The sequence below is a fragment of the Dioscorea cayenensis genome, chromosome 20 (genome assembly GCF_009730915.1).
Source record: "Dioscorea cayenensis subsp. rotundata cultivar TDr96_F1 chromosome 20, TDr96_F1_v2_PseudoChromosome.rev07_lg8_w22 25.fasta, whole genome shotgun sequence".
In the NCBI taxonomy this organism is placed as follows: Eukaryota; Viridiplantae; Streptophyta; class Magnoliopsida; order Dioscoreales; family Dioscoreaceae; genus Dioscorea; species Dioscorea cayenensis.
In genome coordinates this window covers 14,899,704-14,971,792 of record NC_052490.1, presented here as the reverse complement: position 1 = coordinate 14,971,792, position 72,089 = coordinate 14,899,704, and the positions used below count along the sequence as shown (strand labels likewise).

General features: G+C 39.9%; 4 non-coding genes across 4 annotated transcripts; all 4 read right to left on the bottom strand.

The window, feature by feature from the left end:
• Positions 1–11,046: 11,046 nt before the first annotated feature.
• LOC120252383 lies at positions 11,047–11,155 on the bottom strand. The gene has a single exon (XR_005533917.1). It is a non-coding gene; the product is annotated as a small nucleolar RNA R71 (small nucleolar RNA).
• A 28,296-nt stretch (positions 11,156–39,451) lies between these two features.
• Positions 39,452–39,558, bottom strand: LOC120252223. The gene has a single exon (XR_005533765.1). It is a non-coding gene; the product is annotated as a small nucleolar RNA R71 (small nucleolar RNA).
• Positions 39,559–46,026: 6,468 nt separating this feature from the next.
• On the bottom strand, positions 46,027–46,133 carry LOC120252406. Its single transcript, XR_005533938.1, has one exon. It is a non-coding gene; the product is annotated as a small nucleolar RNA R71 (small nucleolar RNA).
• Positions 46,134–61,976: 15,843 nt separating this feature from the next.
• On the bottom strand, positions 61,977–62,083 carry LOC120252413. Its single transcript, XR_005533944.1, has one exon. It is a non-coding gene; the product is annotated as a small nucleolar RNA R71 (small nucleolar RNA).
• Positions 62,084–72,089: the final 10,006 nt, after the last annotated feature.

Genomic DNA, 72,089 nt, shown 5'->3' with positions numbered 1-72,089 from the left:
GCAAGCCACTCTACTTGGGACACATCATGGCTGAGTACCTAAATCATCAAGGACAGTATGCCAGGGTTGGAGTCCTGTTTTCAGGCCCATACATTACTCGACTCATCATGGGGATAGGTCTCCTTGATGCGATTAGAGGGGCTTAGAAGATCATAGTACCATCTCCCCTCTGCTTGGAGACAATGCGACTTAAGGGTAGAGATGGAATATATGTTATGATCATGCCTTTGCCAGAGTCAGCCGAGGATGAGGGTGATGCAACTGAGGGTCACAGCCTATTCTTGAGCCGCAACAGTAGCTGATGGAGACCAACGCACCTCCCGCAGCATAGGAGCTACCTCCAGTGCACATCTTCTTTCTTTCTCAATCCCATGATCATTTTGAAAGGCTCGAGAGTGCTATAAGGTGTTGTAAGTAGATTTAGCTGAGGTGCGTGGGCTACAGGCTATAAACCATACCGAGTGATGGCACGTCTAGACACTTTATAACAGCTACTCGAGAGAGACGTGACCTCACCCTTTATGGTCAGACCTCGACTTTAGTGACTCCTCCAGTATCCCCATCACCACCATCACCACCTTCAACAACACTAGTATTATCTCCAGCAGTAGTAGCAGAGACAGCACAGCATGATACTGACGCTTGAGGTGCCTTTACTTTTATTTGTCTTTATGTTTTTGTATTTTATTTCTACATTTTATTTTGGACTTGTATCACGTAGAAATGATTTTCCTTCTGAGTTTATCTTTTATTTTGATGGTCTTGTGAGTCTTGGGATTGAGGCATAGTCATGGACACAACCATGTTGCTTTTCACATGGCAGTGTGTGCTCCACAACCCATGGAACTCAACTCTCAATGAAATTAGCTCCATCAAACATACCATTAGGAGTTCAGAGGAGTATTATTTCAATTTCCCATCTCCATATACATGTCTTGATTGTTATATTTCTTTGTTGTGTGATAAGTGTCTAAATGTATGTATTATAGTATATGTATTTGGTACTTCTAACATGTATTTTTATATGAATGGATGCCTGTTTTGTGCTTAATCGACTATTATTTGTTTTGTAGGGCATGAAAACACCATGGAAGACACGAAGATACGATTTGGGTAGAAAAAGAGAAGAAAACCAGGTCACAGTACTGTAGCATGTTTACTGTAGTAGTGACACTGTAGTAAGATTACTGAAGCAACCACTGTAGCACATGAATGAATTTGGAATCAGTATTTGATCCAAGCCATACGGCCTCAATGCTGCCTGGGATTGACCCTGGGATGAACACTGTAGCAAGAGAAGAATGGGTTTTGCTTGGTTTATATGGCCTCAATGAGGCCACCATTGACCCTATCATAGGCCCCATCATTGACCCCCTCAATGACCCGGTATGGCATGTTTTTGTGGAGTTTTTGGTCTCTTTTGGAGGGACATACGGTAGATATGTGAGAGCTTTTAGGGAAGGGCAGCTAACACTTAAGGAAGAAGCAAGAGAACAAAGACATCTTTAGAGAGCTTTGGCTTGAGGCTTGGATGTGATCAAGGGCTTAAAATTCAAGTGGATAGCTTCACCATCAAGGGAGGAGGAGCATTCGGAAATCATTTATCTAGAGGAAGCGTCATTCGGCCGACATTGCTCTTCTTCATCATCATTTGGACTAGGGAGTGCCACTTATGCATTTGTTTCTTGTTTTTTCTTGATCTTTCTATACTAGTTTGTATGATGGCACACTAGAGACCCAAGGGCACCGGATGTAGGTGAACTTTGGGGGGTTCATCATATATTTTGGATGCTATACTCTTATTTGAAATGCATTGGGTTGATTTATATTTGGCTCATTGATCATCATGTCTAGAACTACAAAATGAAGAGATCCTTGGTTCTCTGTTGAGTTGTACATGTAGATGTGACCTATTCGCATGTACTAGATCCTTGATGAGTTAGAAGGGGTATTCTTGGATCAACATGTCGAGAAATTGGATGTCAGTAGCCATCCAATTCTTAAGGATAGACTTAGAATAAGTATGTCCTTATTGTGTGATTTCCATACAGTTAATGCGATCATAGGAATATGATTAGGGAGAAACCCTTATTGACATTTGTATGGGATTAGGGTTCAATCGCTGTGAAATTAGGATTGGACTAATCTTGAGATCTTTCGGTATAAATCACCACTGCCTTCCTATTACTGTGCATCCGTATATCATGATGACCCCTTAAGGGATCCTCATCCCTAGGCCTCTGTATCTCATTGTTGCTCTTGTGATCTCCTGTCCTGCTTCTAGTTTTTATTCTTGCAAGTTGTTTGTATTATCTTACTTGTTAGAGTAGTAAATTATGCTTAAGTTGTAAGGTTAGTTAATATGTTATGAATGAGTAATAGGAGCTCCTTAACCCCTTGGAATACAACCCCTATGTCACTCATAGGATATTAGTTGGCGATCCCGTACACTTGCTAGTAAGCAGTCAAGTTTTTTGCGCTGTTGCGGGGGACTTAAAAAATTCTAGGAAACTTCTAGCTTATTGCTCTAACCATTTTTCTTTTTTTTTATTTCTTACTTTTATTTATCTTATTTCTTTTTTAGCTTAACTTTTTATATCTTTCTTGACTTTGCAAGGTACAGTGCCTAACACGAGCAAATCTATCAAACCTAGTCAAACTTGACAGTAAAATTAAAAGAACCATACATCGGGGATTAAAGGAGGTTGGAGAGGATTCATCATGGTAGGTTGGGACTCTGCACAAGCGGGTGAACAAATTATGGCTAATATCTGGAATGATTGGTTACCAACCAGACAACACTTATTCCATAAATAAGACAATTCTGCTTCCATATTTAAACCATGGGAAGGCTCAGTTACAGCAGATGAAAATAATATCTAGAAGGCAATGCTCACAGACTTTATGAATTATGGTAAAGTTCCATCAAAATAAGAGGTTGGTATCCTGACTGATTTAACTACACTGGACATAGCCAAACTATAAGCATCTTAGTCGATTCCAGTAGGTGAACCTAGCAAAGATTAGGGGAAAGAAACTGAGGTTATTGTGTAATCTATGTATGACATCGATGATAGTTCTGATGAAAGCTCAGTATCTACAGAAGAAGAGGAACCAGAACAAAGCTCAATATCGCCGAATGCCTTTCGGCCTGTGTAATGCTCCTGCCACTTTTCAAAGATGCATGATGGTAATTTATGAAGATATGGTGGAAGACTTTATGGAAGTGTTCATGGATGATTTTTCTATGTTTGGTGATTCATTTGAGCTATGCCTTAAGAATCTAGAACATGTTCTTACTCGATGCGAGGAAACAAACCTCGTACTAAGTTGGAAGAAATAGCATTTCATGGTTCAAGAAGGGATAGTTCTGGGCCACAAAATTTCCAAAGATGGAATCGAGGTAGTCAAAGCAAAAATTTCGGTTATAGAGAAAGTACCTCCCCCAACTTCAGTGAAAGCCATCAGGAGTTTTCTTGGGCATGCAGGTTTTTATAGAAGATTCAATAGGGACTTCACCAAAATTATTTGACCTTTAACGAAACTGTTGGAAAAAGATGTCCCATTCAATTTTGACGATGATTGTATGAAAGCTTTTATTACGCTAAAGGAAAAGCTTACTCATGCAGCTATAATGGTAGCTCCAAATTGGGATTCTCCATTTGAACTGATGTGTGATGCAAGCGATTTTGCAGTGAGTGCAGCCCTTGGGCAGCGAAGAGAAAATCTTCCATCCCATATACTATGCAAGCAAAAAATTAACGAAAGCTCAGGAGAACTATACCACAACAAAAAGAGTTGCTTGCCGTCATATTTGCATTCGATAAATTTCGATCGTATCTGGTGCTTTCCAAGGTGGCGGTATACACTGATCATTCCACTTTGCGGTATCTACTTAGCAAGTCTGATGCCAAGCCATGGTTGATTAGATGGGTCCTATTGCTACACGAATTTTATATGGAGATTAAAGATAAGAGAGGAGCCAATAACCTTGCAGCAGATCATTTATCCTAGTTAGAGAATCTCAATCTTGATACTTTGAGGGAGAAAGATATCAATTATTTATTTCCTAAGGAACACTTATACAGTATTTAGGCAGTGGAAGTATGTGAACCACCGTGGTTTGCTGATTTTGCGAACTATTTAGTTTGGGGTGTCATCCCAAAATTGTTCACACATCAACAACAAAAGAAATTTTTTGCAGACCTGAAGCACTATTTGTGGGAGGACCCTTATCTATTCAGAGTTTGTTTAGATTACGTTGTTCGAAGATGGGTGTCACGGACAGAGGGTTTGAATATTTTGAAACACTGCCATTCAGGACCAACAAGAGGCCACAGCAATGCAAATTGAATCGCAAAGAAAATTCTTTATTCAGGATTATATTTGCTATCATTATTTTAGGACACCCACAAGTTCATACAAACATGTGATAGATGTCAGAGGGTAGGTAATATTTCTCATAGGGATGAAATGCCCCATAATTGGAACCAAGCTTGTGAAGTTTTTGACGTGTGGGTAATTGATTTTATGGGGCCTTTTCCAAGTTCACATGGTTGCAAGTTCGTCCTTGTGTCTATTGATTAGCTGACTAAGTGGGTGGAAGCCCAAGCCCTACGACCAAGTGATGCAAGGGTGGTAATAAAATTATTAAAGAAATTATTCTCTAGATTTGGAACACCCCATGCAATAATTAGCAACTGAGGCACTTCTTTTTGTAATGCCCAATTCGCAAAAATTCTGAAATGTTATAACATCCGCCACAAATTGGCAACACCTTATCATCCACAAACTAGTGGGTAGGTGGAAGTCTCTAACAAGGATTTAAAAAGAATTCTGGAGAAGACTATTGACAACACCCCTTGCGTATGTCCCTTAAGTGCACGGTTTGTCGAGTAATAAAATCCCAGGTGAGTGGGTATCGTATCCACAGTGAGTAGAGAGTAAAAATACTTAAATTGTTTCTTAACAAAGCGGAGACAAATAGTAATTGGGATGATAAGATGTAATGCAAACAAAAGTAAATGAGACAAGAAAGAGAGCACAAGTAAAGAGGAGGTATGGCAATCGAAATAAATGGGGTACCCAGATATTGTTCAGCCTAGGACAATTGCTTCAAGTACAAAACCCTCTATTATGCTTCTAACTAATGCATTGTTGAGTCATGGAGATCTTTCAATACATGGTCCCAAATCTAAGGTCAACCATGCCTAACTCTATACATGTCCCAGAGGAGAAAAATGAACAATCACTCAACCTCGCACTCGTATAGAATTGCAATGAGTTCTAGGGATTCCAAGTGATAAATCCACTTTCTATATGTAAACCTAACCCTTTGGTCCAGGTGAAAGGTCCCTAGTCACAATTAAGCCATAGCTGCTAAAATCACTTCAATGCTTCACTTCGTTATCTCTGCAACTAAGCCCCAGCGGAAGGTCATCCCTTAGCTCATTTACTCTACTATGACCATAAAGTAATCTAGGAAATGGAGGTAGGATAAATCACACTGTAAGGGAAAGGAGACGCTCCGTTACTTCTAGACTCAGCCTCTCAACCCTCTGCAATCTAGCTTGGGCTAACTCTCATGGTGTGTCACTCACTCACAAGGGTTACCAACAAGAACTCTCAACCCTAGTGTCACTCTTAGGGAGTATTCATATAATCAAGAATTCAAGGTTCGAACTCAGTAAAAATATCAACTAATGAAAGCAAAATAAAAAGGTTAATGAAACTAATACATCCTAGGGTTCATAAATCCATGTACCCAGTAGGGGGTTTAGCTCTCCATGGAGCTAATTACAATCAATAATGAAATCAAATGTAAAAGAAAAAAATCCATAGAAAATCCTCTCAATAGTCAGGGCAACGGTCTTGTGGAGAAGTCTCTACTCGTCCAAGGGTCCCTTTGTTTGGCCTAGGATACACCTCGTCGGATCGATGCCAACGAAAGCTCTCCCACTAACTTTCTTCCAAATAGAGCATGAAGTCAGAGCCATATAACCTCTCCAAATACCTAGCCAATACCACTCAAAACCCTAGCTGCAGCCCTCTCTTACGTTAGGGAAAAGATAGAGAAAAGAATGCTAAAATCGGGGCTGAAATCGGCCTTAAATAGGGCTGGAATCCGGAATCAACACGCCCCTATGGATTCGCCACACGAGCTTGTGGAATTAACGCACGGGCGTGTGGAACTTCTATACACCCATGTGGATTTTCTGGAAACCTCTTTCTTCCGGCAGCTGTGAACAGTACCTACCACAGTGTTTCGCCACTGTGTTGCTACAGTGCCCCCTGCTACCCATGTAAACTCACTCAAAATATATCTGACAGGTGCTCCGCAAGTGCACGGAGTTGTCGAAGTAATAAATCCCCAGGTGAGTGGGGGTATCGTATCCACAGGAAGTAAGGAGTAAAAATACTTATATTGTCTCTTAGCTAAGTGAAAGATGAGGTAGTGATGTGTGCGTCAAAAGATGTAAGATAACAAAAGTAAAAATCAACAGAAGAGAGAAAGTACGAGTAAGGAGAAGGTAAGGCAATCGATAAAGATGGGGTACCCGGGTATTATTCCCCCTAGGACAATAGTTTCAAGTGCAAGAACTCTCGATTATGCTTCCTAACTAATGCAATAGTGAGTCGTGGACATCCTTAAATACATGGTCCCAAACCTAAGGTCAACCATGCCTAATTCTACACATGTCCCGGAGGAGAAATCGAACAATCTCAACACCTCGCACTCGCATAGAATTGCAATGAGCTCTAGGGATTCCAAGTGATAAATCTCTTCCTAATTATAGACCTAACCCTTTGGTCCAGAAGAAAGGTCCCTAGCCACAATTAAGCACTAGATGCTAAAATCACCTCAACGCTTCACTCCGTTGCACTCTCAACTAAGCCCCAGCGAAGGGTCATCCCTTAGCCCATTCACTCTATTGTGGCCGCAAAGAACTCAAGGAACGGAGGTAGAATCTATCACACCGGAGGGGAAAGGGGACACTCCTGTACTTCTCGACTCACCCTCTCAACCCTCTCCAATCAAGCTTCGTCTAACTCTCGTGGTGTGTCACTCACTCATAAGCGTAACCGGATGAACTCTCAACCCTAGTGTCACTCTAAGGGAGTATTCAAACAACAAGCATTCAAGATTGGAACTCACAAACACATCAATTAATTGAAAGCATAATAAAGAGATTCAAATAAACTAATACATCCTAGGGTTCGCAAATACCCAAATACCCACTAGGGGTTTAGCTCTCCATGGAGTTTAATACAAACGATAATGAAATCAAGTGCAAATATAAACAATCTACAGAAAAACCCCTCGTTAATCATGTCGATGGTCTTGTGGAGAGTCCTCTACTCATCGCAACGATCTCATCGTCCGTTATAAGATACGTCTCGTCGAATCACTCCGACGGAGGCTTCCTTACCAACCTTCTTCCTAATGAGATGCGATGTCGGAGCCATAAAACCTCCTCCAAGACCTTACCAATACCTCTCAAAACCCTAGCCGCAGCCCTCTCTCAAGATGGAGAAAAGATGAACAAAAGATAAAACAGAAGATGCTGAAATCGGGGCTGATTCGGCTTTAAATAAGGCTAGAATCGGGATCTCACACGCCCATGTGGATGCTCCACACGGCCCTGTGGAAATAACGCACGGGCGTGTGGAATTTCCACACGCCCATGTTGCTTCTCTGTTTCACTGCTTCTTTGGCTGGCTGTCAACAAGTCCTGCAACAATCCCCAGCACGAAGTACTCACGAAAGTCCATGCTTTCATCGAGGTAACATAAACGGGCACACGTCCATGTTGTGGATCGCTTTGCTTGTTCAACAATGGACAAGTCAGTAGGAATCTTGTTCTATGTCCACAAATCGGAATGCTTAAGTGTGACTGCCCTTGTGCCCCTCCAAATGGTTGTGCTAATTGAAGTATGAGGAAGTTGGCAGACACTCTAGCGTCTCGCATCTGACCTATGTCTTCACGTTTGAACCTTAGCAAGATTTCCTCCAACATTGGTGCATTCACGGTCCACATTGGCTTTTTTCTCTAACATTCATCTTCACAACCCAATCTGCATAAAAGAATATAGATGCACACATTTTAATGCTAAAACCCCACAAAAGTAATGCAAAGCATAGGGAAAGAATGCTTCGCATTCTTATCGTACAAGCACTTATCAAACTCCCCCACACTTAAGCTTTTGCTTGTCCTCAAGCAAAAATTAAATCATTGTATGCAAAGATGAAGGAAATATTGGAAGTGCTTGGCCTTAGGTTCACCAAATCATGCAATGAAAGCATTCTAATAGCAAGGAAAATTTCAACACTAAATACGAAAAATCAATGCTCTAGCTAAAAAAACTTGAATCAAAAAAAGGACAATAAAAGCCAAAATAGTGTAAGTATGTGGACTCACTCAAGTCAACCCATGGTATACTGCTCAAAGTTCTAGGTCTAAGGGACTTATTTATCTACAAGAAGTACCAACAAATTCATAACGGTAGTAGCTTCACACATCCTCGAAGGTAGCTTGATAAGTGCTTGTGAGATAAGAATGTGAAGCATTCTTTCCTTATGATTTGCATTACTTTTGTCAGGTTTTAGCATTAATATGTGTGCATCTATGTTCTTTTTCACAGATTGGGTTGTGAAGACGAAAGTGAAAGAAAGAAGCCAATGTGGACCGTGATTGCACCAATGTTGGGAGAAATCTTGATAAAGTTCAAACGCGAAGACATAGGTCGGGTGCGAGACGCTGGAGTGTGTGCCAACCTCTTTATAATTCAGTAGCAAGACCATTTGGAGAGGCACAAGGGTAGTCACACTTTAGCGTTCTGACTTGTACACGTAGAACAAGATCTCTACCAACTTGTCCGATAATGAAGAAGCAAAGTGGTCCACGACGTGGACGTGTGCCCATCTACGTTACCTCGATGAAGTCATGGAATCAGGATACTTCATGCCGGTTTGTAGCAGGATTTATTGACAGCCAGCCGAAGAAGCAAGAAATAGAGAAGTCACACAGGCGTGTGGAATTTACACACGCCCATGCGTTATTTCCACAGGGCCGTGTGAAGTCTCACACAGGCGTGTGAAATCCCGATTCCAGCCCCTATTTAAAGCCGATTCTGCCTCGATTTCAGCATTCAATTCTTCATCCTTTATTCATCTCTCCCCCATCATGAGAGAAGGTGGCGGTTAGGGTTTGGAGAGGTATTGGCTAGGTCTTGGAGGAGGTTCTACGGCTTCGACATCGCGTCTCTATAGGAAGAAGGTTGGTAAGGGAGCCTCTAACAAAGGCGTATCTTATACCGGACGAGGAGATCGCGTGACGAGTAGAGGACTCTCCACAAGACTATTGACACGACCATCGAGGTGCTTTTTCTTATGGATTGTTTATCTTTGCATTTGATTTCATTATCTTTTGTATTAAACTCCATGGAGAGCTAAACCCCTAGTGGGTATTTGGGTATTTGTGAACCCTAGGATGTATTAGTTTCTTTGAATCTCTTTATTATGCTTTCAATTAATTGATGTGTTTGTGAGTTCCAATCTTGAATGCTTGTTGTTGAATACTTCCTTAGAGTGACACTAGGGTTGAGAGTTCACTCGGTTATCCTTGTGAGTGAGTGACACACCACAAGGGTTAGACGAAGCTTGATTGGAAAGGGTTGAGAGGGTGAGTCGAGAGATACAGGAGCGTCCCCTTTCCACTCTGGTGTGATAGATTCTACCTCCGTTCCTCGAGTTCTTTGCGGCCACAATAGAGTGAATAGGCTAAGGGATGACCCTCCGCTGTGGCCTACTTGCGAGTGTAATGGAGTGAAGTATTGAGGTGATTTTAGCTCTAGGGCTTAGTTGTGGCTAGGGACCTTCCACTTGGACCAAAGGGTTAGGTATATACATAGGAAGAGATTTATCACTTGGAATCCCTAGAGTTCATTGCAATTCTATACAAGTGCGAGGTGTTGAGATTGTTAGATTTCTCCTCCGGGACATGTATAGAATTAGGCATGGTTGACCTTAAGTTTGGGATCATGTATTTAAGGATGTCCACGACTCTCAATTGCATTAGTTAGGAAGCATAATAGAGGATTCTTGCACTTGAAACTAGTGTCCTTGGGGGAACAATACCCGAGTACCCCATTTATATCGATTGCCTTACTTTCTCCTCTCCTGTACTTTCTCTCTTGTTTATTTCATCTTCTGTTATTTCACATCTTTTGACACACAAATCACTATTTCATTTTTCGCTTAGCTAAGAAGCAATCTAAGTATTTTTATTCCCTACTCCCTATGGATACGATACCCCCACTCACCTGGGGATTATTACTTCGACAACTCCGTGCACTTGCGGAGCACACTGTCAAGTTTTTGGCGCCGTTGCCGGGGAGTAGGCGTTTAGAGATACTTTTCACTTTTGTTTTCTTAGCTATTCATTCATTTATTCTATTTCACATCTTCTTTTCTATCATCGCTCTGATTTGTTTTCTTTCTTTTGTGCAGCTTCAGGTTGATGACCCGAGGGAACCCCTCAATATTGATTGAAGGAGATCCCGAGCTTGAAAGAACACTTAGAAGAAAAGGGAAAGGACCTATGGAAGAACCGTCTAATCTAGCTGATTTGGAAGTTAAAGGTTCAGGCAATATGGCAGAACAGAATGAGCAGCAGAGGACACTCTTTGACTATGGTAGACCTTCAGTTTTGGGGACACAATCGAGCATTGTGCGTCTCCCTATTATAGCTCAGAACTTTGAGCTAAAGCCGGCATTCATCCACATGTTACAGACAATCCACACGAGTTCAATGGTTTGGCCGATGAGGATCCAAAGCAGATCACATAGAGAACTTTCTTGAGGTATGTGATATGCTCAAGATCAGCGGAGTGACGGATGATGCCATCAAGTTGAGAGCCTTCCCATTTTCCATAAAGGGGAGAGCGAAGCAGTGGCTACACTCATTACCTAAAGCCTCTATCACAACATGGGAGGAGATGGTAGAAGCTTTTCCTGGCCGTTATTTTCCTCCCGGAAAATCTGCAAAGCTAAGGAGTGAGATCTCGTAATTTTATGCAGTCGGAATTGGAGTCTCTATTTGAGACGTGGGAAAAGGTTCAAGGAGCTCCTGCACAAATGCCCACAACACGGATTCCCGGAGTGGATGATTATCCAAACCTTTTACAACGGTTTGAATCCAAGTACAAAGGCAACTTTTGGATCTGCGTGAGGAGGTACCTTAGGTAGCAAGTCCCCGAGGCATGCCGATAACTTATTGAAGAAATGGGTCTAAATAGCTACCAATGGAATGCGAGGGAGAAGAAGAAAGTGGCGGACTCCATGAGATAGATGCGGTAACATCATTGGCGGCTCAAGTTGAAGCATTGGGTAAGAAGCTAGATGTTATAGCTTCGAGCAGTGACGACCGTGACAACATGTAACGGATGTGGAGGAGGACATGCCTCCTCCGATTGCCCGATCTCTATTGGTGATGTATCTTCGGTGGAGAACGTTGATTTTGTGGGTAATGCAATGAGGAACCAAGGGAATCCATATAGCAACACCTACAATTCGGGTTGGAAGAATCATCCAAATTTTTCATGGAGCAACCAAGGTGATAAGTGTCTAAATGTAGGTGTTTTCATATATATATCGTATGCACTTTGCATGTATTTTGTGAGGTTTGATGCCCGTTTTGCGCTTAATTGTCTATTATTTGCTTTGTAGGGCATATGGAAGCCATGGAGAACAAGAAGATATCATTTTGGCGAAAAGAGAAGAAAAGCAGAATTTCATACTACCCCCATACTACCCGAGTATGGGGGCCGTATCTACTATGTGAGCGGATTGACTTGGTGTTACGTCCGATTTCCATACTACCCGAGTATCACGGGGGCCGTATGGAGGCCGTATGCACCCCGTATGGAACGCGAATCTAGGGTTTCGAGGTGCTATCCCGATCCCCATCGACCCCTATACGGCCCGTATGCCTCGGGGGTATATATACTCACTTTTAGGGGCTGATTAAAGGACTTTTTGCTGGCCGACTTTTTGAGAGATCATTTTGGGAGATTTTTGGGTGACCTTGGGGAGGAGAAGAAGGGCAAGAAAGCTAGAAGATCATTCAAGCCCAAGGTCCAAGGCTCTCAAGGCAAGAAGGCAACATCATTTAAAGGGGAGATCGATCACGACTTGAAGGAAGGAGAACCGCGGCTAGAGGAAGCGTCATTCGGCATTCCTTTGGCGGGGGAAGCGTCATTTGGCATATTCTCGCCTCATCCTTCACCATTTCATCTAGGGAGTGTCATACTATGTCTTTGTTTCATGTTTTTGCTTGATTGTATGCTTTGTTATGAGATGATGACACACTAGACCCCCAAGGCCACGGGTGTTGGTGAACCTTGGGGGGTTTTTATCATGTATTTTTGGATGATTACTTGTTAATTCTATGCTTGGGTATGTTTGAGATCTAATCCATTGTTTTCATGCTAAGTGTTACACCAAGGAGAAATCCGTAGCTCTTTTTATGAATGATGCATGTAGATGTGACTTGCTCACATGTATTAGGTCATGAATGGATTAGAAGGGGATACTTGTATCATCACGCCGAGAAATTGGGTGTTTGGTAGCCCTCCATGTAGGTTTAATCCGAAGAAGAGTAGGTTTATTCCTAAGCGAGATTTCCTTGTACTTAATGCAATCGTAGGAATGTAGATTTGGAAGAAATTCCTATCTATGTTCAGTATGGGATTAGGGTTCAATCGCCGAGAAATTGGGGTTGTTCTAATCTTGGAATCTCATGGTCCAATTTACCCTTGCATCTTTAAATCATCATCCATGTTGCATGATAACCCCTCAAGGGGATCCACATCCATAGGCCTTTGCACTTCATTGATTTTCTTGCTTGCTTATTGCTTGTTCTCTCTAATTTGCTAGCAAATCTTGTTTTTAGTTTTATTTGTATTTAGTAGAGTAAATCCATCACTTAAGATCTTAGGCTGAGATAATAGCTCGAGAAGGAGTAATAGGAGATCCTTAGCCCGTGGAATACGATCCTCGTGTCTTTGCACGAGGTATTACTTGCGATCCCGTAAACTTGCGGGGAAGCGATCACAAGGTCCACAGAAGGTCATGGGGCCGCCGGGTTTCCAACAACAACAACAAGCCCCAAATGTCGAGAATAGAGTTAATGGTTTGGAGACCCGCATGAATGACTTAGAGAGGCCTTGACCATATTTGTGCAATCTTCAGTATTCAAGGTTTGAATCGAGTTGAGGCCACACTTCGCAATCACTGCTGCGTCCTTGCACAATCTTGAGAACCAAGTTGCACAAATTGCGAAGTCTCTAGCGGAACGACCACAAGGGGAGCTTACCGAGCAATGCGGAGGCAGATCCTAGAGAGCAATTAAAAGCGATCACTTTGCGAAGTGGCGCGAGGTTGAAAGCAAGCTCCCGAGTGAGAAGCCCAATGTGCATGTACCGAGGTTATAGAGGTTGGGGAAGGACCGAGCAAAGAGAAGGAGGTGGCACCTCCACCCTTCAAGCCAAGAATTCCTTATCCCTCAAGATTGAAGAATGACCAAGCGGATGATCAATGTAAGAAGTTCCTAAGTCTATTCAAGCAACTCCACATCAACATTCCTTTTGTTGAGGCATTGGCTCAAATGCCTAAGTATGCCAAATTCTTGAAAGATTTGTTGACCAACAAGAGGAAGTTAGAGGAGAGTGCTTCCGTGATCCTAGATGCATCTTGCTCGGCGGTTTTGCAAAAGAACATGCCGAATAAGAAGAAAGACCCGGGAAGCTTCATCATTCTATGTAACATTGGCAATTTAGGTGAAGAATTGGCATTGGCAGATTCAGGGGCGAGCATCAATGTCATACCATACACCTTCTTTCAGAAGATAGGTTTGGGAGAACCTAGGCCCACTCGGATGACTTTACAATTGGCGGACCGAACGGTGTGACATCCGAGGGGCATCATCGAAGACGTGCTTGTCAAGGTGGACAAGTATATATTTTCTGTTGACTTTGTGGGAGCTAGATGTCAATGAGGATGCGGATGTACCATTGATACTTGGGAGGCCGTTCTTGCGAACTTCCAAGGCTTTGATTGACATGGACGGCAGGGAGCTAACGTTGAGAGTTGGAGATGACAAGCTCACATACCGCCTCGCGGAAGCCATGCGACATTCTCTTGACTTTGATGACACATTATATTTTCTAGACACTACTGATGAGATTATTGATGAATATGTGCAGGAAATGTTTAATCCTGACCCGTATGAGGGTTTGTTCGACGAAGAGGAGGAGATTGAAGAAGTAATGATGTTTGGCTCAAACGAAGAAGTACCATCTACCCCGGAGATCCTGAAGAAGGTGATCTGGAAAATGAAGAGGGCAAGGAGACGCCACCGGAAACACTCCAAGAGTGTTGGAGCTGTGCCCAAGCCGAGTGAGTTCCACGAACCATTACTAGGTGGCCCCAAACCTGACAATTCACCCTCTACTCTCAAGAGACTTTGCTCATCATGCTTCCAAGCCATGGGTAAGAGGGAAACCTTCATCTATGAACCCCCGTGAGGTAAGACAAGGTACATCAAGCTTAGTGACGTAAAACAAGCGCTTCTTGGGAGGCAACCCAAGTGTTTACTGTTTTTGTTAGTTGTAGTTAGGTTGCATGAATAAATTGTTGAGTGTTGGTGTCATCATTTTTTAATCTAGTTTTGTTGCATTCGTCTTGGTGGATTTATATTTCATCGTGTGTTTTCATGAGGAGTTGGCGAAGATTTGGTCACTTGAGCTTGTTTTTATTGTTTTCACTGGTATTTGTTGCATAATAGGGGCGGGGCTACGAATGTGTAACATGTTCAGAAAATTACTGTAGAGCCTGCAGAGTTTTTCAAGTCATCCAGAGAGGACACACGGATGTGTGGAATTTCCACACGCCCGTGGGGGTTGTATTGCTGAGCTTATCCGGAGAAGACACGGGGCGTGAACTTGCCTGCGTGGTGACCTGCGATAATCGCTGCGACCGTCGCGAATTTCCACGCAGGCGTGCGTCGTCTCTGAAACTTAGCACATTTTCCCGAGAGCACACAGGGGCGTGAACTCGCCCCTGCGAGTAACAGTGTGATATACACATGGGTGTGCGTCTTTTCCACACGTCCGTGTGAGTTCGCGAGCGATCCCTTCTTTATCCGAGACACGCAGGGCGTGCGAAATGCCCCTGTGAGTGGAGCCTATGAATGTCCACGGCCGTGCGGCTTTTTCCGCGCGGGCGTGTGGAGCTACTAGAGGATTCTCTCGGGCGTGTGGCTGCCCCTATGGGTCGAGCGCGCAGGGCGTGGGTAATTTATGCGCCCGTGTGGTCGTGTTCGAGGCGTTATGTTGAGAGAGCACAAGGGCGTGCGTGCGCCCTGTGAAAGCTCTCTCGTGGTGCCACTGCAGGCGTGTGTTAATTCCACACGGGCATGTGGATATACAGAAACTCAAGAGCCGCGGGTTTTCTTTAAAACCTTTTCGGTTTTCTTTACTTTCACACCCACATTCTCTCTGAGAATACCCCTATGTCCTTTCTCGACCCTCCAGTGCCGATTTAGTGCGGATTTTGCGAGGTTTTTCCGGCCAATTTTAAGTCTTCTTCTCAACTCATCGGTAAGCCCTATTTTGGATTATCTTCGTCGATTCATGTTTTCCATTGATTGATTTAGCCAATAATGCTACGTTTCTATTACTCGATCGATTATTCATGTTTAGAATGGGTTTAGAAGATAATTTTTGAGTGAATTAGTGATTTTTGAGGGGCGGCCGTGCGGTTTTCACGCCCCGTGGATCCACACGGGCGTGCGGAAATTCCACACGACCGTGTGGATTTCTGCAGCATTGTTTTCTCAACTTATTTGATCGGGTTCTTTTAAAATTTTGCAGATTATGGCTCCCCATTCAAAGAAGCAAGCTGATAAGAGGCCGCGTGAGTCATCTCCTGAGCCTAAGGGCGTTCGATTTGCTATGCCGGAGCATCAGGTACGTTATGAGCGTCTGTCGTGACTCCGGTTCAGCCAGACTCGTTTCCCGGACATGAGTATATTGCGAGATCTGCAGCAGGGAGATGAGTTTAGCAGCAGAGGTTGAGGATCTCATCTCTACGGATGGTTGGAGACAGTTATTGATGGTTCGAGAGCCAGCCATCCGAGAGCTTGCACAAGAGGTCCTATCTACATTTGAGTTCGACAGATCATTCGCGAGCTTTGACAGTGTAGATGCCATTCAGTTCATAGCAGTTGGACACCACCATTGCTTGGCGTCACTCGAGTTTTTCCATTTTACTTGGCTTATGCGAGGAGGCATTTACCGATACTAGGAGTACTCTCGATTCGCAAGCAGTTATCCTGGCGCCTTGACCCCTGAGAGAGCTTACGAGGATATTATGTGGTCGAGCCGAGTATGAGCCGAGGGGTGTCAAGGCGGCGTGCCTCTCCCGACCTGCGTATCGATATCTACATGCTCTTATGAGCAGGTCGGTGAGTGGCCGTGGTGACAGCACTGGCGTTCTAAGCCGGCAGGAGCTGCTTTATTTGTACTCGATGGTACAGCGCATACTGATTCACTTAGGGCACATCATCACCGAGTACATCAGTCACCAGGGGCATTATGCTCGATTGGGAGCGATCTTCACAGGCCCCTACATCACGAGGCTAGTGCTGGGCATGGGTCTCTTAGATACAGTACGCGGGGCCGAGAAGACGAGCACACCTGCACCCCTGAGCCTAGAGATTATGAGGTTGATGGGGATGGTCCGTAGAGCTCGGGCAGGAGTTTACGCCCTGGTGCTACCAGCTCCAGAGACGTCGCCTCATCATTTATCCTGCGACCGAGGACTCCTCAGGCCCCCTCGGCATCTTCACCACCTCCACCATCACCTGCTCCAGCACCGATAGATCCATCTCATACTTCATCCCCACCAGTAGCAGCACTAGCAAAGGTGCCCGAGCATGGCACCGACACTTGATTTTCGTTCTTTATTTGCATTTTTATTTTTAGACTTGTTATCCTCAGAAAGGACTCTCCTTCTGAGTTTAATTTGTTTTTGTCTCGAGTTGTATTGCTTGCTCTATCTTTTATATACTCGAGTTTGTTTATTTTTCTTTTATTGAGCCTTACTGAACCCCCTTGTGTATGCGTGCAGATGGTCTTGCCAGTATGGGAATTGAGAACTAGTCATGAGCACGACAAAAGTGGCTGTGTGAGCTTCACAACCCGTTGGAACATCACTCCCAAGGATTTAACTCCATTCAAATGCAACATTAGGAGTCAAGGGAGTATTGTTTCAATTGTCTCTCCCACATTTGCACTTCAATAATATATATCTTTTGAGTGAGATTGCACATGTACATTGAGGACAATGTACAACTTAAGTGTGGGGGGGAGTTCATAGTGCACATATCTTTTACATGATTTTTAATTGACATATATGCTTACATAGCCAATGATGGTTTACCTAAGTTGCAATAATGGTATTCTTTAGTTTAGGTGAATTTTTAACATTGAATGTTTACATGCTCTAGTTCTTGCTTGAATTTGTAGGAATTTTTGCCCGATTTATACTTGTTGCACTACTCACTCTCTAAACTCTTTTGGAAACTCAAGTTTAAGGTTGAAGGGACTAGTTTAGTTTATTTGAAAAAAAAAAATTTGAAAACGAAAAGAAGGAACAAAATAGTTTTCTTGTTTAGTTGTGCTTGTTGGGTGGAAAGAGCTACCTCCTATGATGTATGAAGCTACTCTCATAAGTCGGATACTAGTTATGCCCTAATGAGAGAAAGAGCTTTCTCATGGGAAGTGTGAAAGCTACCACCCCAGTAGAAAGAGCTACCTCTTCGAAAGTGTGAAAGCCACCTTTAGCGGCCGCTTGGGAAAGGCTACCTACGGGGATGTGTGAAGCTACTACCGTTGTGAATTTGTTGGTACTTTTGTAGATAAATAAATCCTTTATTCGTAGAGCTTTAAGGAGTATACCTTGGGTTAATTGAGTGAGTCTACACACTTACACGATTTCGGGTTTATTGTCTTGTTTGATTCAAGTTTTTAGCTAGAGCACTGATTTTTCGTATTTAGTGTTAAAATTTCCCTTGCTATTAGAATACCTTCTTTGCATGCTTTGGTGAACCTAAGGCCAAGCACTTCCAATGTTTCCTTCATCTATGCATACAATGTTTTAATTTTTGCATGAGGACAAGCAAAAGCTTAAGTGTGGGGGAGTTTGATAAGTGCTTGTGCGATAAGAATGCGAAGCATTCTTTCCTTATGATTTGCATTACTTTTGTCGGGTTTTAGCATTAATATGTGTGCATATATGTTCTTTTACACAGATTGGGTTGTGAAGACGAAAGTGGAATAAATAAGCCAATGTGGACCGTGAATGCACCAATGTTGAGAGAAATCTTGATAAAGTTCAAACGCGAAGACATAGGTCGAGTGCGAGACGCTGGAGTGTGTGCCAACCACTTTAAAATTCAGTTAGCAAGACCAATTGGAGGGGCACAAGGGCAGTCACTCTTTAGCGTTCCGACTTGTGCAAGAACAAGATCTCTACCATCTTGTCCGATAATGAAGAAGCAAAGCGGTCCACGATGTGGGCGTGTGCCCGTCTACGTTAACTCGACAAAATCATGGAATCGGGATATTTCGTGCCGGTTTGTAGCAGGAATTATTGATAGCCAGCCGAAGAAGCAAGAAACAGAGAAGCCACACGGGCGTGTGGAATTTAAACACGCCCGTGAGTTATTTATACAGGGCCGTGTGGAGTCTCACACGGGCGTGTGAAATCCCGATTCCAGCCCCCTATTTAAAGCCGAGTCTGCCTTGATTTCAGCATTCTTTTGTTCATCCTTTGTTCATCCTTTGTTCATCTCTGCCCCATCTGCGGCTAAGGTTTGGAGAGATATTGGCTAGGTCTTGGAGGAAGTTCTATGTCTCTGACATCGCGTCTCGGTAGGAAGAAGGCTGGTAAGGGAGCCTCTGACAAAGGCGTATCTTATACCGGACGAGGAGATCACGCGACGAGTAGAGGACTCTCCACAAGACCATCAACACGACCATCGAGGGGGTTTTCTTATGAATTGTTTATCTTTGCACTTGATTTCATTATCTTTTGTATTAAACTCCATGGAGAACTAAACCCCTAGTGGGTATTTGGGTATTTGTGAACCCTAGGATGTATTAGTTTCTTTAAATCTCTTTATTATGCTTTCAATTAATTGATGTGTTTGTGAGTTCCAATCTTGAATGCTTGTTGTTGAATACTCCCTTAGAGTGACACTAGGGGTTGAGAGTTCACTCGGTTATCCTTGTGAGTGAGTGACACACCACGAGGGTTAGAGCGAAGCTTGATTGGAGAGGGGTTGAGAGGGTGAGTCGAGGAGTGCAGGGAGCGTCCCCTTTCCTCTTGAGTGTGATAGATTCTACCTCCATTCCTCGAGTTCTTTGCGGCCACAATAGAGTGAATGGGTTAAGGGATGATCCTCCACTGGGGCCTAGTTGAGAGTGCAATGGAGTGAAGCATTGAGGTGATTTTAGCTCTAGGGCTTAATTGTTGCTAGGGACCTTCCGCCTGGACCAAAGGGTTAGGTCTATACATAGAAAGAGATTTATCACTTGGAATCCCTAGAGTTCATTACAATTCTATACGAGTACGAGGTGTTGAGATTGTTAGATTTCTCCTCCGGGACATGTATAGAATTAGGCATTGTTGATCTTAGGTTTGGGATCATGTATTTAAGGATATCCACGACTCTCTATTGCATTAGTTAGGAAGCATAATAGAGGATTCTTGCACTTGAAACAAGTGTCCTAGGGGGAACAATACCCGGGTACCCCATTTATATCGATTGCCTTATTTTCTCCTTTCCCGTACTTTCTCTCTTGTTTATTTCATCTTTTGTTATTTCACATCTTTTGACACACAAATTACTATTCCATCTTTCATCTAGCTAAGAAGCAAATCAAGTATTTTTACTCCCTACTCCCTGTGGATACGATACCCCCACTCACCTGGGGATTATTACTTCGACAACTCCGTGCACTTGCGGAGCACCTGTCATCCACATAGGATCCCATACGCATAGTGTGGAGTCACTGATACTGGGAAATCCACAGGTAAATGTCCATACTCCTCTGTACCTATATATGCAACATCGTACAAGCCCATCCAAATCGAAAACTCAGCGACACTCATAGAAAATAAATGTCCAAATGCCCGAAACTGTATAGCCTCCATAGTGTTAATTCTCCTATGCATCTGATAAAACTCAAAGGATGCTAAAACCTCGAGCGTCAATGCGCCGTAAGCTGGTTCACAAATTGTCATAACCTCCTCCAGCTTCCTATTGCTAGCATCTCATCGATCTCATCAGCTAGCTCGTAACCCTGCTGAATATCGCTCAACACTTGCAAATCCACAAAACGAGTTTGACCGAAAAGAAAACATAGGATTAGGGTTTTCATTTAAAATTATTAGACATTTCAAAAAGAAAACATACGATTAATGTTTTGATTAAAAATTAACAGACATTCCCGAAAGAAAACCTAGGTTAGGGTTTTGATACAAAATTATGAGTCATTCTATAAAGAAAACATAAGATTATTGTTTTCGATTTAAAATAAGAGCCATTATGAAAAGAAAACATAAGATTAGAATTTTTATTCAAAAATAAGAGTTATTATGAAAATAAAACACAGGCAGAGATTCCCAAAACAAAATATAGTATTAGGTTTTGAATAAAAAGAATGCGAAGTTCTAAAAAGACAACAAAGGATTATGGTTTTGATTCAAAACTGAAAAATAGGACATTCTGAAAAGAAAATGTTGGATTAGGTTTTTGATTAAAAAATAGGGGACATTCTGAAAAGAAAACATTGGTTCAAACTTGGTAAATAGAAGATATTATGAAAAGTAAACAAAGGATTCGTGTTTTGATTAAAAGATAGGAGACATTCTAAAAAAAATATATGATTAGTGTTTCGATTCAAATATAGTAGGCATTCGAAATTGAAAACTTAGGATTACGGTTTTGATTAAAAAAATAGGATGCATTACTATAACAAAATGTAGGATTAAAGTTTTGATTGAAAAATAGGAGACATTGCTATAAGAAAAACATAATATTAGGGTTTTGAGTGGTAAATAGGAGGCATTTCTATAGCAAAACATAGAATTAAGGTTTTGATTGAAAATAATAGTTGACTTTATTATAAGACACCATGAGATTAGCTTTTTGATTGAAAAATATGAGACATTTTAAAAAGAAAAAATAGGATTAGGGTATTGATTCAAAAATAACAGAAATAAAAATAATAAAACTTAAGAATAGAGTTTTGATTTAAAACAATAAAAAAAGAAACAATTCGAAAGGAAAATATAGGATTATGATTTTATTCAAAAATATGAGACATTCCGAATAGAAAACATAGAATCACTGTTTTCATGCAAAATTGGTGGCGTTGTGAAAAGAAAATATAGGATTAGGGTTTTGAATCAAATATATTAGTCATACTTGAAAAGAAAAACATGGCATTAGAGTTTTTGATTGAAAGATAAGAGACATTACTATAAGAAAAACATAGGATTGTTGTCGTGATTCAAAAAAATAGTAAACATCCCAAAAGAAAACATAGGATTGGGGTTTTGATTCAAAAATAGTGGTCATTATAAAAAAAAAGATATTATTATGGTTTTGATTGAAAAATAGGAGACAATATTATAAGAAAACATAGGATTACGGTATTGATTAAAAAATAGTAGATAATCTGAAAAGAAAAAATAGGATTAGGGTTTTGATTGAAGAATAGGAGGCATTCTGAAATGAAAACATAGGATTAGTGTTTTGATTTAAAAAAATGAGACATTCCAAAAAAAGAAAACATAGGATTAGAGTTCGATTAAAAAAATTAACAAACATTGCCAAAACAAAAAGATAAGATTTTTGGTTTTGATTAAAAAAATGAGATATTCCAAAAAAAGAAAAAAATGAATGATTAGGGTTTTTGAATCAAAACTCAAAAAAATTGGACAAATTCGAAAAACAAAAATATAGGATTAGGGTTTTTGATTAAAAAAATACTAGACATTCCAAAAAAAGAAAAGAAAGGATTAGGTTTTAGATTGAAAAATAGCAGACATCTGAAAAGAAAACATAGGTTAGGGTTTTCATTCAAAACTGGGAAATAGGAGACATTAAGAATATAACACATAGGATTCGGTTTTTGATTGAAAGTTAGGACACATTCAGAAAAAAAACATAAGACGAGTTTTTCGATTGTTAGATAGTAGACATTCCGACAAGAAAAAATAAGATTGGAGTTTTGATTTAAAAATATGAGATATTTCTATAACAAAACATAGTATTAGAATTTTTGAATAAGAAATAGGAGACATAAGTATAAGAAAAACATAGGCTTATTATTTTTGATCCAAAAATCCACTAGACATTTTGAAAGAAAAACATAGGATCTGGTTTTTGATTGAAAAACTATGAGACATTTAAAAAAATAACAGAGGATTAGGGTCTTGATTAAAAAATGGCAGACATTCTCATAAGAAAACATAGGATCATGGTTTTGATTAAGAACAACAAAATAGGGGACATTTCCTAAAGAAAACATTGAATTAGGGTTTTCATTAAAAAATAACATACATTCCCAATAGCAACATAAGATTATTGTTTTGTTTTATTTTTTAGTTTTGAATCAAAACCCTGATTCTATGTTTTTCTTTTTCGAAATACCTCCTATTTTTTTGACTTAAAAACCCTAATCTGATGTTTACTTTTTGGGAATATCTACTATTTTTTTAATCAAAAACAATAATCATATGTTTTTCGTATAGTAATGTCTCCTATTTTTCATTCATAGCACTAATCCTATATTTTCTTATAGTAATGTCTCCTATTTTTTAGTCAAAAACCTAATAATATGTTTCCTTTTTGAAATGCCTACTATATTTGAATCAAAACACTAAACCTATGTTTTTTCTGGAATGTCTCCTATATTTCAATCAAAACCTTAATCCTATATTTACTAACATGTGCTTGTGTACTAGTAATATGAAGTATTCTTCTCTTACATTGACCATTACTTTTCTCAGATTTTATCACTCATACATGTGTATTTGTGTTACTTTTATGCATATAGGGTTATGGAGACGAGTATAGAAGAAAGAAGCCAAAGTTGATCATGGAGTCACTTTGTTGATGAAATCTTGGAGTGAACAAATTTGAATATGCTAGTTGTGCTCAAAGACACATGAGTGTGTGCCAACCTCCTTTGTGCTCGAGTGAACATGCAAATTGGAGGGGCATAAGGTAGTCAAACTCATATGTTCTGACTTGTGCAAAACTAGCAAGACTGTAGTCAAATGTGATTTTGTTGAAGAAGCAAAGTGATCTACCACATGGAGTTGTGCCCATTCATGTGGTCTCGATGAAAAGTATGGATTAAGGAGTGTTGTGGTGGAGTACTTTATCAGGGTGATGTAGGAAATCACTGTAGCAAAGCTACTATAGTAGTCACTGTTCACTGGACGCAGAAAATCAATTCCTACATATTCACAGGGGCGTGTGAAAATTCCACATGCGCGTGTGGATGCCAAATTCCTGCCTATTTAAAGCAGTGACTTGTACCATTTATGGGATCCTTCTTTCCATCTTTTTCTCATCTTTGGAGGTGCTCGTGGCTAAGGTTTGGAGAGGCTTTGGTCAGGCTTTTGGAGTGGTTCTACAGCTTTCAACACCATAGGTGGTAGCTCTTTCCACCCCAAATGCACAACTAAACACTATATTTTCTTTCTTTTCTTTTCCTTTTTCCATTTGTTTTCAAAATAAAGACAAGAAATAAAGCTAAGAAGTCCCTTAAATAATAAATTTGAGTTTCCAAAAGTGTTTCATGAGCGAGTGGTGCAATAAGTGTCAATCGGGCAAAAAAATTCCTAAAAAAATTCAAGTAAGAACTAGAGCATGAGAACATTCAATATTAAAAAAATTCTCCTAAACTCAAGAATACAAACATTGCAACTAAGGTAAACCACCATAGGCTATGAGAGTATATATGTTAATCAAAAACTTGTGTAAAAGACATGTGCGACATGAACTCCCCCCCACACTTAAGATATACATTGTCCCCAATATACCATGCAAGCACAATAGAAAGTAAATCAATCAAGTATATATGTGGGAGTGGCAATTGAAATAATACTCCTAGTGTTGCGTTTAATGGAGCTAAATCCTAGTGAGTAAAGTTCTAACAGGTTGTGAAGCATACACAACCCACATTGGCCGTGTCGATGACTAGTTCTCAATTATCATATTATCAAGACCATCTACACGCATACACAAAGGGATTCAGTGAAGCTCAATAAAACAAAAATAGCTCGAGTATATAAATGATAAAGCAATGAATACAACTCGAGACAAAATAAAAGAAAAATAAAAGACATACTCATAAGAAAAATCCTTTATGAGTAGTGCAAGTCTAACAACAATACAAACTAAAGCAAAGAAAGAAATAAAAATGACTAATCAAGTGTCAGTGTCATGCTCGGGCTCTGCAACTGCTGGATAATCAAAGGTGCCGGTGGATAAAATGATGATGATGCTACAGGAGCCGGAGGAGTCCACGGTCACAGAACAAATGATGAGGCAATGTCTCGCTCAAGAATCTGCTGTAATGTGCCAAAACGTGCCACAAACTCTGCATACTGCGCAACCTATGTCACCCGAACCTCAGCAATCTCTGCTCGGACCTCAGCAATCTTTGCTCGGACCTCAGCAATCTCTAACCGTAGCACCCCCACAGCATTCTCAAGCCTCTCAAAATGATCATAGGCACGAGATGGTGAAAACATGTGCACTGGGACGGGTCATGTGCTGCTGGAGGTTCCTCGATCTCCATCTATCTCGGCTGAGGCTTAGGACCAGGCTGAGAAGCCTCGGCGTCATCACTCTCACCCTTGGCTATCTCTGGAGTTGGTGTAACTAACGTATAAACTTCAGACTTGACCCTGCGAACCATCCCGATCATCCTTATCGTCTCTGTGACTAGGGGAGCAGGTGTACTCATCTTCTCGGCCCCACGAATCGCATCCAAGAGACCCATGCCCATGATTAGTCTCGTGATATATGGGCTAGAGAAGATAGCTCCTAATCTGGCATACTACCCCTGGTGGTGTATATACTCGGCAACAATATGTCCCAAATGGACCGGTGTGCTCTGAAACATCGAATAGAGTTATAGAAGCTCCTGCCGGCTCAAGACTTTGGTATTGTTATCACGGTCATTCACCGACCTCCTCATAATGGCATGCAAATAGTGATATACAGGCCAAGAAAGGCACGTAGCCTTAGACACCCCTGGCTCATACTGGCCCTCACCGCATAACACTCCATACGCGCTCTGTGGTGTCAAGGTGCCAGGATAATCTGTCGGTTACTGGACATACTCCTCGGTATCTATGAATACCTCCTCATATAATCTCATCCAGATTGAAAACTGTGTCACACTCACGCTATAATGATCCCCAGTGCTCTAAACTATATAGTATCACTAATGTCAAATCTATCATAAGAGCGGTCAAACTCGAACGATGATAACACTTGAGGGAAAGTGCACGAATGGTAGGCTCTCTAATCATCAATAATTGTCTCCAGCCTCCAACCGAAACAAGACCCTCTACCTCATCAGCCAACTCATCTCCTTGCTGTATATCTCTCAATACGCTTGTATCGAGGAAACCAGTCTGTCTGATCTGAAGCTTTGACAAATGCTTAAATCGAACCCCGATGCTTAGGAATAGCAAACTCAATGTGCTCTGCTCTTGGGGGACTGCTCTCTAGGACGTTTTCCGGCACCAACCTTAATCATGGGAGCCATACCTATAAGAATTTAAAAGAAATTGATCAACCTTGTTCAAAGTAATAATACTGCAGAAATCCACACAGTCGTGTGGAAATTCCACACCCCCGTGATGATCCATGGGGCGTGAAAACCGCATGGTCGCACACTGGAAACTCACGAATACATCATTAAATCCCTTCTAACTTAGTTCTAAACATGCATATCCCTTCTAATTATAGAAATGACACAGCATTCACTAGTTTCATCGATTAAAATCAAGAGCTAATGAAGAAAAGAAGGAAATGGGGCTAACCGACAAGTTGAACTGTAAAACTTGGAATCAGCCAAAAAAACCAATGAAAATCCTTCTAAAAATGACGGTGTGAGGTCTAGAAAGAGTGTGAATATACTCTTAGACTAATTAGGAGTGTGAGAATGGAGAGAACAATGAGACTTTAAAAGAAACTCGCGCCTCTTGACGTTCTGCACATCCACACGGGCGTGCAGAAATTACCCATACGGGTAATTTCTATTATGCTTATTTGACTTTTTATTATGCTTTCCTTAATTGATGTCTTTAATTGAGTTTCAATCTTGAATTCTTGTTGCATGATTTCTCCCTTAGAGTGACACTAGGGTTGAGAGTTTACACTGGCGACCTTTGTGAGCGAGTGACACACCATGAGGGTTAGATATTGCAAGATTGGAGAGGGTCGAGATGGTAAGTCAAGAGGTAGTAGAGCATCACCTTTCCCCTCTGATGTTATTTATCCTACCTCCACGTTCCAAGAGTTCTTTGTGGTCATAGTAGAGTGAATGGGCTAAGGGATGACCTCCGCTGTGGCTTCCGAAAAGTGACTTCCGAAAAGAAAACAGAATGAAGCGTTGAAGTGACTTCCGAAAAGAAAACATAACCTTAGTGTTTTGATTAAAAGATATGAGACATTCCGAAAAGAAAACATAACATTAGTTTTTTAACTGAAAAATATAAGACATATCAAAAAAAAATCATAGGATTCACTAAATGAAAGTTGAGTTATAGAGGCAAATGTTAGCGGCGGATTTTATACAAGCCACAAAATTTATAGGTATAGAAGCATTTTTACATATACACCTTTATAAAACTTGTAATCATACACATACTTTCATTCATGGTTTCATGAATATTTTTTTAAGTTTAATTAATTATGTGCCTTTAATAATATATATTTAAGATTTAAAATAACTTTTTAATAATTTTTTAAATATATTTATATCTATAAATATTTTTTTATAAATTTTTTTAATAGAATTAATTTTTGATGGGTTAGATGGAAAAACCAATTAAGTAACCATTGTAATTAAACCATTGTATAAATAATCTCTCCTCTGGCCCCCTTCTTCTCTCTCGCTCCCTTTTTCTTTCTCACATTTTGGAGGCCAAGTACCATGTCTCCACTGATTCAACCTTCCCAATTGATTCTCTAGCCATGGAGAGGATCTCTCTCGTCGATGCTCATGCTCACAACGTCGTCTCCATTGATTCAACCTTCCCCTTTCTCTGTTGCTTCTCCGAGGCTGAGAACGAGATCCTAGATCTCACCCCTCACTCGCTCTCCTTGAAGGTACTGCTCATCATCATCATCATCAACATCATCATCATCCTTTTCTATTTCCTCTCTTTGAAGTTTAGAACATCGGTTGAAGGCTTTTTCTTACAGAAACAGACAAAAAAAATGGAGAAATTCGAGTTTACATCTTTGTTTCTCACTGTGATTTTCATGGCGATGATTTCAGTGGATTTGATCTTGTTATGATGACAATAACCATTCGTTTTCATTTCCTTTGATTGAAATAAGAAGTTTAAGCAGAGATTAATCTGATATTTTTATAGAAATAGATGAAAAATAGTAGAAGAAGTCCGAATTCGTGGAGAGGATTTCAATGCGGTTGATGGCGTAGTGATGGTGCACGTTTAGTTAATTTGTTCTGCAGGTTCATGGATTTTTGGTGATTATATTAATTACTGATTGTTAAAGATAAAACTTTAGGCTAGATGTATCTATAATTCTGGATCATCTTATGAACAAATCTTGATCTCTTATTATCATATTGTTTGTTTCATTTACATTTGAGCCAAAACACTAGATTAAAACTCTCTCCAAAAGCCAGGCCATTAGTTGTTGCCTAACAGCTTTAAATTTTAATGGACATTCTTATTAATTTTATACAAATATACATATACATACATATATAAATATGGAATATATATACATATAATATCTCCCACCTGCCCATGGATACTGTGGTTGCCTAGTTAAATTGTTCACATTTGAGCATTTTGATACACACACACACACACACACACACACACACACACACACACAGATGAAGTTCTCTGAATGAAATCAATCTTAAAAAACAATAATATGCTTTTTTTATCACCATTATTTATAAGATATATATATATATATATATATGTCTACGGTTAAAGAACATGTCATCAGTTATCAGAAATAACATAGACAACATCTAATTTCAAGCATATTCATCGTTCAGTGGCATGTAAATCTCCTTAATTCATCATGTCATGCCTCCAAATAATTTAGTCTAAATTTTGTTTGTGTTAATCTTTTGTTCATTTTTTTTTGTAATTACTAAGCATGTTAGTTATTTCCGATGAAAATTTTGTTTTTTCTAGAGATTTGTTATGATATTGCATTAGTTTGCTTAGATTGACAAGTTTGAGATTAAGAATAGTTTCACTTTAGGGAAAACTTCGTGTCTGGTTGATAAGCATGACTGGGTTTTGATAGAATGGTTGCATTTGTACACATTTGTTTTGAGATTGGTGAAGAAAGAATGGACTATTCTGTTCATATTGCTAGTTTTCCTTCTGGAGAAAATTAATTATAGGAATTTGTTTGGAGATTGCAGAGAGATTGGATTATTCTGCTCATATTGCTCACTTTCTCCAATTAAGTAGTTCCTTTAAAATAATAATTACAACAATAATAAAGTTTATGCTTTTGATTGGATTTTGCAAAATCCAGTCATGAATTCTTATCTTAAAAAGCAATCATACTAAGATATTGCTTTCAATTCTATCAATTTTTTTATCTTAAAATCCATGAAGACGATCATTTGGGGTTCCAATTTCAGGTTCTGCCCAGTAGTAGTTCCCAAGGGGAGTTCTTAGGAATCTATCAAGACTCCAGTAAAATAGCTTATGAATTAGCATTATCAGTTTGCTATTCTTACTTTAATGAAGGATTCAATTGATGAATATGATGAAGATACTGATTAAGAAATTTGACTTATAAAGGTTTGCTACTATTTCACAATTTGTATTTATGTGTTGAAACCAAATTAAAAAAGGTTTTATTTGTCAATTTTAATTTTAATTAGGTTTTAAATAACATTGTAGCTTTTGTGTGACTGCTAAATGAGGCCTCTTACAAGATGTGGTAGGCCTTGTGGAAGAGTAGAAGGTCCAACTCTATCTTATCCAAGCTCAAGCCACTCTATAAGCAATAGGCCTACTTCAGATTGTGTACATGATGGGTCTACTTCTAATTCTGTTTAGAATATTTTGTAAATTTATATTATTCACTCATAAATTTAGTATTTGAGATATCTTTTTAATCATTTTTAGGAATTCAAAAAAAATTTAGAAGTCATTCCAGACTCGAGGAATTACGGAATAGTGATGGGAACTCAACAAAAAGAGTTGCCCTTGCTGATAGTAGGGGACAACCAGTTGGTGATGGTGCTCGAGAGTTGGGCCAATTTCTAGATACTATGGTACGTAGACATAGATTTTTTTCTTTCTTACATACAAATTAGAGTCATGTGCCATAAGAAGATAAGGAGAAAGTTTGGCAAAGAGTGTAAGTATTTTTTATAATCTTATGGTTCTAGAAAATTTTGTGTTAACCAAATCAAATTGATGATGTTTTAAATTTAATTATGTTGTAGGATGTTTTTGATATTGACATCAATCTCAAAGAATGGGTGCTTCTATCATTTAATAAAAAATGGAAGGATTTTAAATGACAACTTAAAAAGACCAATTATAATCCTTTCTAGGGCGACAAAGTGTGTGCAAAAAGAAATCGTCCTTTGGAGCTCGAACAAGTAGAATGGAATTGGTTGGTAGAGTTTTGGGAAAGTGATACCAGAAAGGTATTTTCCTAACATATTTAATTATATTTTTCATCCAAGAAATTTTATCTATATATTTCACAATTAATTATTTTTTACTTTAGATGCGCAGGGATAAAGGCAATATAATCGAGGAAAACAGTGCATGCCTCATACATCTGGTACAAAAAGTTTTGCAAAAAGATTTTATGAAGACGTAAAATTTATCATAAAAGCTTACACAATTTAAATTTTACAACCAATGAAAATATTATGATTAATATGAAAATAACTTTTTTTTGTACGAGACTATCAATAATGATGGGGTAGAACCATCATGACTAGACATGTTTTACAAGTTACATGAAGAAAGAGATGGGACATTTGTTGATGCTGTTATAGAAGAAAGAGTTGTACATACTTCAAATTTTTTCTTATTCTATACATTATATCCATTAAATTTAATATGTTCTACCTATTTTATAGAGTATAAAATTCTTTTATAGGCCAAAATGAATACTTTGTCATCCCAACTACTAGAGGATTCCCAAAGTTCTAGTACGGTAAGGGATAAAATATTCTCCCAGGTCATTGGAGAAGATAACCATGGGCGTTGCAGAATGTATAGTCTAGGAGTTTTACTTAAAGACCTTCATGGACCTCATCCTACTGGCTGTGAACTAATGGAAAGGTGTGAATGCCTAGAAAGCCAAAATAGGCGCTTCGAAAGTCAAAAGAGATACTTAGAAAGTCAAAATAGCTTGATAGAAAATGATATTACTGATTTGAAGAACAAAGTAGATATATTGATTCATACTACTGGTCGCTAAATTGGTGTGGAAGGTGGTGTTGCTGCTTTATTATTTGCAAAATCTAATAAGGTATATTTTTTTAATATAAAATGCTAAATCATATGAGGATGTTTCATGTCTAGATAACAACAAGTATATTGTATAGGGTCCGGGGACACCTCACTAACAAAAAAATCGCATCAGATCTTCTAATCCCAATGAAGATGGAGATCAAGATCATATAGCTTCTACTGGTGATCAGTTTCATATGGAGAAGAGTTTTTATTTATTTTATAAGACATAAACTAAATTATTCATTTTTATTTTGCAGATGCAATTTCTAAAAGTTAAGATCAATGTTTCATCTTCCTAACATTAGTATTTCTATTTTGTTGGTGAGATTTCTATTAGTATTTTCCTATTTTGATAAAAGCAAAGTTTGTTTTATACTTTTCTAATTTGTTTTTTATTTTAATTTTCAAGTTTACAATGAAGCTCGAAATGCCTTTTTTTCTTTAAAATTAGATGTTTTCATTGATGAAAAATTTCAACAATTTGTGTTTTTCAATCCTCGTTGTTTTGATTAATGTTTCATGATGCATCTCTCTCAATCTACTCTATATTAAATGAATGTTTTAAAGACATTTTAAAGAACTTGTCGGCTTTTCTACTTGTATCTTAGCCATGTTATCGTCATCTTTTTGACTTTGGGTTCTGATTCTTTTTTTTGGATATCAATTTGTTTTAGAGACGCAACTCTTGATCTTGGACATCAACTGGTATAATACTTGCAACAAGTTTTCATTTTTGTATAATTTTATTGAGTTTCCACAGGAAAAAAAATTGGATTTTTCTGCACCTCTTTGGCAAGTGGATGTTGATAAAAGTGAAAAGATCTTCTCTTTATTTGATTATAGTGTATGGTTGTTCTGTGGGTTTCAGATAATCTCACAAAGGCTCTCTTGTTCTTATCTCATTCATGCGAAACATCCATCAGGTTTGTTTTTTTAGTTTAACTCCATTGAGTAAGTTTATGACAGAAAATTCCATATTATCAATTAATGAAGTTTGCAAGACCTACAATTTACTTCTTTGTTTTGTGTAATTTTTTTACTCTTGATATGGTTCAAGCATTATAGATGTCAGCAGCTTTACATGAATAAGCTTCATGTTAAATTGCTCAGCAACCCAAAAATCAACTCTCATTCAGTCTTAGTAGTCCATTTATTTTTGGATTGTTTCTATGTGCCAAATGTCAATCTACATGGCATCATGGGCATCTGCGATTCCACTCCAAATGCAAATCATGAAAAATTATGAATAAATATAGTTCCTCTGCTTGGTCATAGTAAATAATAGCTGAGTACTAAATGATCATCACAAATGTTACGCTCTGCTGATATCATCTCGTAAGTGGCTATTTTGTTGTTTAGGTATGGATACCTTCATTATAGAGACAACCCTGAAAAAGTACAACATATCTGTCAATGATGATAGAAGATATCCAAACAAGTATACTGGTAAGTCTCTCTTAGTTGTGGGGAACAGTCTAAACGTTATTCCTTTAACTGATATGGGTATGCTGAGACTTTTAAGTGTGGGTTTGTGTGCGGGAAAGCTAGTTGTCTTTAAAGTATAAATTTAATCTACATATACTAAAGCTGCAACAACGCTAGAACAAATAACTTTATATGTGTTGTTAATATATCTTGCAAAACTTGTGTGTTTACTGAAAAATTAGGTTTTGTCATTGATTAAAGGATTTTCTGATTTAAATTGTAAGATGTCATGGTTATAGGTAAACTAAAGTATGTTCTCAATGATATGAGTATATACCAATATGGTTTCTGAGAAACACATTAGCTTGGTTGCTATGAAGAGTGGCTGGGATGAGTATGGCATTGCTTATGGCCGTCCTAGCTCCAGCATTACCATCTGAAGGGTCACAGGCATATTTTTATATTAAACTGCAATTGCATGCACATCCTGTGACTTTGTATTCATTGAGTGTATTGCATGCACATCCTATCATATGCAATGAACTTATCAGTGATAAATGGTTTACTAACCAGGTATGCTGCAGAGAGCATCAGCTTAGCATGCAAATTTGCATCCAAGAATGCCTTACCAGGAAGCACTCTTTTGGAGGTCCTCTCACTCTTCTATTTGTTCTAGTTCAAAGCGAAAAGATCAGCATTCCAATTTGTATAAATTTATGAGATGTAATAAATCACACATCATCTTTTCTATAACTAAATTGTGGTGCAAGTTATATATAGCTAAGTTAGACCAGGGGACAACATGTTATTAATCCAAATCATCTTTCTCTGTACTACTCTTCATTGTGTATTCATGCATCGATCACCGATTGTCCATGAGACAGCTATTTTAATACCTTTCCTTTTGTGATATAAATGATTACCTCTTTACTCGCATGCCTTAAATACGGAAAAGGCTGGCCCAAGATGGTGTCCGTCTTGCCACCATCCTAAATTACATCTTCCTTGGTGGGTACTATCTCCTCTACCACCTATGTCGTGACATATTGTACATATAAAAAGGTTTATTTGACAGATCTTTAGGAATGAACAAGTGATGCCAAGCCATGAACAGGGAGTGGTTGCTGGAGACCATGAGCTCAAGACTAAATCTTTGTTCTTGAGTTTGGACTTCAATTAGTGAAGAGCTTTAGCTTGAAACTCTAATGGTGTTCTTGTTGTTGCTGAAAATGGTGTTGTCGTTATAGTGAAGATTAAAAGCAGAGAGAGAGAGAGAGAGTTTTGAGAACATCTTAAGAACTTGTGTGGATGTGTGGCATTATGGTTTGTTTCCAAGTTATAATTATATTGATGCTTTGAGTGAGTCTTCTTCTTTATGACTTCCTAAAAGATGGGCGATGTCTCCTATCTCGCAATTGAAAAAATATATGATTAGGGTTTCATTTGAAAAAATATGGGACATTTCTAAATGAAAACATCGGATTAGGGTGTTGATTAAAAATTAGCAGATTTGGGTTCTTATTCAAAAATAGGAATGGCTCCTATTAGGATTAGTGGTTTGATTTAAAAATAGTAGACATTCCCAAAGCATAAAATTAATGTTTTGATTCAAAAATAAGAGTCATTCTAAAAGACATAGGATTAGGGATTTTGATTGAAAATAATAGAGACATTTCGAAAGGATATAGGATTAGGAATCTTCAATTTGATTGGAGCGTTACATTATAAGAAAAACAAACACGGATGAGCGTGAATTTAAAACCAAAAATTGGTGACATTTCTAAAAGAAAGAATACTGATTATTGTTTTGATTAAAAATTAGAAGACATTTTCAAAAAGATAACTTTTACCAATGAGGCTTTTGATTCAAAATACGTGAGGCATTCAGTAGCTGAGAAAACGTGGAATTAGGATTTTAATTAAAATACGGGAGGTATTATGAATGGAAAACATAGGGAGACATTACACAAAACATACAATGTTGCCACTGAGTTTTGAATCAGCTCTAACCTATGTTTTTGAATTTTGAAACTAATTAATAGGAGATATTAGAGAAAACCATAGGATTTAAGTTTTGTTTGCAAACTATAACACATTAACAAATGAAAAGAAAGGATTCACGATTTTGATTGCAAATATAGGAGGCATTCAAAAAAGAAAATATAGGATAAGTGCTTTGATTGAAAAATAGGGCACATTACTATAAGAAAACATAAGGTTAGGGTTTTGATTCAAGATAGCAGAGACATTTTACATACATAGGATTAGGATTAGGGTTTTGATTCAAAAATAAGATAGGATTTGTATTTTCATTGAAAATAGAGTAGACATTGCAAAATGATAATATAGGATTAGGGTTTGATTCAAAAATAAGAGGCATTTTTGAAATGAATACATAGGATTCAGATTTTCATTGAAAAATATGAGACATTGCGAAAAATAGGACTAGAGTTTTCATTACAGATTAGAAGACATTCACTAAACAAAAAAGTAGGATTTGAGTTTTCAATCAAGAAAATGAGATATTAGGATAGAGGATTATGGTTTTGATTCGAAACTCGAAAAATAGGACACATTCCATAAAGAAAGCATAGGATAGTGTTTTGATTAAAAATAGACATTGACAAAGCGAGAAAAGGATTAGATGATTTAAAAATATGTAGACATTCGAAAAATTAAACATAGGTTAGGGTTTTGATATGAAAATTGAGAAATAGGAGACATTAAGAAAAAGAAAACATAGTATTCGAGTTTTCGATTGGAAGATAGGACATATTCAAAAAGAAAACATAGGATTACGGTGTTGATTGAAAGATAGTAGGCAATTGAAAAGAAAACATAGGAATAAGGTTTTGATAGAAAATTAGAAGACATTACTATAAGATAATATAGGATTACGGTTTGGAATGAAAAATTAGAGAGATAACTATAAGTACATATAGGATTAGGTTTTTATATATAGACATTAAGACATAAGATTTGGGTTTTGCTTGAAAGATAGGAGACATATCGAAAAGAAAGCATATAATTATGATTTTTATTAAAAAATAGGAGGCATTATGAAAAGAAAACATAAAGCTATGATTTTGATGAAAAATAAAACATAATATTAGGGTTTTGATTAAAAACCAAAAAATAGGGGGCATTTCAAAAAGAAAATGTATTATTAGGGTCTTGATTCAAAATCCTAATCTCATATTTTCTTTTCAGAATGCATCGTATTTTTCAATCAAAACCCTGATCCTATGTTTTCTTTTGGGAATGCCTGCTATTTTTTAATCAAACCCCTAATCCTTTGTTTTGTTTTGGATGTCCTTTATTTTCAATTTTTAATCAAAACCCTAATCCTATGTTTTCTAATAGTAATGTTTTGATTGAAGACAGGATTAGGCTTTTTGATTGAAATGTATCATATTTTTAATCAAAACCCTAGACTTGTGTTTTATTTTTGTAATACCTCCTATTTTTGAATAAAAATAATAATTGTATGTTTTCTTTTCAGAAAATCTCTTATGTTTCAATTTAAATCCGAATCTTATGTTTTCTATTCTTTTTGTCTACTATTTTTGAATTAAAATCAAAATCCTATGATTTTTTATAGTAATGTCTCCTATTTTTCAATGAAAACACTAATCTTATATTTTTTGGAATGTCTACTATTATTGAATCAAAACCCTAATACAATGTTTTTCTTTTGGGAATGTTTGTTTTTTTTAATCAAAACCCAAATCATATGTTTTCTTTTCACAATGGCTCCTATTTTTAAATCAAAACAATAATCGTATATTTTGTATTCGTAATGTCTCATATTTTTTAACGAAAACCCTAATCCTATGTTTTCTTTCGGAAATGTCCCCTATTTTTCTATTTTTAATCAAAACAAAAACACTATGTTTTCTTATAGTAATGTTTTGATTGAAAATCTAAGATTATGGTTTTTGATTGGAATGTAACATATTTTTAATCAAAACCCTAGTCTTATGTTTTCTTTTCGTAATGTGTCCTATTTTTGAATAAAAATCACAATCCAATCTTTTCTCTTTGGTATGTCTCCTATCTTTCAGTCAAAAACAGAATCCTATGTTTTCATTTTTTACTGTCTACTATTTTTAAATTAAAACCATAATCCTGTGTTTTCTTATAGTAATGTATCCTATTTTTCAATCAAAACACTAATCCTATATTTTCTTTTGGAATGTCTACTATTTTTCAATAAAAACCCTAATCCAATGTGTTGTTTTAGAAATGTTTACTATTTTCTTTTCTCACAATCCTAATTCTATGTTTTCTTTTGGGAATGCATCCTATTTTTGAATCAAAACCCTAATCATATGTTTTTTTACGGAATACCTCCTATTTTTTTAATCAAAACAATAATCATATGTCTTCTTTTTCAGTAATGTATCAAAATTTTTTTAATCAAAAACCCTAATCTTAAGTTTTTTGGGAATTTCTCCTATTTTCAAACAAAAACCCTAATCATATGTTTTCTTTTTCGGAATGTCCACTATTTCTAAAGCCAAAATCCTAATCCCATGTTTTCTTCTCGAAAATGTCTCGTTTTTCGGTTTTTAATCATAACCACGGTATCATGTTTGATAAGTGCTTGTGTATTGGTATTATGAAGTATTTTTTTTCTTACGATGAGCATTATGTTTCTCATATTTTATCCCTAATACATGTGTATTTGTGTTCTTTTTGTGTCACGTAAGGTTGTGTAGACAAAATATAGAAGAAAAAGAAGCCAAAAGTAGATTGTAAGTGCACTTAGTTGATGAAATCTTGGAGTGAACAAACGTGAAGACACAAGTTGTGCTCAAATACATGCGAGTCTATGCCAACCTCCGTGGTGTTCAAAGGAAATATGCAAATTGGAGGGCACAAAGGGCCATCACACTCGTGTATTCGACTTGTGCAAAAGCTAGCAAGATTGTTGTTAAATGTGCTTTTTGTTTGAAGATGCAACGCAATCTATAGCGTAGAGCGTGTAGCGTTTATGTTGCCTCGATGAAGAGTGTGGATTCGGCGAGTATTTTGCGGGATTACTATAGTGAACCTTGTAACATGCGACTGTTGTAAATCAACTGTAGCAATTTACTATGGCGATTCTTGTTCACGAGCTCGCGAAAAAATCGATTTCTGGAGATTCAGCGGGCATGTGAAAATTCCACACGCCCGTGTGGATGCCCAATTCGAGCCTTATTTAAATCACAATTTCAGCTCGATTTAAGGGTCCTTCTTTCCATCTTTTGGCTATCATTTCTCACCATTGGAGCCGCTCGCGGCTAGGGTTTGGAGAGGCTTTGGCTAGGCTTTTGGAGGGTTTCACGGCCTTCGACATCATGCTTCCTTCGGAAGAGAATTATTGGGGGAGCTTTCGTCGGCACCGATCCCGCGAGGTGTGCCCTAGGCTTGATGAGGGGACCTTTAGAGAAGATGCGGCCACTCCACAAGACCATTGATACAAACACCAAGGGGGGTTTTTTATGGATTACGTATTTTTACTTTTGATTTTATTATTGATTGTATTTTGCTCCATGGAGAGCTAAACACCTAGTGGGCACTTGGACTTGTAAACCCTAGGATGATGTTGTTTTTTTGACCTTTTGTTATGCTTCCTTTAATTGATGTTTTAATTGAGTTCCAATCTTGAATGCTTGTTGAGTTGATTTTCCCTTAGAGTGACACTACGGTTGAGAATCCATTTTGGTAATCCTTGTGGATGAGTGACACACCATGAGGGTTAGACAATACTAGATTGGAGAGGGTTGAGAAGGTGAGTCGAGAGGTAGCGGAACATCCCCTTTCACCTCCGGTGAGATTTATTCTACCTACACATTCCAAGAGTTCTTTGCAGTCATAATAGTGTGAAGTGCTAAGAGATGAACTCCAGCTCGGGGCTTAGTTACAGCAAACAGCAGTGAAGCGTTGAAGTAATCCTTAGTATCTGGGGATTAATTGTGACTAGGGGTCTTTCGCATGGACCAAATGGTTAGATCTATTTTAGAAAATAGGGTTTATCAATTGGAATCCCAGAGCCCTAAAGCAACCTAGCATATCGTGAGATGTCGAAACTAAGAGATTTCTCCATCGGGGTATAGTGTAGGGTTAGTCATGGTTGACATTAAGTTTTTGGGACCGTATGTTTAAGGATCTATATGACTCATTAATCATTTAGTTAGGGGAACATAATGATTGGTCTTGTATTTGAAACAATAGTCCTATGGTGAGCAATATGTCGGGTGGCCCGTTTATCGTCGATTGCCTCTCCTATCTTATTTTTTTACGCGTTCTTCTTCTTTTTCTTATTTTCTATTTGCATTGATTCTTATTCACATCACTATTAATTCATCCTTGTTCTAGTTAAATAACAATCTTTGTGTTTGTAGTCACTATTCCATGTGGATTCGACTACCTACTCACCGGTGTATTATTACTTCGACAAATCCGTGCACTTGCGGTACACACGCAAAAAAGCGTTGTTAAGTTTTTAGCCCGTTACCGGAAGTAGGCATTTTAGAAGCACTTTGCACTTTTTTATTTTAGCTATTCAATATTTATTCTATTTCACACTTTCTTATTCTTCCATCATTCTGATTTGTTTTTCTTTCTTTGGTCGTAACTCCAGGTTATGACCCAAGGGAACTCTTCGATATTGGTTGAAGGTGATCCTGAACTTAAACGAACATTTCATACAAGGGGTAAAGAACTTATGCAAGAACAGACAAATCAAGCTGAGGTAGAAGGTGAAGGGTCCGATATAGAAGAACAGAATGGGCAGCATAAGACACTGTCTGATTATGCCAGACCAGCAGCTCTTGGACACAATCTAGCATTATGCGGCCATCGATCACAGCTTAGAATTTTGAGCTTAAGCCAGCATTCATCCAAATGTTACAGTAGTTGGCACAATTTAATGGTTTGGCCGATGAGGATCCAATCAATCATATAGAAAACTTCTTGGAAGTGTGCGACATGCTCTAGATCAATGGTGTGACAGATGATGCCAATAAGTTGAGGGCTATCCAGTTTTCCTTGAAAGGGAAAGCGAAGCAATGGCTATATTCATTACGTAAAGCATCTGTCACTACATGGGAGGAGATGGTAGAAGCTTTTCTTGCCCGATATTTCCCTCTCAAAAAATTTACAAAGCTTAGGAATGAAATATCCTCTTTTATGGAAACAGAATTGGAGTCTTTATTTGAGACATGGGATAGGTTCAAGGAGCTCCTACGGAAATGTCGTCAACATGGGTTCCCCGAGTAGATGGTCATTCAGACTTTCTATAATTGGTTGAATCTGAGCACAAGATAGTTACTTGATGCTATAGTAGGAGGCACCTTAGGGAACAATACACCGAAAGAAGCCCGGCTTCTCATGGAAGAAATGGCTATGAAAATTTATTAATAGAACACAAGAAACAGAAAGAACGTAGCTTTACTTCATGTGATTGACACAGTTACTTCATCGGCGGCCCAAGTGGATTCTTTGAGCAAGAAGTTAGACACTCTACCTTCTATTAGAGTGGCGGGCGTGACTAGTTGCATAGGGTGTGGGGAAGGACATGCGCCATCTGATTGCCCTATTTCTATTGGTGGTACACCCTCAGTAGAACAAGTGGACTTTGTGGGTAATGCAATGAGAAACCAAGGCAATCTATATAGCAACACCTACAATTCAGGTTGGAGAAGCCACCCAAATCTTTCATGGAGTAATTAAGAGCAACGGAAGATAATGGCACCACCACGGTTTCCAGCAACAATAACAAGCCCCGTATATGGAGAACCGAGTTTCAGGGTTGGAAAACCGGATGACCGATCTAGAGAAGCTTTAACCAAGTTCATTCATTTGTCGGATATATGATTTCAATCGGTTGAAGCCACACTTCGCAACCACACCGCGTCATTGCACAATTTGGAGAGTCAAGTGGGGCAAATTGCGAAATTGTTATCGGAGAGACCTCAAGGAAGCTTGCCCAGTAACACCGAAACTAATCGGAGAGAACATGTGAATGTGATCACTTTGAGAAGTGGTCGTCGAGGTTGAGGGTAGGCTTCTAAGTGAGAAGACCAATGCTAAAGCATCCGAGATTGTGGAGGTTGAGGAGAGAGCAAACAAAGGGAAGAAGGTAGTATCCCCACCATACAAGCCAAGAATTTCTTATCCTTCAAGATTGAAGAATGACCAAAATGATGAAAAATATAAGAAGTTCTTGGGTCTATTCAAGCAGTTGCACATCAATATCCCATTTGTCGAGGCATTGTCTCAAATGCTTTGCTATGCAAAGTTTCTCAAGGACCTCTTAAGCAACAAGAGGAAGTTGGAGAAGACTGCATCTATGATCCTATATGCTTTATGTTCGGCGTTGTTACAAAAGAATTTGCCGAACAAGAAGAAGTACCCTGGAAGCTTCACATTCTTCCAAAAGTTAGGCTTGGGAGAGCCTAGGCCCACTCGGATGACATTACAATTGGCAGACCAAACGGTTAGACATCCGAGGAGCATCATTGAAGACGTACTTGTGAAGGTTAACAAGTACATATTTCCTATGGACTTTGAAGTGTTGGATGTTGATGAGGATATTGAGGTCCCGCTGATACATGGGAGGCCATTCTTGCGCACTTCTAAGGCTCTCATTGATATGGACAGCGGGGAGTTGACTTTACGAGTTGGGGATGACAAGTTTACAGATTGCCTCGCCGAAGCCATGAGTCATTCTAGACTTTGATGATACTCTTCACTTTCTTGACACTACTGATGAACTAATAGATGAATATATGCAGGAAATGATGCATCCAGACCCATATAAAAGGGTGCTAGACCAAGAAGTGGAGAATGAAAAAGTCATGATGCTTGGTCTAGAAGACAAGGTACAACCTACGCCAGGGATCATGAAGAAGATGCTCCAGAAGATGAAGCGTGCAAGAAGACGCCACAAGAAATGCCCTAAGGCTAATGCGGATGAGCAAGAACAGAGTAATGGTGATGAACCCTTGTGCGGTAACAAACTTGATGACTCCCCTTCTACCTTCAAAAGACTATGTTCATCATGATTACAAGTCATGGGTAAGAGGGAAACCTTTATCTATGAGCCCCCAGGAGGTAAGTTCAGGTACGTCAAGCTAAGTGACGTTGAACAAGCCCTTCTTAGGAGATAACCCAAGTCTTCACTGTTTTTCCTGGTATTAGATAGTGTTTGCATAAATAAGAGCTTGAGTGTTGGTGTCTTGATCTTTTACATCCTATTGATGCGATTTTCTTGTGGATTGTTGGTGTTATCATGTTCTTAATTGTATGTGGCAAATTTTTCTTGTTCGTTCGACCGCTTTTTCATGATTCTCTGGTTACTTTCCCATAATATAGGCATGCTCTGTATGTGTATAAGTGTGCAAAAATTTTTTATAGGGTCTGTAATTTTTTCTAAGTCTTCTAGAGAAGACACACGGCCATGTGGAAATTCCACATGGGCATGTGTTTTCATTCAGAGCTCATCCCAAGAGGACACAAGGGTGTGTGATTGCCCTTGTGAACGACCTTATGATGGTCACATGCTTGTGTGTAATTTCCACATGGCCGTGTGTTTCTTTACAGATGTTTAGAGCTTTATCCTCAGAAGACACAAGGGCGTGTGTCTACCCCTGTGTCTGACCTTGTAAACTGCACATGGGCATAGGGAATCTCGACACGCCGGTGTGAAACTCTCTAGAGAAAATCCCCTCCATCGTTGGAAGATACATGGATGTGCGAATGCCCCTATGAAGTGCCTTGTGAAGGTCCACGACCATGTGAAATTTTCACAAAGGCGTGTGAAACACTTAGAGAAATTCTCGTGTGGATAAAGGAACAACAAGGGCGTGTGGGTGCCCCTGTGGGTCGGGTATACGGGCGTGGGTAATTTCCACACCCCCATGTGGATGCATTCAGAGTTAAAGAGTGCTATCCCGAGAGCACCCAAGGGTGTGTGTCTACCCCTGTGAAGCTCCCCTGTGGAGTCACACAACCGTGGATAATTTCCACACGCCCGTGTGGATGTACAGAATTCAGAAGGCCTTGATTTCTCTTTAAAAATCTTGTTCATCTTTTCATTTTCACACTCCCAAACACTTTGAGAACGCATCCTTGCACTCTCCTGACCTTGCACTGTCGTTTTAGAGAGATTTCACTCGAGTTTTCCGGCATATTTCAAGGTTTTTACCTTCATCTTGTTAGTAAACACTTATTCTCTCTTTTCTTCATCGTACTTGATTTTATTCAATTAAACCTGTTGAATGTGCTTTGTTTTGATGTTTAAATGATGAATGTTTGTTTTAGAAGCATTTTAGAATGAATTTATGATGTATTTTGTAGCATATTACATAGTGGCCGTGCGGGTTTCATGCCTCGTGGATCGACACGGGCGTGTGGAATTTCCACACGACCTTGTGGATTTCTGCAGAATTTTTATTTTGAATGAATTTGATCGATTTCTTTTCAATTCTTGCAGATATGGCCCCAAAACAAAGAAAGTGGCCAGCAAACATCCACGCGAGCCCTCACCTGAGCTGGAACAGATGGAGTTTGCGATACTCGAGCACCAGGCTCAGTTTGAGAGACTATTGAAACTCAAGTTTAGACAAACTCGATTCCCGGACTTGAGTGCACTTAGAGAATTTTAGCTCACAGATGATATGGCCGATGAGGTTGATAAGGTGTTGTCAGTGGGTAGCTGGAGGAGATTACTATCTATTCGCAAGCCAGCTATCTGTATGTTGACGCTGGAGGTAATATCGTCATTCGAGTTTGACCGGTCTTACAGTAGTTTCGATAGCGTTGACGTGATATAGTTTAAAGCATTTGGATATCACTATAGTATGAGCGTCACACAGTTCATGATTTGGTTGCGGTTATACGATGAGGACTTTACTACCATAGAGGAGTACGAGCAGCTTCCTACAGATTACCCAGGTAGCTTGACTCCTCAGCGCTTATATCGAGTATTATACAACCATAGTCAGTATGAGCCAGGGCTGTCAAAGGCTACTTGTCTGTCTCGGCCGAGCTAAAGATACATTAAAGGCATCCTAAGCAGATCAGTAAATGGCCACGACGATAGTTCAGGTGTTCAGAGTCGATAAGAGCTTCTCTACTTGTATTCCATGGTATAGAGCCATCCGATTCATCTTGGCCATATACTAGCAGAGTTCCTGAGGCATCAGGGTCAGTATACCAGGATCGGAGTGCTTTTCTCTGGTTCCTATATTACTAGATTCATCATGGGGATGGGTCTGCGGGATGCTATAAGAGGGCTGAGAAGACGATCGTACCTACATCCTGGGTATAGAGACGATGAGATAGATGTGTATATTATGCAGGTATCTACCGGGAGTGTATATACTGATTACACTTACCCCAGAGATAGATGAAGGAGGAGGTGATGTTGCAGAGGGTTCCCAACCGGTGCAAGAGCCCCAGCCTGAGTAAATAGAGACAGAGAAGCCCCCTGCTGCATAGGAGCCACCTCTAGTGTGAATGTTTTCTATGTCTCGAGCCGATGATCATTATGAGAGACTGATAAGTGTCTAAATGTAGATGTTTTCCTGTATATATCGTATTCACTTTTAATGTATTTTGTGAGTTTTGATGCCCGTTTTGCGCTTAATCGTCTACTATTTGCTTTGTAGGGCACAAGGAAGCCATGGAGAACAAGAAGATATCATTTTGGCGAAAAGAGAAGAAAACAGGAATTTCATACTACCCCCATACTACCCAGTATGGGGGCCGTATGCACTGTAGCAGGGAATTATTCGGAGTGACTGCCTAGATTTCCATACTACCTAGTATACTGGGTCGTATGGAGGTCGTATGCACCCTGTATGGAATGTTAATCTAGGGTTTTCAAGTGCTATACGACCCCCATACGACACCCATATGCCTCGTATGACTCGGGGGGTATATATACTGACTTTTAGGGCAGAAAAGGGACTTTTGGCTAGACTTTTTGCTGGGTATATTTTGGAAGACACTTGAGAGGCTTGTGGCAACTTGGGGAAGGAGAAGAAGGGCAAGGAAGCTATAAGATCATCCAAGCCCAATGTCCAAGACTCTCAAGGCAAGAAGGCAACTTCATTCAAGGGGAGATCTACCACGATTTGAAGGAAGGAGACCCGCGGCTAGAGGAAGCATCATTGGGCACTCCTTTGGCGGAGAAAGCGTCATTCGGCATATTCTTCACCTCCTCCTCCACCATTTCATCTAGGGAGTGTCATTTATGCTTTTGTTTCATGTTTTGCTTGTTTGTAATGCTTGTTGTGGGATGATGACACACTAGACCCCCAAGGCCACCTGGTGTTGGTGAACCTTGGGGGGTTTTATCATGTATGGTGGAAGATAACTTGTTAATTCCATGTTTGGGTAATTTTGAGATTTAATCCATTGTTTTCATGCTAAGTGCTACACTAAGGAGAAATCCGTAGCTCTTTTATGAGTGATGCATGTAGATGTGACTTGCTTGCATGTATTAGATCATGAATGGATTAGAAGGGGATACTTGTATCATCACGCCGAGAAATCGGGTGTTTAGTAGCCCTCCATGCAGGTTTAATCCGAAGAAGAGTTGGTTTACTCCTAAGTGAGATTTCTCGTACTTAATGCAATCGTAGGGATATGGATTTGGGAGAAATTCCTATCTATGTTCGTATGGGATTAGGGTTCAATCGCCGAGAAATTGGGGTTGTTCTAATCTCGGAATCTCATGGTCCATTTTACCCTTGCATCTTTAGATCATCATCCATGTTGCATGATAACCCATCAAGGGGATCCACATCCGTTGGCTTTTGCATTTTGTTGATTATCTTTCTTGCTCATTGCTTGTTCTCTCTAATTTGTTGGAAAATATCGTTTTAGCTTTCATTATATTTAGTAGAGTAAAATCCATCACTTGAGATCTTAGGCTAGATAATAGCTCAAGAAGGAGTAATAGGAGATCCTTAGCCCCGTGGAATACGATCCTCGTGTCTTCACACGAGGTATTACTTGGCTATCCAGTACACTTGCGGGGAAGCAATCAAGTTTTTGGCACCATTGCCGGGTAACTTTAAGGAATTCTAGGAAACTTTTAGATTATCACTTTAGCCATTTCATTCTTTACTCAATTTATTTTTTATTGTTATTTTTCTTTTCCTTTGATCTTAAGTTTCTATCATCTTTCTCGGTTTTGCAAGGTACTATGCATGACACGCTCTAATCCATCGACATTGATTACACCGTATAGTGAAATTGAAAGAACTTTGCATCGGAGATTGAGAGAGGTTGGTGAAGGATCGGGTACGCAGAACATTGAAATTGAGGATAGAGAGTCTTCAATCATGGTCGAAGAGCGACGCACTCTATCAGAATATGAAAGACCCCAATTAACGGGAGATGAGTTTAGTGTTCAAGCACCGACCGTGGCGTCCAACAACTTTAAAATTAAAGCGAGTACAATCGGCATGGTCCAGAACTCGATTCAATTCAATGTTATAGCAAATGAAGATGCACATGACCACCTTTCCCGGTTCCTCCAAATTTGCTCTACATTCAAGATTAATGGAGTGTCCGACGATGCGATCCGTTTGAAACTATTTCCATTCAGTTTGAGAGACAGAGCTTATCATTGGCTTACATCATTGTCTCCGGGATCTATTAGAACATGGAAGGATATGGTTGAGAAGTTCCTTGGGAGATACTTTCTACCAAGCTAAGCGGCGAAGTTGAGGCAAGAAATTTCAGCCTTTAAACAAGGGGAGTCCAAAACATTGTTTAAAGCCTATGAGAGATTCAAGGATCTCCTTAGAAGATGCCCCCACCATGCTTTTGCCTCATGGATGCGAGTACAAATCATTTACAATGGGCTAAATTATGCTACTCGCCAACTCATTCATGCCTCAGCGGGTGGTTCCCTTAGCAACAAGTATCCCGATGTGGCCGAGCAATTACTTGAGTCTATGGCAAGCAATGAATCACATTGGGCCTCAAGAGGATTTACACAAAACACTGCTGGGCTTTATGAAGTTAGTAGCAATGATGCCTTGGCCTCGAAGGTTGATGTGTTGACTCGAAAGCTTGATCTTCTTATGGGCAGTACTTCAAGGTCAGAATTAGTGATGAATTGTAGCACTTGTGGTGGTGGGCATGATGCAGCCCAATGTCCAATTGCTGGCTCCTCAGTTGCGTCCATTGAGAATGTTGACTACATTGGAGGGCAACGAAATCAAGGGAACCCGTATAGCTCAACTTACAATCCAAGATGGAAGAACCACCCAAATTTTTCATGGAACCAAGGCCAACAACAACAAAGAGGTACACCATCTCAAGGGTCTCAATTTCAACAACCAGCCTTTGAGAGGAAGTTTTTTACTGAAGAGGTCCTTGCTAAGTTCATGCTCAGTACCAATGACAGGTTCAATAGTCTAACTAGTAGCATGGATGCAGAATTTGGCAAGGTGAATGCTCAACGCACTCAGCATGCCGAACAGTTCAGTGAGATAGGTTCTGTTTTGAGAAACCTCCAAGCTTCTGTGAAATCTATTGAGCATCGAGTGGGGGAACTCGCGAAGGCACACTCTGAACGTCCTTTAGGTTGTCTTCCAAGCAACACGGAAGACAATCCAAGGGAGCACTTAAAAGCCATTGCTCTAAGAAGCAGGAGACAAGTGGAGACAAGGGTCGAGGTTGACCCAAGTGTCAAGAAAAGTGGGGTAGCCTCCGGGGAAGACCCCAAGATAGTTTAAGAAAACAGTGAAGACAAAAATCAGGGAAGAAATGACAAGTTCCAACAACAAGGACCAACAAAATCATCCGAGTATAAACCTCCAATCCCTTATCCAACCAGATTGAAGCATGAGAAGGAGGATGTTCACTTCAAAAAATTCATGAACATCTTCAAACAACTCCATTTGAACATCCCGATAGTTGAAGCGTTGACTCAAATGCCAAAATATGCCAAGTTTTTACAAGAGCTCCTTACGAACAAGAGAAAGTTGGAGGAAGAGAGCACGGTTGCACTTACGAGTAATTGCTCGGCAATCCTAGAAAAGAAGCTCCCAAAAAAGTTGAAAGATCCGGGAAGCTTCATTATCCCGTGCATGCTTAAAGGTGGAATCCAAGAGAATGCCGTAGCGGATTTGGGGGCTAGCATAAACGTCATGCCCTACACCATGTATTTGAAACTTGGCTTGGATGAGTTGAGGCCCACGAGGATAACCTTACAATTGGCGGATCTATCAACGAGAAAACCTCGTGGGATTGTTGAAGATGTAATTGTCCGAGTGGACAAATTTGTTTTTCCCGTGGATTTTGTCATCATGGACATAGATGAAGATGTGGAGATACCACTGATTCTTGGCCGACCATTCCTCAGCACCTCGGGTGCCTTGATTAACTTGAAAGGAGGAAAGTTAACGTTAAGAGTCAGAGAAAAGAAAGTGGTGTACACTTTGCCGGCTGCCATGAAACATTCTTTAGATCATGATGACACACTTTACTTCGTTGATGAAATTGATAGATTGATTTCTGATTGTGTGCAGGAGGTGCTCCCTATAAATCCTTTGGATGAATACTTGGGAGAGTTGGAGAATGAAGAACAAGGAGAACCTCACCAACATCCTCAAATTCATAACTTGAGGCAACCAAAAGAGAGGGTGTCCTGCACTAATGCTAAGGAAAAAGAGAAAAAAGAGTCATTTGTCAAGAAGATGTGGAGGGAGATTCATGGGAGAAGAAAGAAAGATACCAAGCTTCATCACCCCGTATCTCAAGGAGGAAAGGTAAATTTTTCACCCCTCTCTACTCATGAGCAATTTGAGGTCTTTTCAATGTTGTCATTGAATATACCAGGAAGAAGCAACACTACAAAGGAAACCGGGGGTGGTTTCAAACTCTTTGAGCCCCCATGAGGTAAGAAAAAAGGTATGTCAGGCTCGTGACGTTAAACAAGCGCTTCATGGGAGGCAACCCATGTGTTCGGTGGTGTTTTCTTGCATATTTTGTATTCTAGGTTTTAGTTCATTTCAACTCTCTTATTTCTTAGACTTGTTTTACTTTTGAATAAGTTCATGCTCACACACTTGGAATAGTGCTCTCATCGTTTTAATTGTGGTATATTTGTGCAACTTCTTGAGAAACTCATGTTTAGGTGGCATTTCATGTGCTAGATCATCGTTTCATTCATTTCATTCATGTTTGGGGAAGCCTTCGACCTTGCCACAACATGTTTACATCATTTGGGGCAAGTTTTTGGTGTTGTAAATGGTTTTAAAGGGCATACGACCTTACTGGGCCGTATGGTGGCCGTCTGAGACGAATATAGAGTTAACCCGTGGCTCTGTGCCATCTCAGACGGCCCCTCAAACGGCCCCCATACGGGGCCATCTGAGTTGGGGCTCCTCTCAGCTGAGAGGGTTCTCTCGGCCCATACGGCCCCCATACAGGGCCGTATGCGGCCGTATGGGACGGGCCCCCCTTTTTTAACCCTCATCCTCACTCTCTCTCTTCCATTCTGTATTTTCTCTCATCCTCGACCAAATTTTTCTCTTCATTCTCACTCAATTCTGACCAAATCTCCTCATTTTTCCTCCTAAATCTTCTTCTCACCCATTGGAGACGTCGATCTAGTGGTTTTCCCTGAGTTTAAAGCTTGTTTTCTCAAGATTTCGTCGGTATGCTTTTTTTATGCCCTAGTTTTATCTTTCTCATTTCTTGGGCATTCTTGGAGATTTTGTGTGGGATTTCTTTAGCATTTTGCTTGTTTTGAATGATGTGAATGTCATGGATGAATTTTCCTTCAAATTTATGTAAAAAATTTTTGATGCTTTGAATATAGGGGAGACTCTTGCCGCATGAATAGTGACCATACGGCCGTATGACCTTAAAAATTTGATTTTTCATGTGTTTCCTCTATCTCTAGCATTTTCTATTGATTTATCTTGTATCCCTATGAGCTTGAACAAAGTTTATCTTCATTGTAGGGATGCCTAACACAAAACGGCTCGCCTCCAAGCGCCCAAGAACCACCGGGCCCTCTTCTACACCCGATGAGCCCGTCTTCAAGTTATCCCATCATCGAGAGAGATATGATCGACTGAAAACAAAATCATTTGGAACATTGTGCTACCTTGAGTGGGGACTTGTGGAGAACCTTGGGATGGCAAGTCAAGTAAGGGAATGGCTATCAAAAAAATTGTTGGGACAAGCTTTTTGCCATAAACGAGCCAACCTTTCGTCAATTAACCTTGGAGGTTTTGAGTACATTTGAGGCACAACAAGATGGAGATTTCGTGTGGAATAGGAAAATTATCACCATCTATTTTCAAGCTTTTGGAAAGAAGCGTACTATGAACCACTTGGATTTTGCCAAGTACTTGGGGATCTATGATGATGAGTTTATCAACTCCATGCCCGGTAAACATCTTAAGCTTGATTTCCCAAGTGGAGTGGGTAGAAGCAACTATTGGGCAACTTTGGCGGGTGATGATCAAACACGAAAGGCCTCGCGCATGATTGACCCGGCACACAGATTCATTCATGCTTTGATTGCTCGACCTATTTGGGGCCGGGCCGATAGCAAGGGGGTTGTCACTAAAGCCGATATTTATACGATGTATGGCATCTTCGAGCGACGACCTAGTCACCTTGGCCAACTTGTCACCGATGCATTTCTTCAACAAGGCTCGTATACACGTTTGGGAGCTATATTTATTGGGCCCTATGTGACTAGATTGATCCGTGGCATGGGTTTACTTGAGCAGACGTGAGGCATGACCGTTGTAGGAGGTAAAGTACCACTCGGACCAACCCACATACGGGTGATAAGCTTGGTGATCGTACGTGGCAGACCTACACGCCACCAAGCCACTGGTGAGTCTAGTCAGCGACAGACCGAGCACACAGAGTTAGACCCTGAGGGCGTACCTACTCCTACCCCCGGCGCTACATTTTTAACTGACTTCGACATGAGACTGAGGGGGATTGAGGGCGAGGTTTAGGCTGTGCGTCAAGAGCAGCGTGAGATTCATGGCCAGCTTCACCAGATCATTGAGGGACAGCGCCGGCTCGAGGCAGATCTTCACCGTTTCCTCACCTCCTACTATGGTTCATCCTCGCACACTATGGCCACTTCTTCTACCACCATGCCACCACCACCAGCACCAGATTGTGATGAGTAGCAGCTTGTTGGAGCTTGGACACCTATTGTTTACTTTTTCTTGCTTTGTTTTGTATTTTTGTATTTTGTTGAGTTGCCATGGTTCTACCCTCCCGACTTGTGTTGTCGAACTTTAGTTTATTTTCATCTTTGTGTTTTGTTGACTACTCTCTAGTTTCTCCCGTGTGCTTGTATTTTTAAATATTTGTGGAATGATGATGTTCCCTTTTTGCCTCCCAGGGCATTGAGGGAATTTGGTGAGCTTTCCGGGTTTTAATGGAGGTCGGACGAGACATGTATTGCTCACCACACATTTTCTCACGTCCTACCTCATGACGAGCACAAGTTGAACCGGGGAGTTTGTTTTCACCCACCTTTATTATTTGCATTGCTTCATCTTGCATGTTTTTCATGATTAGTGTACATTGAGGGCAATGTACAACACTAAGTGTGGGGATGGGTGTATTTCATGTATTAGGATCATTTGCTATATGTTAGTGTTACCTATGATGGCTTTGTTCATTCTTGTAAGATTCTTTTAGCATGGACTAATGATTGATGTGAGTTACTTGTTTCTATGCTTTATTGAATCCTGTTTTACCCCTAGTACTGTCATGTGCACTGAATTTTTTGTCGATGCCCTGGAAATAGCCAATGTGACTACTCTCTAACTCTCTTGTATGCGTAACACACTACTTTGAATACTTGGCCTTAGAACACTAAGTTCTTTCCTTCAATGGACTATTAAGAAGTACTATGTCTTGTTGAGCTAATCCTAGTTTTGTGGCATGTAGTGTACTCTGAAGATGTGATCTAGGGTGAATGTTAAAAAAAAAAAAAGTCTATGTCAGTATTCCTCTGCTATTGAAGCATGAATGCGTCTATGTGGACTGTAATCGAGTAGTTGGGTGCCTCTTGTGCCTAACCAGCATGTGCATCCTCCAGAAAGATTTCAAAATGATTTTTTTGCAGTCTACGTTAGTCGGACTCGAAAAAAAAAATGATGATGAAATGAAAATAAAACCTAGTGATCTTTTTGGGTATCTACCAAAGGTTTTGAGAAGAAAGTGGATTTAGTTTCAAGCTTTAGAATTAGAAGGATCTTATTTGGCCATTGAAGTAGCACTTAGTAGTTTAAGACATAGTATTCTTTGTAAGTGGAGTGATTAGCATCTAGAGATGTACTGATTGAAGTCCTTAGGCTACACCAGATCAGGGCATATGAGATATAAGATTCACTTATATGGCACAGACATATAAAGGGTGAGACAGGATATTTTTATTATGCTTATTGACTATGACTCAACATCTATGTATCATTGTCCATTGTTTTTCGAGTCTTATATTTACTTGATGCCAGAGGTAATGCATTTAGCCACTTCTCAGTCTCTTTGTCTTTCATGAGTTGATTGCTTGGGGACAAGGAACGCTTAAGTGTGGGGATATTTAATAAGTGTCTAAATGTAGATGTTTTCATGTATATATTGTATTCACTTTGCATGTATTTTGTGAGGTTTGTTGGCCGTTTTGCTCTTAATCTTTTACTATTTGCATTGTAGGGCATAAGGAAGCCATGGAGAACAAGAAGATATCATCTGGACGAAAAGAGAAGAAAACAGGATTTTCCATACTACCCCCATACTACCCAGTAAGGGGGCCGTATGCACTGTAGCAGCGGAATGATTCGGAGTGTCTGCCCAGATTTCCATACTACCCAATATACGGGGCCGTATGGAGGCCATATGCACCCCATATGGAACGCGAATCTAGGGTTTTTGAGTGCTATATGACCCCCATACGACCCCCATACGACCCGTATGACTCAGGGGGTATATATACTGACTTTTAGGGCAGAAAAGGGACTTTTGGCTAGACTTTTTGCTGGGCATATTTTGGGAGACACTTGAGGGGCTTGTGGTGACCTCGGGGAGGAGAAGAAGGGCAAGGAAGCTAGAATATCATCCAAGCCCAAGGTCCAAGACTCTCAAGGCAAGAAGGCAACTTCATTCAAGGGGAGATCTACCACGATTTGAAGGAAGGAGACCCGCGGCTAGAAGAAGCATCATTGGGCACTGCTTTGGTGGGGAAAGCGTCATTCGGCATATTCTTCACCTCCTCCTCCACCATTTCATCTAGGGAGTGTCATTTATGCTTTTGTTTCATGGTTTGCTTGTTTGTATTGCTTGTTGTGAGATGATGACACACTAGACCCCAAGGCCACCGGGTGTTGGTGAACCTTGGGGGGTTTTATCATGTATGTTGGATGATAACTTGTTAATTCCATGTTTGGGTAATTTTGAGATTTAATCCATTGTTTTCATGCTAAGTGTTACACTAAGGAGAAATCCGTAGCTCTTTTATGAGTGATGCATGTAGATGTGACTTGCTCGCATGTATTAGATCATAAATGGATTAGAAGGGGATACTTGTATCATCACGCCGAGAAATCGGGTGTTTGGTAGCCCTCCATGTAGGATTAATCCGAAGAAGAGTAGGTTTACTCCTAAGTGAGATTTCATCGTACTTAATGCAATCGTATGGATATGGATTTGGGAGAAATTCCTATCTATGTTCGTATGGGATTAGGGTTCAATCGCCGAGAAATTGGGGTTGTTCTAATCTCGGAATCTCATGGTCCATTTTACCCTTGCATCTTTAGATCATCATCCATGTTGAATGATAACCCTCAAGGGGATCCACATCCATAGGCCTTTGCATTTAATTGATTATCTTGCTTGCTCATTGCTTGTTCTCTCTAATTTGTCGGCAAATATCGTTTTAGCTTTAATTACATTTAGTAGAGTAAAATCCATCGCTTGAGATCTTAGGCTAGATAATAGCTCAAGAAGGAGTAATAGGAGATGCTTAGCCCCGTGGAATAGAATCCTCGTGTCTTCACAGGAGCTATTACTTGGCAATCCTGTACACTTGCGGTGAAGCAATCAGAGACTCGAGAGTATTATAGCAGCACTGCTCACAGCCGGCAGAGAAAACAGGAGTTCATAGAATCCACACGGGCATGCGGAAATTATTCACGCCTGTGTGGAAATTCCGCAGGGGCACGTGAAGCATCCACGCCCGTGTAGTCGCCCAATTCTAGCCTTATTTAAAGCCGAATCAGCCCCGATTTTAGGATTCTTTTATCCATCTTTTCCCCAACTTGAGAGAAGGCTTCGGCTAGGGTTTTGAGGAGTATTGGCTAAGGTTTTGGAGAGGTTCTACGGCTCCGACATCGTCATTCCTTAGGAAGAAAGTTGGTAGGGGAGCTTCCGTCGAGGCGTATCCTATACCGAACGAGGGAATCCTTGGACGACGAGTAGAGGACTTTCCACAAGACCATCGACACAACTATCAAGGGGGTTTCTTTATGGATTCATTTCTTTTACATTCTATTTCTTTGATTGTACTTAGCTCCATGGAGAGCTAAACCCCTACTGGGTACTCGGATATTTGTGAACCCTAGGATGTATTCGTTTCTTTTAATCTCTTTATTATGCTTTCAATAAATTGATGTTTATTGTGAGTTCCAACCTTGAATGTTTGATTGTATGAACATTTCCCCTAGAGTGACACTAGGGTTGAGAGTTCTTGTTGGTAACCTTGTGAGTGAGTGACACACTACGAGCGTTAGACAAAGCTAGGTTGGAGAGAGTTGAGATGGTGAGTCAAGAGGTACAGGAGCGTCCCCTTTCCCATCCGATGTGATAGATTCTACCTCCGTTCCTCGAGTTCTTTGCCGTCATAATAGAGTGAATGGTCTAAGGGATGAACTTCCGCTTGGGCCTAGTTGCGCGTGCAACGGAGTGAAGTGTTGAGCTGATCTTAGTATCTAGGGCTCAATTGTGGTTAGGGACCTTCCACCTGGACCAAAGGGTTAGCCCTATAATTAGGAAGATATTTATCACTTGGAATCCCTAGAGCTCATTGCAACTCTATACGAGTGCGAGTTGTTGAGATTGTTCGATTTCTCCTCCGGGACATGTATAGAGTTAGGCATAGTTGACCTTAGATTTGGGATTATGTAATTAAGGATTTCCACGACTCACCATTGCATTGATTAGGAAGCATAATAGAGGGTTCTTGCACTTGAAACAATTATCCTAGGGGGAGCATTATCCGGGTACCCCTTCTTTATCGATTGCCTTATCCCCTTCTTTAGTTTTGCTCTCTTATTTGTTGCTTTTATTATTGAGAATTGAATCGTTGTCACACTCATCATCATTGATCTTTCATATAGTTAAGAATCGAATTAAGTATTTTTATTCCCTACTCCCTGTGGATTCGATACCCGCTCACCCGGGATTATTACTTCGACAAACCCGTGCACTTGCTGGATTTACGCAAGGGGACCTTGTCAATCTTCCTTCTGAGTTTATCTTTTCTTTTCATTATCTCAAGTTGTATTTCAATGCTTTATCTTTATATACTCTTGTTCGATTCTGGTTTTGTTTAGCTTTACTGAATCCCCCTTGTGTATACGTGTAGATGGTCTTGTGAGTATGGAATTTGAGGACTAGCCATAGACACGGTCAATGTGACTTTCACATGGCCATGTGTGCTCCATAACCCATTGGAACTCAGCTCTCAAGGAATATAGGTCCATCAAATGTACTATTAGGAGTTCAGGGAAGTATTATTTCAGTTGTCCACCTTCACATATAATCTTGAATGTTATACTCTTTTATTGTGCTTGCAAAATTTATTTCTTTATGGGAGAACAGATTGTTTACTTGGTAGCTTTGTTAGAATTGAAACATGAACTGCGATCGATCATGGATGTATTATTGTAAGGATGGGGCATCATTTATCAATGATGAATTTATTAAGGGAGTTGATGAATTTATTTCCTTTTCATATTCTCAAACTGCTATTTTAAGTGGGAATTCTATAAAGTGCCCTTGTTATTGTTGTGAAAATAGCATGTTTCAAATTGTCGACATTGTCCATAAACACCTCTACTATAATGGTTTTATGATTGGCTATACAACTTGAACTTCTCATGTAAAGTATGAAATTGGACAATCCTCTATATATGGGGATGAACATATTCACTTAATGCCTCAAATAGAAGCCCAAAATCCATATGCTCAAATGATAATGGATTTCATTTCCCAACTTTTAATGTTCCTCCTTATCAAGATACGGGCTCAAGTTTCATGGAAGAAAAACCAAACCACAAGGCAGGCACATTCTGCTCTTTATTGAATGATGTAGACAAACCCTTATATGAAGTTTATGCCAAGTACTCAAAGTTATCAGCTTTATCACAACTACTAAATTTAAAATCTTATTTTTAACACGAGTGAAGCATGTTTTGATAGTCTTATGGTGATGATTAAGAATATGCAACCACAATATGAATGCTTGCCTTATAACTTCTATTGAACAAAGAAGAAGATAAAAAGTCTAGGTATGGGCTATGAGAAGATAGATGTTTGTCAAAACAATTGCATGTTGTTTTACAAAGAGGCTGCTAAACTTGACCATTAAGCTATGTGTGGACATCCACAGTATAAGATTAGACAGTTGGGGAAATCAAAAAAGTGGGAAAAAAAAGCAAATTCCTTGCAAGATTTTACGGTATTTGCCACTTATACCGAGACTTCAAAGGCTTTACATGTCCGCAAAGACTACTGAAAACATGATATGGCATGTGACTAATAAAAGGATTGATGGAGTTATTAGGTATCCAGTTGATGGGGAGGCATGGTAGCACTTTAATCAAATGTACATATCTTTTGCACAAGAATCCAACAATGTGAGACTTGGGTTATGTGCAGATGGTTTTAGTCATTTTGGACCTACAGCAAAACCATACTCTATTTGGCTGGTAATGCTTATTGTTTACAATTTGCCACCTTGGATGTGCATGATTCGATCATATATATTTCTTAATATGGTTATTCCAGGGAAAAATAAGTCCTGGACAAAACATTGATGTGTTATTGCGGACTTTGATAGATGAATTGAAATAATTATGGAATAATGGTATCCTAACGTATGATGCTTTTAAGAAACAAAATTTCACAATGAGAGCATCATTGTAATGGACAATTAATAATTTCCCGGCTTATGTCATGTTGTCTGGTTGGAGTACTCATAGAAATTTGTCATGCCCCTTTTGAATAGGCCATATTAAGTCCTCAGGTTGGTTCATGGGAGGAAGCCATGCTTTTTTTCTTGACATTGCCAATTTTTACGAAAGGATCATCCTTTTAGGAGGCATAAATATAACTTTTCTAAAAGAGTTGAGCATGACTATCCAATTCCTCGATTATCAGGTGAAGAAATATTGGCACAGTCAAATTATTTTCTGGAAATTACATTGGGTACTAAATGCAATGAAGAGAAGCTTATTGGGTTTAGAGAAAGTTATAATTGGGTGAGGAAAAGTATATTTTTCGGCCATGATTACAGATTCTGTGTCCTCAATTTCAATGTTTCTTTCACTAATGCTTTCGCCCACTTCTCTAAGTCTTCGATGCAAGGTTCTCTCAATTTCACTGTCTTGTGCAACTAAATTTGATCGATTTGTTCGTGTCATGCACAGTACCTTGCAAAGTCAAGAAAGATAAAGAAAGTTAAGCTCAAGAAAAAAAAATAAGACAAATGAAAGGAAGAAATAAAAGAAAAGAAAAAATTGTTAGAGCAATAAGCTAGAAGTTTCCTAGAATTCCTTAATGCTCCCCGGCAACGGCGCCAAAAACTTGATTGATTGCCCGCAAGTGTACGGGGTCGCCAAGTAATACCTTGAGCAAAAGCCCAAGGATCGTATTCCACGGGGTTAAGGAGCTCCTATTACTCCTCCATCACTCATTTTCTAACCTTACAATTCAAGCATGGTATACTAATCTAATACAAGCAAGATTGTAAATAAAACACAAGTGTAACAACTCCAAGTCAAGCAAGAAAAATCACAAGAGCAATGATGATAAGAATAGGCCTAGGGATGAGGATTCCCAAGAGGGGTCATCAAGATATAAGGATGCATGAAAAATACATGGCACGGGTGATTTAGACCGACGGACCTCAACAATAGTTCAACCCCAATTTCTCGTGGCTAAACCCTAATCCCATACAAATGATGACAAGGATCTCTCCTTAGTCATATTCCTACGATTGCATTAAGTGAATGGAGATCACGCAACGAGGACACACTTAACCTAAGTTTCTCCTCATGGTTCGGGAGGGGCTACCTACACCCAATTTCTCGGCATGTTGGTCAACAAATACCCCTATTAGCTCATTAACGATCTAGTACACGCGAGTAGGTCACGTCTACATGTACAACTCAAACAAGAACTAAGGATTTCTCCACATAATAGTTCTAGGCATGAAACACAATGAGCCAAATCATAAATCACACCAATGCATATCAAATATAAATGTAGCATCCAAAAATACAAGATGAACCCCCCAAGGTTCACCTACATCCAGTGACCTTGGGGGTCTAGTGTGCCATCATACAAATAAGTATCTCAAACACAACAAAAAGCAAGAAGTAAATGCATAAATGACACTCCCTAGTCCGAATGATGAAGAGGAGAGAGAATGTCGGCCGAATGATGCTTCTTCTAGCCCTAGAGATGCCGAATGCTTCTCCTCCTTTGATGATGAGGCTTCCCCTTTAAGTTCAAGCCCTTGATCTTCCCAAGCTTCAAAGCCAAACTCTCCCAAATAATGGTGTCTTCGTTTCTCTCCTTCCTCCAAGTGATGGCTGCCAAAAAAACCCTTCAAAAGTCTGCCCTAGAGTCTCCAAGAAGTCCAGCCAAAAAGTCCCCCAATCTTTCTCCAAAAAAATCCCTCTATATACCACTCATCATACCCCCTTGATGGCCTCCATCCCGAGTGCTATACCACTCCCTATAGCCCCCTTTGATGGCCTCCATCCCGAGTGCTATACCACTCCCTTATGGCCCTCCCATCACGAGTGCTATACCACTCGCTATGGAGCTCAACATTGACACTATTTGGGGTAGGCAAACTCCATCAAGTAAATATCTTCTATTATAGCTACGGTGATCATCCCGGGCTCTATACTGAGGCGGCATTGAGGCCGTATGCCATGATCCAAATCGACTTGAAACTCTCCAGGTGCTACGGTGGCATCTACGAGTAATCTTGCTACTGATGTCGATGCTACTGATACTTCCCACCCTACGATGCTACGCCCTGGTTTTCTTCTCTTTTTCACCCGAATCATATCCTCGTGTCATCCATGGTGTTCCCGGTGCCCTGCAAAAGCAAATAACACACGATTAAGCACAAAAGCGGGCATCAATTCTAATGAAAAATACATGCTAGAGGTAACAAATACATACACTCAAATACGTACATTTAGACACTTATACTTTAGACACTTATCACCCCAGCCGGAGGTAACTTCCCTTCATTCATCCTACCTTGAAGGTAAGAGAAGGTATGTTGAGCTAATGATCTTAAACAAGCACTCCTTGGGAGGTAACCCAAGCTTCAAATTCGATTTGCGCTCTTGTTTTCGTATTCTTTTGTGCGTTAATAGTAAGTTGTTGTTTTCATTATAATTGTGTGTAGTAGTGTTTTTTTATCATTTTTCTAAACTCTTTTACTTGTGTTATCTCATGCATGTTGTGAATTCTTTGACTTATTCTTTATCTTGTGCATCAAAGATGGATTCTTGATAATTGTTATGATGAAACCTGCTTTGTTTTGATCATTTTATGGTTGTTAGGAAGAAAACTTGGAGAAAACTAGAACTAGCCCATTTATTGATCATGAAGAGGCTGGCATGCAACCTAAGTCAATCACAGATAGGCATGCATACGGACGCATGCTCAGCCGTATACCATCCAACACACATTTATGGGCTCAAGTTTGCCTGCAAGCTTGCTAATGAGCGCGGGAAAATAATTTTAACAAGCTGCCACCTTCTCTCACGCACTATTCACCCATCTTCTTTACTTTTCTCCTCCATTTCTCCACCTTTTCTTCTCATTTTTGTCACTTTAAATCACTCTCCTCATCCTATCAATTGATTTTGTGAAGAGTGATAAGTGTTTGTGTGTAAGTATTATGAAGTATACTTTTCTTACACTAAGCATCAATTTTATCAAATTTTATGGCACATTCGTGTGTATTCAGTGGTCTTTCCTGCATTTTAGGATTGTGGAGACAAGTTTGGATGGAAGGGAGCAAAAAAATAGATCATGGATGCAATTATTGAGGAATTCTTGGAGGCGAACAAGGATTAAAAGCACAAGTTGTGCTCATAGACATGTGGGTATGTGCCAACCTCCAAAATGCTCAAGTGAATACACAAATTGGAGGGGCACAAAGGCAGTTACACTCATATGCTCCAACATGTGTAACATTGTTAAGAGTGATAAGTGTCTAAATGCAGGTGTTTTCATATATATATCGTATTCACTTTGCATGTATTTTGCGAGGTTTGATGCCCGTTTATGTAATTGTCTACTATTTGTTTGTAGGGCATAAGGAAGCCATGGAGAACAAGAAGATATCATTTGAGGCGAAAAAGAAGAAAAATAGAATTTCATACTACCCCCATACTACCCGATGTATGAGGGGCCATATTCACTTGTAGCAGCGGAATGATTGAGTGTCTATCAAGATTTCCATACTACCGAGTATATTGGGCCGTATGGAGCCGTATGCACCCGTATGGAGCAGAATGTAGGGTTTTTGAGTGCTATCGACTATCGACCCCCATATGACCCCCATATGACCCGTATGACCCAGGGGGTATATATACTTACTTTTAGTGCAGAAAGGGACTTTTTGGCTTGTTGGCCATATTTTGGGAGACACTTGAGAGGCTTGTGGCAACCTTGGTTAGGAGAAGAAGGGCAAGGAAGCTAGAAGATCATCAAGCCCAAGGTCCAAGACTCTCAAGGCAAGAAGGCAACTTCATTCAAGAGGAGATCTACCACAATTTGAAGGAAGGAGACCGCATGACTAGAGGCGTCATTGGCCACTCCTTTGGCGGGGAAAGCGTCATTCGGCATATTCTTCACCTCCTCCTCCACCATTTCATCTAGGGAGTGTCATTTATGCTTTTTGTTTCATGTTTTTGCTTGTTTGTATTGCTTGTTGTGGGATGATGACACACTAGACCCCCAAGGCCACGGGTGTTGGTGAACCTTGAGGGGATTTTATCATGTATGTTGGATGATAACTTGTTAATTCCACGTTTGGGTAATTTTGAGATTTAATCCATTGTTTTCATGCTAAGTGCTACACTAAGGGAGAAATCCGTAGCTCTTTTATGAGTGATGCATGTAGATGTGACTTGCTCGCATGTATTAGATCATGAATGGATTAGAAAGGGGATACTTGTATCATCACGCAGAAATCGGGTGTTTTGTTAGCCCTCCATGTAGGTTTAATCCAAGAAGGTAGGTTTACTCCTAAGTGAGACTTCCCTCGTGCTAATGCAATCATAGGGATATGGATTTGGGAGAAATTCCTATCTATATTTGTATGGGATTAGGGTTTAATCGCCGAGAAATTGGGGTTGTTCTAATCTTAGAATCTCATGGTCCATTTTACCCTTGCATCTTTAGATCATCATCCATGTTGCATGATAAAACCCTCAAGGGGATCCACATTATAGGCCTTTGCATTTCATTGATTCTCTTGCTTGCTCATTGCTTGTTCTCTCTAATTTGTTGGCAAATATCGTTTTAGCTTTAATTACATTTAGTAGAGTAAAAACCATCGCTTGAGATCTTAGGCTAGATAATAGCTCTAGAAGGAGTAATAGGAGATCCTTGGCCCGTGGAATACGACCCTCGTGTCTTCACACAGGTATTACTAGCGATCCCGTACACTTGCGGGAAGCAATCAAGTTTTTAGGCGCCGTTGCGGGGACCTTAAGGAATTCTAGAAACTTTTAGATTATTACTCTAGCCATTTCATTCTTTACTCAATTTTTTTATTGTTATTTTTCTTTTCCTTTAATCTTAACTTTCTATCATCTTTCTCAGTTTTTCAAGGTACTGTGCATGACACGCTCAAATCCATCAACATTGATTACACCGGATAGTGAAATTGAAAAAACTTTGCATCGGAGATTGAGAGAGTTGATGAAGGATCGAGTGCATGCAGAACATTGAAATTGAGGATATAGAGTCTTCAATCATGGCGAAGGCGACACACTCTATCCGAATATGAAAGACCCCAATTCACGGGAGATGAGTTCGGTGTTTAGCAGCGACCGTGGCATCCAACAACTTTGAAATTAAAGTGAGTACAATCGGCATGTTCCAGAACTCGGTTCAATTCAATGGTGTAGCAAATGAAGATGCACATGACCACCTTTCCCGGTTCCTCCAAATTTCCTCTACATTCAAGATTAATGGGGTGTCCGACGATGCGATCCGTTTGAGACTATTTCCATTTAGTTTGAGAGATGAAGCTTATCATTGGCTTACATCATTGTCTTTGGAGTCTATTAAAACATGGAAGGATATGGTTGAGAAGTTCCTTGGGAGATACTTTTCGCCAAGCAAAGTGGCGAAGTTGAGGCAAGAAATTTTAGCCTTTAAACAAGGGGAGTCCGAAACATTGTTTGAAGCCTATGAGAGATTCAAGGATCTCCTTAGAAGGTGCCCCCACCATGGTTTTGCCTCACGGATGCGAGTACAAATCATTTACAATGGGGCTGAATTATGCTACTCGCCAACTCATTGATGCCAGCAGGGTGATTCCTTTAGCAACAAGTATCCCGATCGCGGCCGAGCAATTACTTGAGTCTATGGCAAGCAATGAATCACATTGGACCTCAAGAGGATCTACACAAAAGACTACTGGGCTTTATGAAGTTAGTAGCAATGATGCCTTGGCCACGAAGGTTAATGTGTTGACTCGAAAGCTTAATCTTTTTATGGGCAGTAGTTCAGGGTCAGAATCAGTGATGAATTGTAGCACTTGTGGTGGTGGGCATGATGCAGCCCAATGTCCAATTGCTAGCTCCTAAGTTGCGTCCATTGAGAATGTCGACTACATTGGAGGGCAACTAAATCAAGGGAACCCGTATAGCTCAACTTACAATCCAGGGTGGAAAAACCACCCAAATTTTTCATGGAACCAAGGCCAACAACAACAAAGAGGTACACCATCTCAAGTATCTCAATTTCAATAACCAGCCTTTAAGAGGAAGTTTTCTACTGAAGAGGTCCTTGCCAAGTTCATGCTCGATTACTAATGAGCGGGTTCAATAGTCTAACTAGTAGCATGGATGCACAATTTGGCAAGGTGAGATGCTCAACTCACTCGAGCATCGTGAGCAGTTCAGTGAGATAGGTTTGCTTTTTGAGAAACCTCCAAGCTTACGTGAAATCTCTTGAGCAAAGAGTGGGGGAACTCGTGAAGGCACACTCTGAACGTCCTCTAGGTTGTCTTCCAAGCAACACAGAATACAATCCAAGGGAGCACTTAAAGGCCATTGCTCTTAGAGCGGGAGGCAAGTGGAGACAAGGGTCGAGGTTGACCCAAGTGGCAAGTGGAGACAAGGGTCGAGGTTGACCCAAGTGAAGACCCCAAGTTAGTTGAAGAAAGCTGTGAAGACAAAAATCAGGGATGAAATGACAAGTTCCAACAACCAAGACCAACAAAATCATCCGAGTATAAACCTCAATCCTTTATCCAACCAGATTGAAGCATGAGAAGGAGGATGTTTACTTCAAAAAATTCATGAACATCTTCAAACAACTCCATTTGAACATCTCGATAGTTGAAGCATTGACTCAAATGCCAAAATATGCCAAGTTTTTAAAAGAGCTCCTTACGAACAAGAGAAACTTGGAGGAAGAGGGCGCAGTTGCACTTATGAGAGTGCTCGGCCATCCTAGAAAAGAGCTCCCACAAAAGTTGAAAAGATCCGGGAAGCTTCATTATCCCATACATGCTTGAAGGTGGAATCCAAGAAAATGCTCTAAGCGGATTCGGGGGCTAGCATAAAGCGTCATGCCCCTACACCATGTATTTGAAACTTGGCTTGGATGAGTTGAGGCCCACGAGGGATGACCTTACAATTGGCGGATCGATCAACAATAAAAACCTCGTGGGATTGTTGAAGATGTAATTGTCCGAGTGGAAAAAAATTTGTTTTTTTCCCATGGATTTTTGTCATCATGGACATAGATGAAGATGTGGAGATACCACGCGATTCTTGGCCAACCATTCCTCGAGCACCTCGGGTGCCTTGATTGACTTGAAAGGAGGAAAGTTAATGTTAAGAGTCGGAGAAGAGGAAGTGGTGTACACTTTGCCGGCTGCCATGAAACATTCTTTAGATCATGATGACACACTTTACTTCGTTGATGAAACTGATAGATTGATTTCTGATTGTGTGCAGGAGGTGCTCTCTATAAATCCTTTGGATGAATACTTGGGAGAGTTAGAGAATGAAGAACAAGGAGAACCTCACCAACATCCTCAAATTCATAACTTGAAGCAACCAAAAGATAGGGTGTCCTGCAGTAATGCTAAGGAAAAAGAGAAAAAAGAGTCATTTGTCAAGAAGATGTGCAGGGAGATTCATGGGAGAAAAAAGAAAGGTACCAAGCTTCATCACCCCACATCTCAAGGAGAAAAGGTAAATTTTTCACCCCTCTCTACTCATGAGCAATTTGAGTTCTTTTCAATGTTGTCACTGAATTTACCGGGAAGAACCAACACTACAAAGGAAATCGGGGTTGGTTTCAAACTCTTTGAGCCCCCATGAGGTAACAAATGAGGAACGTCATGCTCGTGACGTTAAATAAGCGCTTCTTGGGAGGGACCCCAAGTGTTCGGTGGTGTTTTGTTACATTTTTCATATTCTAGGTCTTAGATCATTCCAATTTTCGTATTTCTTAGGTTTGTTTGTTTTTGAATAAGTTCATGCTCACACACTTGGCACATTGTTCTCATCGGTTTCATTGTTGTGTATTTGTGCAACTTCTTGAGAAACTCATGTTTAGGTGGCATTTCATGTGCTAGATCGTTGTTTCATTCATTTCATTCATTTTTGGAGAATTCTTCGAGCTTGCTATATCATTTTTACATCATTTGTAGCAGGTTTTCGAAGTGTGGAATGCTTTTAAAAGGTATATGGCCACCTGTGGGCGTATGGGAGGGTCATCCGAGATGAATACGGAGCAATTCGGAGGCTCTCGTGCCATCTCGAGACAGGGTCCCCGAGACAGCCCCCATATAACCCGTCATGCTCATGGATTCGGGAGGCTCCGCCGAGAGTATCTCTCAGCCCGATCGGCCCCGTGATGAGGCGGGCCTGCACCCTTATATGCCCCTCTTTTCTCTCTTTCTTCCATTCTCTTCTTTTCTCTCTTTTTCCACCGAATTTCTCTCTTCTTTCTCACTCATTTCTTGGCCAAATCTCCTCATTTTTTCTTCTAAATCTTCTTCACATCCATTTGAGACGTCGATCTAGTGGTTTTCCCCTAGTTTAAAGCTTGTTTTCTCAAGATTTTGTCGGTATGTTTTTTCTATACCCTAGTTTTATTTTTCTCATTTCTTGGGCATTCTTGGAGATTTTGTGTGGGATTTCTTTAGCATTTTGCTTGGGTTGAATGATGTGAATGTCGTGGATGAATTTTCCTTCAAATTTATGTAAAAAATTTTCGATGCTTTGAATATAAGGGAGAGTCTTGCCGCATGAATATTGACCATACGGCCCCCATACGGCCGTATGACCCCAAAAATTCGATTTTTCTTTTGCTTCCTCTATCTCTAGCATTTTATTTTGATTTATCTTGTATCCCTAACACAAAACGGCTCTCCTAACACAAAACGGCTCATGTCCAAGCACCCAAGAACCACCGGGCCCTCCTCTACACCCGATGAGCCCGTCTTCATGTTATCCCATCATCGAGAGAGATATGATCGATTGAAAACAAAACCATTTGGAACATTGTGCTACCTTGATTGGGGACTTGTGGAGAACCTTGGGATTGGAAGTCAAGTAAGGGAATGGCTATCAAAAAAAAGTTGGGACAAGCTTTTTGCCATAAACGAGCCAACCTTTCGTCAATTAACCTTGGAGGTTTTGAGTACATTTGAGGCACAACAAGATGGAGAATCCATGCGGAATAGGAAAATCATCACCATCCATTTTCAAGCTTTTGGACTGAAGCGTGCTATGCACCACTTGGACTTTGCCAAGTACTTGGGGATCTATGATGATGAGTTTATCAACTCCATGCCCGGTAAGCTTCTTCAGCTTGATTTCCCGAGTGAAGTAGGTAGGAGCAACTATTGGGCAACTTTGGCGGGTGATGATCAAACTCGAAAGGCCTCGGGCATGATTGACCCGGCACACAGATTCATTCATGCTTTGATTGCTCGATCTATTTGGGGCCGGACCGATAGCAAGGGGGTTGTCACTCAAGGCGATATTTACATGATGTATGGCATTTTTCGAGCGGCGCCCTACTCACATTGGCCACCTTGTCGCCGATGTATTTCTTCACCAGGGCTCATATACATGATTGTGAGCTATATTTATTGGGCCCTATGTGACTAGATTGATCCGTGGCATGGGTTTATTTGAGCAGACGCGAGGTATGAACGTTGTAGGAGGTACAACACCCCTCGGACCAGCCCACATACACGCAATAGGCTTGGTGGTCGCACGTGGTAGACCCACACATCACCAGGCCACTAGTGAGTTTAGTCAGCTACAGACAGAGCACACAGAGTTAGACCCTAAGGGCGCACTTGCTCCTACCCCCGGCGCTACATCTTTACCTGACTTCGACATGAGACTGAGGGGGATTGAGGGAGAGGTTCAGGCTGTGTGTCATGAGCAGCATGAGATTCGTGGCCAGCTTCACCAGATCATTGAGGGACAGCGCCAGCTCTAGGCAGATCTTCACCGTTTCCTCACCTCCTACTATGGTTCATCCTCGCACACTGTGGCCACTTCTTCTACTTCCATGCCACCACCACTAGCACCAGATTGTGATGAGTAACGGCTTGTTTGAGCATGGACACCTATCGTTTACTTTAGTTCACTTTGTTTGTGTTTTTGTTGCATTTTGATAAGTTGGCATGGGTCTTGCCCTACTGACTTGTGTTGTCAAACTTTATTTTATTTTCATCTATGTGTTTTGTTGACCACTCCCTAGTTTCTCCCTTGTGCTCGTATTTCATGTATTAGGATTATTTGCTACATGCTAGTGTTATCTATGATGGCTTTGTTCATTCTTGTAAGATTCTTTTAGCTTGGACTAATGATTAATGTGAGTTACTTGTTTGTATGCTTTATTGAATTCTATTTTACCCCTAGTATTGTCATGTGCACTGAATTTTTTATTGATGCCCTGGGAATGGCCAATGTGACTACTCTCTAACTCTCTTGTATGTGTAACACACTACTTTGAGTACTTGGCCTTAGAACACTAAGTTCTTTCCTTCAATGGACTCTTAAGAACTTCTAAGTCTTGTTGAGCTAATCCTAGTTTTGTGGCATGTAGTGTACTCTGAAGATGTGATCTAGGGTGAATGTGAAAAAAAAAATGAGTCTATGTCAGTATTCCTCTGTTATTGAAGCATGAATGCGTCTATGTGGACTATAATCGAGTAGTTGGGTGGCTCTTGTGCCTAACCAGCATGTGCACCCTCCAAAAAAATTTCAAAATGATTTTCTTGCGATCTGCGTAAAGTCGGGACTCGATAATGATGAAATGAAAATAAAACCTAGTGATCTTTTTGAGTACCTACCAAAGGTTTTTGAGTAGAAAGTGGACTTAGTTTCAAGGTATAGAATTAGAAGGAACTTATTTGGCCATTGAAGTAGCACTTAGTAGTTTAAGACATAGTATTCTTTGTTTGTGGAGTGATTAGCATCTAGAGCTGCATCTTGATTGAAGTCCTTAGGCTAGACCCGGATCGAGGGCAAATGAGATATAAGATTCACTTTCACGACACAGACATATAAGGGGTGACACAGGATACTTTTATTATGCTTATTGACTATGACTCAACATCTATGTATCATTGTCCATTGCTTTTGGAATCTTATATTTGCTTGATGCCAGATGTAATGCATTTAGCCACTTTTCAGTCTCTTTGTTTCTCATGAGTTGTTTGCTTGGGGACAAGCAACGCTTAAGTGTGGGGATATTTGATAAGTGTCTAAATGCAGGTGTTTTCATATATATATGTTATTCACTTTGCATGTATTTTGTGAGGTTTGATGCCCGTTTTATTCTTAATTGTCTACTATTTGCTTTGTAGGGCATAAGGAAGCCATGGAGAACAAGAAGATATCATTTGGCTGAAAAGAGAAAAAAAACAGGAATTTCATACAACCCCCATACTACCTAGTATGAGGGTCGTATGCACTGTAGTAGCAGACTGATTTAGAGTGTCTACCCAGATTTCCATACTACCCAGTATATGGGGCCGTATGGAGGCCGTATGCACCCCGTATAAAACACGAATCTAGGGTTTTTGAGTGCTATATGACCCCCATACGACCCTCATACGACCCGTATGACCCTGGGGGTATATATACTGACTTTTAGGGCAGAAAATGGACTTTTGGCTAGACTTTTTGCTGCCCATATTTTGGGAGACACTTGAGAGGCTTGTGGCGACCTTGGGGAGGAGAAGAAGGGCAACGAAGCTAGAAGATCATCCAAGCCCAAGGTCCAAGACGCTCAAGGCAAGAAGGCAACTTCATTCATGGGGAGATCTACCACTATTTGAAGGAAGGAGACCCGCGGCTAGAGGAAGCGTCATTGGCCACTCCTTTGGCGGGGAAAGCGTCATTCAGCATATTCTTCACCTCCTCCTCCACCATTTCATCTAGGCAGTGTCATTTATGCTTTTGTTTCATGTTTTGCTTGTTTGTATTGCTTGTTGTGGGATGATGACACACTAGACCCCCAAGGCCACCAGGTGTTGGTGAACCTTGGGGGATTTTATCATGTATGTTGGATGATAACTTGTTAATTCCACGTTTGGGTAATTTTGAGATTTAATCCATTGTTTTCATGCTAAGTGCTACACTAAGGAGAAATCCGTAGCTCTTTTATGAGTGATGCATGTAGATGTGACTTGCTCGCATGTATTAGATCATGAATGGATTAGAAGGGGATACTTGTATCATCACGCCGAGAAATCAGGTGTTTGGTAGCCCTCCATGTAGGTTTACTCCTAAGTGAGACTTCCTCGCACTTAATGCAATCGTAGGGATATGGATTTGGGAGAAATTCCTATATATGTTCGTATGGGATTAGGGTTCAATCATCGAGAAATTGGGGTTGTTCTAATCTTGGAATCTCATGGTCAATTTTACCCTTGCATCTTTAGATCATCATCCATGTTGCATGATAAAACCCTCAAGGGGATCCACATCCATAGGCCTTTGCATTTCATTGATTCTCTTGCTTGTTCATTGCTTGTTCTCTCTAATTTGTTGGCGAATATGGTTTTAGCTTTAATTACATTTAGTACAGTAAAATCCATCTCTTGAGATCTTAGGCTAGATAATAGCTCAAGAAGGAGTAATAGGTGATCCTTAGCCCCGTGGAATACGATCCTCGTGTCTTCACACGAGGTATTACTTTGCGATCCCGTACACTTGCGGGGAAGCAATCAAAGAGCTCCATCAATGTGCAAGATAGCAAGACACGACGTGTTCTACCGCATGGTTGTGTTGCCAACTTGGCGACCCTTTTAAAGAAGAAAAATGAAGTCGGGAGCACTATAGCTAAAAACACTCGTAGTAGGTTCTCGTAGGGAAAAGCACTATAGTAGTTACTGTTCACAGATCGCAAAAAAAATGAAACCTGGAAATCCACATCGCTATGTTGAAATTCCACACGCCCTTGTGGATGCCCGATTTAAGCCCTATAATTACATCCTTAAGAGTCTGATTTGGGGATCTTCATCCTATCTTTTGCCTATCCATTAGGCAGAGCATGGCTAGGGTTTGGAGAGTTTTTGCTGGGATTTTGGAGTGGTTCTACGGCATTCGACATCCAGTTCCTTTAGAAGAGAACTATTGGGGAGCTTTCGTAGGCATTGATTCAGTGAGGTGTGCCCTAGACGTGACAAAGGAGTCCTTGGAGATGATGAGGTAGCTCCTTAAGACCATCAACACAGACATCAAGGGGGTTACCTGTATGGATTGCTTGCACTTACTTTTGATTTCATTGTTGATTTTGTATTGCTCAATGGAGAGCTAAAATCCTAGTAGGTACTTGGATTTGTAAACCCTAAGATGATTTTGTTTCATTGACTTCTATTATGTTTCCTTTAATTGATGTTTTAATTGAGTTTCAATCTTGTAAGCTTGTTGATTTGATTTTCCCTTAGAGTGACACTAGGGTCGAGAATCTATCTAGGTAATTTATTGAAGGGGTGATAACTTCATTATGGTTAGACTTAGTGAGATTGAATAGGGTTGAGAGGGTGAGTAGAGAGGTAGTAGAACGTACCCTTTCTCTTCTGACGTGATTTATCCTACTTCCATGTTCTAAGAGTTCTTTGTGATCATGATAGAATGAAGTTCTAAGAGACAAACTCCACTATGGCTTAGTTGCGCAAGTGACAAATGCCCTTTTGCGTGTGAACCGCAAGTGCATGGGTTTGTCGAAGTAATAATACACTTCTGAGTGGGTAGTAGTATCCACAGGAAATAGTAATCAGAAACACAAAAATTGCTATTTAACTAGAATGAAGATGAATCGATAGTGGTGTGAACAAAATCAATGAAAATGGAAATAAGGAAAGAAAAAAGAAAAGAGAGACGTTATAAAAATGAATGAGAGGAAAGCCAATCGATAGAAAGTGGGGCATCCGAATTTTGCTCCCCTAGGACTAGTTCTTCAAGTGCAAAACCAACTATTATGTCTCCTAACTGATGCTTAATGAGTCGTGAAAATCCTATAATACACGGTCCCAAACCTATGGTCAACCGTGATTAACCGTATACTATGCCCCAGTGGAGAAATCTCTGTCTTAACACCTCATACTGTACGAAGTTGCTTCAAGCTCTAGGGACTCCAAGTGATAAACCCTATTCCCTAACATAGATCTAACCCTTTGGTCCTGACGAAAAACCCCTAGTCACAATTAAGCCCCATAACTAAGGATTACTTCAACGCTTCACTCTTTTACTAGCGTAACTAAGCCCCAGCGAAGTTCCTCTCTTAGCACTTCACTCTATTGTGACCACAAAGAACTCTTAGGACGTGGAGGTAGGATAAATAACACCGGAAGGGAAAGCGGACATTCCGCTACCTATTGACTCACCTTCTCGGCCCTCTCCAATCTTGATTTGTCTAACCTGAATGGTGTGTCACTCACTCACAAGGATTACCAATGTAGGCTCTCAACCACAATGTCACTCTAAGGAAAAAACCCATTCAACAAGCATTCAAGATTGGAACTCAATTAAAGACATCAATTAAAGACATCAATTAAAAGAAACATAATAGAATGGTCAAAGAAATAATATCAACCTAAGGTTTACAAGTCCAAGTACCCATTAGGGATTTAGCTCTCCATGCAGCAAGATACAATCAATAATGAAATCGAAAGTAAAAGCATGCAATCTATAAGTAAAACCCCCCTTGGTATTCATATTGATGGTCTTGTGGAGTGGCCGCATTTTATCCAAAGGTTCCTAATCAAGCCTAGGGCATACCTTGCTGAATCAATGCTGACGAAAGCTCCCCCAATAACTTCCTTCCCGAAGGAGCAGCGTGTTGAAAGATGTAGAACCACTCCAAAAGCCTTAACAAAGCACCTCTAAACCCTAGCAATGAGCGCCTCCAAAGATGGTTAAGAGATGGGTAAAAGATGGGAAAAAGATTCTCCAAACGGGCTTAAATCACAATTTAAATAGGGCTAGAATCGTAGGTTAAATAGGTTCCTCATCTTTCTGCGGTCTGTAAACAGTGAATGCTATAGTACTTTGCTACAATAATTTTCTACAGTACTTGCTATAGTGCTCAGCCAAAATACTCCCGAATGCACACTCTTCATCGAGGCCACATGAATAGGCACACATTCATGCGTTAGATCACATTGCTTCTTCCAGAAAATCACATTTCATGATAATCTTGCTATGATCGCATAAGTCGGAACACATGAGTTCACTGCCTTTGTGACCCTCCAATTTACATATTCCATCAAGCATAATGGAGGTTGGCACACACTACGTGTCTTTAAGCACAACTTGTGTCTTCACGTTTATTCACTCCAAGATTTCATCGACAACATGAATTCACGACCTACTTTTAGCTTCTTTTCTTCCATACTTGTCTCCACAACTCTACATGCACAAAAGTAACACAAATACACATGTATATGTGATAAATTCTGAGAAAAGTAATGCTCATTGTAAAAAAAGAATACTTCATATTACTAATACACAAGCTCTTACCAAACTTCCCCACACTTAAGCTTTTGCTTGTGCTCAAGTAAAAATAAAACATTGAAGCATAGAAAAAAGAAATATTGAAAGCGCTTGGCCGTAGGTTCACCAAAAGTATGCAAAAGAAGCATTCTACAAGTAAGGTAAATTTAAACACCAAATACAAAAAATTAATGCTCTAGCTAAAAACTCAAATAAAAAAGCATAACAAACTTGAAATCGTGTAAGGGTGTGTA